This window comes from Ascidiella aspersa, chromosome 8, assembly GCF_963924565.1.
Source record: "Ascidiella aspersa chromosome 8, kaAscAspe10.2, whole genome shotgun sequence".
In the NCBI taxonomy this organism is placed as follows: domain Eukaryota; kingdom Metazoa; phylum Chordata; class Ascidiacea; order Phlebobranchia; family Ascidiidae; genus Ascidiella; species Ascidiella aspersa.
Window position 1 is genome coordinate 3,121,472 of NC_139454.1, and position 72,089 is coordinate 3,193,560.

General features: G+C 37.4%; 4 protein-coding genes across 7 annotated transcripts in view; 3 read left to right on the top strand and 1 right to left on the bottom strand.

The window, feature by feature from the left end:
• Window positions 1-15,454: 15,454 nt before the first annotated feature.
• Window positions 15,455-38,515, top strand: LOC146135172 (putative RNA-binding protein 46). The gene is made up of 5 exons (XM_083394954.1): window positions 15,455-15,730; window positions 30,058-31,132; window positions 33,838-34,503; window positions 34,974-35,120; window positions 37,273-38,515. Exons 1-5 carry the CDS (start codon window positions 15,558-15,560, stop codon window positions 37,426-37,428), a joined length of 2,217 nt encoding a protein of 738 aa, XP_083251080.1. The 5' UTR covers window positions 15,455-15,557; the 3' UTR covers window positions 37,429-38,515.
• Window positions 38,516-41,561: 3,046 nt separating this feature from the next.
• Window positions 41,562-43,586, top strand: LOC146135173 (LIM domain-binding protein 2-like). The gene has a single exon (XM_083395219.1). It carries the CDS (start codon window positions 41,680-41,682, stop codon window positions 42,817-42,819), a length of 1,140 nt encoding a protein of 379 aa, XP_083251345.1. The 5' UTR covers window positions 41,562-41,679; the 3' UTR covers window positions 42,820-43,586.
• Window positions 43,587-46,108: 2,522 nt separating this feature from the next.
• LOC146135174 (uncharacterized) lies at window positions 46,109-56,517 on the top strand. Its single transcript, XM_083395726.1, has 9 exons — window positions 46,109-46,547; window positions 47,513-47,820; window positions 49,405-49,630; window positions 49,980-50,093; window positions 50,448-50,609; window positions 53,001-53,098; window positions 53,660-53,782; window positions 54,618-54,747; window positions 55,619-56,517. The coding sequence occupies exons 3-9, from the start codon at window positions 49,508-49,510 to the stop codon at window positions 55,976-55,978; spliced, it is 1,110 nt and encodes a 369-aa protein (XP_083251852.1). The 5' UTR covers window positions 46,109-46,547; window positions 47,513-47,820; window positions 49,405-49,507; the 3' UTR covers window positions 55,979-56,517.
• Window positions 56,518-57,661: 1,144 nt separating this feature from the next.
• LOC146135175 (uncharacterized) overlaps window positions 57,662-72,089 on the bottom strand; it is a 14,556-nt gene continuing 128 nt past the window's right edge. Inside the window, exons 1-3 of one of the 4 annotated variants that reach the window (XM_083395588.1) lie at window positions 65,592-66,441; window positions 61,310-62,442; window positions 57,662-60,217 (exon numbers count right to left, since the gene is read on the bottom strand). In XM_083395588.1, the coding sequence (XP_083251714.1) occupies window positions 59,540-60,217; window positions 61,310-62,416 (1,785 nt within the window). In that variant the 5' untranslated portion in view covers window positions 62,417-62,442; window positions 65,592-66,441 and the 3' untranslated portion in view covers window positions 57,662-59,539. Of the gene's footprint in view, window positions 60,218-61,309; window positions 66,442-72,089 lie in introns of those variants that run through there. The other 3 variants (XM_083395589.1, XM_083395587.1, XM_083395586.1) reach the window with 3 other exon arrangements.

The following is a 72,089-nucleotide window of genomic DNA, read 5'->3' on the forward strand; positions in this document are numbered from 1 at the left end:
GCACACAAAACAGCTGCAAACTGTGCAGGAAGTTCGGCGATCATTTTTGTAAAATGCAGCAATTTTAGCTTTGTTTTTAATTTTCATTTTGCTTTTTCGATAAAATAAAATTAGATTAACCGAATATAAAACTAAACTATTTATAGACAAAAATAGCGATTCCCAAAATGGCTTTTTACGTGAGAAAAAAAGACCGTTTACCACTTAAAAAAAACTAGTTCTCGTAAACCCAAGAGGTCTATGGACCCCAGTTTAAGAACCCCTGGCCTAAGTGCTAAAAGCTTGGTGCCAGCGAACGTTGAACAATTTAGATCACTTCCTGCCCCTTAAAACGCGTGCTCTGCACATATTTGACCTCTTAAGTCAATACCATTGTGACGGTGAGGCACGTCACAACAACAAGCATTGTTGTGTCACAACTGAAAGATCAAACGCTGCGGGTATTTGTTTGTAACCCCCCAACTTTGTGATCTGTTAAAATGAAAGGCGTACAACTCTAATACAGGAAACGACTTAATTAGCCCCGAAGTTGTGGTATAAACCCATAAAACGGCATTTAATTCTGCTGTTGTGAGCAGATAAAAGTGTGTTCTCACTCGTAAACAACGATTAGATCTACTTGTAATTTAACGCTCGGGCGAAGGGGATATTTCTATTGGTTTATTTAAAATGGTGCATGATATTCCTCCAACTGTCATAACAGGGTTGCTATTTATGGCAACCCTGTACCGCCACACTTTTCAATTTCGATTGTCGTGGTTATATTTACAACCACCCTGTTAAAAACAGAATTGCCACTTTTCGACCTTCCTTTGTTATCTGGAGTTATTTCGTAAAGCAGCAAATATCAACAACACGCGATGTTTCATTTGGTCGCAATTTATGGCCCATGAAAACAGTCACTCCTACTTTTCATCCTTTTTCGGCCATTTTTAGGGGAAAAAAGATCTTCTTGAGGAAAAAGGGTTGAAAAGTTAGGGCGATTGCTTATAAAAGTGGCAATTTAAACAAAATGAAAAGGTTTTGAAGAAAGGGGTTATATTATGTGTTTACTAAATCTGTTTTTAGGGTTTTGTATACAGGTTGCGTAGCCGTACAGCAAAATAAATTTTCTATTACAAACAAACATGTAAATAAAGATTTTCGAAATTCACAAACTGTGCATGTCAATAAAACATTTCCAAGAGCGTCGCAAAAAAAATAAAAACCACTTTATAACACAGTTGTCCGTTTAAAATCTTCTAAACTGCTAACCTTTGGGGGCTGTAGAATCAAAAGCCATACAGTAATAATTTGTGAGCGGCTCGAGTGATTCTTTATTAATTTTTAACATGTAGTATTTCTGTTTGGGCTTTGAAATTCCTACAACGTTTAACTATAACCTCCACTCTTTATGCTCCAAAGGTACTATATAGGCGGTCTTTTTAAAAAGGACCCTTGTAAACAATATTTGGTTTGTTTTCGCGTCAAAGTTCGGTTCAAAAATAGGTGACACATTTTAAACAATTATAGTATTTTTTTATTTATTCCAAACATGTACTATACTTCTGGATCATAATGGTTGGAGGTTGTAGTAAGAATATCAAACCCATACAGAAGTAGGTATCATTTTGAACGTTTTGAACAACTCTTTAACTCTTTATTCATTTTCAACATAGTGAGACGCACTGATTCAAAATTATTGCAATTGCTGTTGCGTATTACTACAACCTCCGCCTATAATTCAAAGATACTATAGGCGGTCTTTTTAAAAGGTTCCCCGTAAGCACGATTTAGTTTGTTTTCGCGTAAAAGGGCGAGGTGTTAGTCGGGTCGGCGCCGGAACCTGATGCGCAGTAAAACGGTTGTCATGGCGATCTAATTGCCCCAAAGTGGGTGGCCACAAATTAAGGGAGGCCATTGAAGCAAACTCGGAAAACTAGATAATTGCACTTAAGAATCAGAGTAAAATGGGACTTATTCTGCTTGTGTGCTCTAATTCTACAGTTCTGTTCCAATTCTGATTTTACGACTTTGTGCAACGCATTTTTAGTCCTCAGTCAGAACAAGAAATTTGAATTAATACTCTCTAGTCGGAACGACTTGTGTGATGACTATAAAGATTTGCGATCGCCGGCCGGTTATAAAATTTTGTGTCGTAGTTCATAACTTGATTATTATCTTTAAACGAAGAAAATATAAATGAACATGAAACAAAACTGTAGCGGGCCTGAATAAAATGCCGCTCAATTTAAAATTTTACGAGAATTTAGATTGGAACTGTATCCGACAACATTTTAACTTATAGAGTTTACCTTTATTAAGGAAAGAAGTCTCGGTTCAGTAGAGATAACAATGCGGCCTAGATTTGGCCCGTGGTTTGTGGACCCCTTGTTTAGAGTCACACTATGGACGGTGGCGTAACTTTTACAATATTGCGACTTCTGCTTTTTACTGTGGTTTTTAAACGTTTTAGCAAATATTGTTGATGTGGCTTGATAATAAATTGCAAAGCCAAAAAGCTCGAGTAATTCGACAGCATCTTGATTAAGACGTTTCGATACGAGCTTGTATCATCTTCAGTTAAAGTGATTTACCCGACCTTTTTGGCTCTGCAATTTATTATCAAAAATTGTTGATGTTGAAATCTACAAATCATTGCAGCTGTGTATACAGTTGACTTTCGCTTTTGGTAAACGATAAGCCCCAGAAAATCAAGTGGTCGCATAAACTGGTCGAAGTAAAATGAAAGTAAGTTCATTTAAATGATAGGAAGTACATTTGTAATGGGATAATTCGTATTACCCTAAAAACGAAAGTAATTGACTTATTTTGGGACACTCATGTTGTCACTGGGAACATATACGTACGTAGGAAAACAAATAAAAGAGTAAATCTAGATGTTGGTTTTAGTTTTGATGTTTAGAAAACGTCTCTAAACAAGCACCATTATTCTACAGTTTCTTTGTATGTTTCATCACAAGTTGTTGAATTTATTTTGTAGCAACACCGAAGGCGGAATAAAGCTAAAACCTAGCCAAGTGCAAAACAGGTTTTGTTTCTGCTTGTTTTGGTTTCGTGTTGTTTGTGTGCTTTATAACAACGTACATTCTCGTGTTATTTGTTCCTAACCAACTGTTGAAGTTAATAATTCACCATTGACAAAAAAGTGTTATTTTGCTAGCAACCAACTAGACTTATTACAGCACAAATGACGACCGTTATTTCAACCTAAAGGCCCTGGTTATCATTGGATAAGAAGGCCGATAAATCCAGTTATTAGTGTGATTTTAGGGGAATCATTAACTTGTGTGAATTATTGTTTCTTTGTGCACCTAAAATCCACCAAAACGGGAGCGATGTAAAAACAGAAGAGTGTGCGAACCATATTTCTAGTAAGGCGTAAGGAAAAAACAGTAAGGAAAAAGCGGAAACAACTTGAAAAACAAGCACAACCCAAGGCTGTTGGTCTGTCGTAAATTCAAACTAAATATAATAGGAATATCAAGCCCATACACATTATGCTCCAAAACTAAACGTAACTTAAAACTAAATGGAAAATAAAATACATAAAATTTAAATCTAAACATAGTTTTCATATTAAAAAAACGCCCTAATGTACCGTTTTCCCGAATTTTTCCACTTCCTCAAGACATGTAATTTTTTTGGCCATAAAAGTAGCCACAAAAAACGGGAAAACGTTTAAAAGCAGAGGATTCAACTTCTAGTGACGCGCAAACAGTCAGGGGCAAGGTAAAACAACTTAAACAAGCAAGTCAACAAGGGGACGAACTAGTCGTGGGCATTTAAAGCGCCCTGAAGAGCGGGTACAATGCGGTGCCAAGCGACGATTACTACGACGGGGGGGAGGGAAGAATGTGGGCTTCTCACTGCAAATACGGGCCGATATAATCGCTGCAAAGGCCACCTCAAAAAGAGCCAGGCCCACTTTTTCAAACATGCATGTGCGCAAATTCCCTGCTTTGAAATATAGTTTTTCGTTTTATTTTTGTAATATTGTTTCAAATCCTTTGCAACGTAAACTTAAATCAGAGTTCAATATGTATGAGCGGTGTTTGTTTTCAAGTGATTTTTTGTTTAATAATATTGTGCAGAATAATTTCAGTCGTAAATATTGCATAATCTGGAACGTTTATTTAGAAAATCTTGCATTTTTGCCTAAGTTCGTTTTGTACGCTAATTTTGTACCGCAAAGACCTGTAATCAAGGTGTTAAAAAAGAAAACAAGGAGTAGGGCTTTTTAACAACACACATGTGCGAATTTAGTCAACTTACGCCTATATTTTAGCCATAAAATCAGTTTGCCGTCCAAATTTTCGCGGAGAAAAGGTTAATATAAGTGAGAATCAAATTCATAAAAGCACGATCATGGGGTTTAAAAATAAGGTTTAAAAAACTTTATCAGAACGATAAGTGTTCCGTCCTTTTTTTGCTCAGAAGGTTAAATTGTCGTAAGAACTGATTTGATTATAACACAAAAAACTAGAAGGACATGGGATTAGTTTTCTCTTATAGTCATGCCTGTACAACTGTACATTTTCACCTCAAGCTTGTATTTTTGCTTTAAAATAAAGTTTTCCACGTTATTCTTTAACCGCAACGTTAACAACAGTTTTGAATCGCAAAATCGAGGCTTTACAACATATGGAGCCGGCCTTTAAACGAAAACGGCCCAGCAGAAGTGAGCGGCGGGTTTCGCCGGTCGGTAAACACGGCGCGAAAAAGAGTAAATGCCCGCAGTTGCTGCAAAAAAACTCGCCGCCGGCTCGACTTGCCTGACACAAGCGTGAAACCTTGAGCGGAACCGGTCAAACTGACACAGCCAAGTTACATTTTCTGCCGAATTTTCACCAAAGTCCGAGGTCGAGTTTTAAGAGTTTTGAGGAGGCATTCTTCTTTCCTGACTCCATCGCGCCTTCCCATTATTCTTCGCACCTCTGGCGTGACGTTGAGGGCATTGTGACATCACACTACAAGCGCTACTGCTGCTGATAGTTCAACCGACCGAGGAAGTCAAAGTCGCATTAAGGTAAGAATTTTGGTCAAATATAGAAGTTTTACTCAGGCCTGATTTCGCAAAATTTTTGAGAGTTTTTTTTGGAGGATTATAGTTTCTGTGGAAAGTGCTGGTTGCGCACTTGTCCTTCTGCGCAGCGCTAATTTGCACGACGCAAGTTTTTTCGGATTTTCGGCGAAATTTAAGTTGAATATTGTCGGAGTAACAGCTAAGTAAGACGAAACCAAGTTTTAGCTCAGATTCAGTTTGAATATCACTCTGCGTATATCTGCATTAGATGAAAGCCTGTGACTCAAAAAAAGTTAAAAACTCAAAAATAGCCGTTCCGCACTGTACACGACTTTCCCTATTGCTCATAGTTTTCGTACGCCCACGTTAAGCCTATGTAAGTATAGACAGGGGGCGGGGAAAGTATAATCGGCTGCATCTGAGCCTTTTATCGTGTAATTCAAGCCTACGCTCTCGCATCACTAGCGGATCTCGCATTTTCAAGCGCACTCGAGCGGAACGGACGGACGCGTCACGCCCCGGTCACCCGAGCGTGACGTGACGTCATACGCAAGATGCTCGATTCGTCCCAGGCCAAGTCCTTATGAAAATGTAGCGGGTTGTAGCGGGGCAAGTGTGTTTGTGTTCCGGCGGTGATTTTGGAATTACCGGGGTTCAGAGACTGGAGTCGATATTAAAAGGTTTGAAACAGATAGATCTGTTGTGCAAACGCAAGGTTTCAGCAGCTTTTGCAGTGACCTCACTCTAAAGTGACTTTTCGTCATATTGCAATAACAGCGACTTCGATGGAAAAAGTAATAGCTGAAATACATTTTCACGCCAACAGCCTTAGGTATATTAGCAGTTTTTGCTGTAAATCTTATTTTACCAAGTCGTTTAAAGCAAAGATATCACTCTATTTATGTGGGGCGGAAATTTATTTTTGAGACAGTCGTTGTTTTTGAAAGACAGGTTCTGTTGTTAAAACATTTTTTTGGTTAGATTCTTGTACAATGTGCCTTTATTTTCTTTGATGTTGATGCGTTACTTGAAAAGCAAAACTCTAACTGCGTTTTTGTTATTTTTGAAGCGTTGGTTGTTGAAATAATACCATGAAAGCTAAGATTCAGCTCTGTGACTAGAAGTTTTGAAATAAGATTTATCTGCATTTGTTTGCTGCTATTATTTGTTCAGTATTAAGGCCTTATTTTCCTAATTTATGTGTGTATTACCGAATTAGTAAAGACTGCTATTTCCGCTGTTATAGACATCCAACTGTGAGATATGCAAATACTTGGCTTTTCGTTAAATCTAACAGACGCTGTTTGTGTCAAATGTTTAACGAAACAAACGTGAGCGCGTTATAATCATTAGCGTTTTACATACAAACTACTATCTATGAAATACATATAAGGGCTTTTTGAAAAAGCTATGATAACAATAAATGGCCTAGGTTTCATGACAATTGCTGTGATTAAGCCCTTCTTGGTAATTCTGTGCATCTTGCAAATTACAACATAAAAACCACACAAAGTAAAACGTAGCTCTGTTAGACGTAAAATAACCAGTGGCTGATTTAGTATTTTGTGGGGGGCATACCAAGTTTCAGCCATGACGTCACAAATTTTCGCCATACCCTTAGGAGTCAGGAAATTATACGCTGTGCTTTGTTTGTGGGGTCAACGCAATAGCAGTCAGTTGGCTTAAGTCATAGGGTTGACATTTCCGATAAATAAAATGGGTGGAAATAAATTAGGACATGGGGTCGGCTTTTCCAAAAAAAAACGGGGTGAAAAGATATGGGGTGGGGCTGGTTAGGGAGAAAGCTGGCACAATATTTGCAGAGGCCGTGAGCTCTTTCGCTTTGGCGCTTTAACGCTCAACTGTTTCGTTTCGCGACCTGGACATAATAAGGCTTGTAGACGTACGTTGGCGAGAAGGGATAATAGAAGTATACACACAAGCCTTAATAGAAGTATACACACAAGCCTTAGGGGGGCGGGGGCGACAAAGTACGCCGCGCTAAAGCCTCTCTCTTGTCTGCGCCGCCGACACAATGGGCTGCTGCTGTGGGGCGTCGTTATTATCGACCGTGATTTCTCCTTTTTTGCCGCGATTCAAAAACGGATTTTCGGCTGCTAGGGCAAATAAGGCGGGCGGGTGTTGAGGTCGTTGGCTTGAAGTCGTGGTTCTAAACCTGCAGTACACGTGCAACTAGTGGTAGGGGGATGATTTCGATTGGTAGCTTTTAGGTCTAATGCTGAGTTTGGGGAAATTAACGCAATATGTGTGTTATGTCTTTATATCATATTCCCTCTTTTGCTCACTAAACCGAGATACTAATCTAAAGTTTGCCACTAGCGCTGAAAACAAGTAGTGTTTTTTAAGTCAATTTTAGGTTAATAGACTTACGTAAATTGAAGCAAAGTTTTTTTTTAAACCAGGTGGTACACAGCTCAGTAAAATACACTAGGATACTATAGGCGATTGTATACAGTTGAACCACTGGTTTAAGCGATTACAGAGAGAGTATGACACACGAATTTTAGGTCATTTTGATTAATTTTCTCAATAAAAATCCTAGCCTTAAACTGTCGGAACGTCAATATAGTTAAAAGCCACTACTAGGTAATACGTGGCCGGAAAATGTCGAAGTTGCATACAGCAGAACAAACTTTGTAAACATTTAAACGAATTAGGGGCCACGAATTTTAAGTCACGTTTTGTTTCAATAAATGCATACAAAATATTGAGCGAAAACTTGTCCAAACGTAGCTATAGTAAAAACTCAATAGGTAATACGTATAAAAATTTAGAGGTGAAACAAAAAGATGTCGAGGTTAAACAAAAGTTAAAGAAACTTGAAAAAACAAATCTGAGCATTTAAACAGAAAAGCTGAACGTTAAACTGTCGGAACGTAGCTGTAGTAAAAATCCACTAGGTGGTTCTCGACCACAAAAAAATTGAGAATCACAGTCGTAAACAGGGAAAAAGATAGAAGGCCTATTCGCCAAGCGAGGGCTTAGAGTAGGCGCCTGTGCATTGGGCCGCTTTGTTGCAGCAATTTTCTTCCGTTTGACGCAATCTTTCTCTCTCTAGCGCGACAGGAGACCTTCTGCTATTGCTGTCCGAGCTATGACGCCGCTTTATGCGATATGTCGTACCTGAAAGGCGATACGACGATGTTTTAGGGGCAGAGAGAGTTTTCGCTGACATTCGACAGAGCCTTTCATCGGCTCATCTCGCCTTTCAGGGGCAGATAAGCGTATTGGATATTAGGGCGAAGTTGGCTGCGATCGCCTTGCTGGCTTTTTCTGTGTGCTGGTGAGGCTAAGTTAAAGTTGAAAGCGATATTTTGGCTTGTTTAAATGGTATAGGTACTTTTTGTCAATGGCGAGATTTTACTTCTGCATGGCGTTAAGGATGGAATTTAGATTTGTGAGTTTTTACAGTGTGAAATGTTGCATTTTACAAAGTGCTTACGGTAATAATTTGACCTTAACGAGGCTTTTAAGATGAAATTATGGTTTTGCCAAGCTTTCTGGCCTGAAATGTTGGCCAGGTTTTACGCTGGAGTTATTCTGTTGTACGATTTTATAGCCAATGCTGATTATATATGTTTCAACGCTTATATTATGTCCTTACGAGCTTTTAAAGCTTGCAATTTTGTTTTTTGCGATCTTTTTAGGCGATATTCATTGCTTTTATGAGGTTTCAGACTAGAAGCGTGGCACATGGGCGCCACATTAAACAAGTTCCCGATTTGCTTTCCCATTGCGTTTATAACACTAAATCCGCACAGTTCAACCAAACCGGATTTAAATCGCTATAGAGTTTTGCGTTCAGTGGGATTTCAAGCGATTGAATGTTTCATTTAGACAAAAGAGAAAGCTGTCCGTATTCGCTGGGTGTGGATTTGTGCTATCGGTGTACGCCAGTGTTGTAAAGAAGCCGTTTTGAAATGACTTCGTCAAGTCATTTGAAAGAAAAACTCAAGTTAAAGTCAAGTCATTTTGAATATATAACAAGTTAAGTTTAAGTGAAGTCATATTAAGAGCAAGTCAATTTTAAGTCAAGTCCTTATTGATAAGCCAGTCCGAATATAAGCAGTAACTTAAATAAAAAATGACCAAAACGCAACATATAGCAAACAAATTGCTTTGTATGTACAATACTAAGCAAAATACTCCAATTTAAAAAAAACAACACTGTATTTCAACCCAAATCATTTGACCAAAAGACTCAAGTCAAGTCAAGTCATTTTAAAACAGTTAATTCATTGCAACACTGTTTACGCATCTCGAGCTTAGCTTGCGCATAGTTAGATGTCCCGTGCCCAGCTTTTGCCTGTAACACAGCCCCAGTGCGATTGGGAGGACATTAAAAGCCGAGATATGTCATTTTGCCGTCTGTATGCGCTGCAAACCGGCTATTTCGAGGACCATTACACTTCATTATGGCCATGGGGGTAACCATTTCAAATGTATATATTGAATTAGGCAACTTTACAGAGCTGCATTCACATATCCAACTTAATGGCAGCGTGCACAAACGGTATAGAAAAGATACTTTTGCGGCCCCTTAGTATTAGTTGATTAGCAGGTCACAAAAAATTGTTTTAAGCGAGTAACTTCAGCCTTTCAAGTAGTTTATGGGGTATCGATTGAGAACCACCGCCTTAACTAATTACAACCAATGGCGGTCTTTGATGTCGTAGAAAAATCGTAATATCTAATAAACAGATACCATATTATATATAAAAATTTCACGAATATTTGGCTGCTTTAGTGGTGTGCAACAATTGATCACGCGAAAAAATTTGAAAAAAAAACTGTTTTTTCAAAAAATTCAAAAGTAGAAGTTAGGGTTAGTTGCTCTTTCCCCCATTTTAAATATAGTTTTATAAATACGCCTTTCCTTAGTATCTGCTGGGATACACATAATTATCTAAAAATCTATGGTAGTCCACTGAAGAAAACAAGTTTAGAAGCTGGTCTAGGGTTTAAAATCCAGGCACAAAAATAGGAGCCTACTGCTTTTCAAAGTGGCCGTGTGAACTGGCCCCTAAGCCGTTGATTGTTGCGTAGACGGCGACGCATTGTTTTACTTCCGCGTTCCCACGAACGAACGTGGCCCTTTATATTCGCGGAAAAATTACGCGTCGAATTTGCTTCACAGCGCTTTGCAACCACGCTTCTATCGTCAGCCGGCGTTTCGGTGCTTTTTTGCTGCGTTTATTTTGAGGTCCAACCGCAGGCCAGACTTATCAGAGCGTGGCCTGAGCTGAATACGCAAAGCAGGTTTAATAACACGGAAGTAGCTGGCTCAGGTCTTCAGCTTCAGCTGCTGATGCTGATGGTAGCTAAATGCAAAGTTATTTTGCACAAAAAGGAGCAGGTAAATTTACTTTTAGTACGATGTTGGCAAATTTGTAACCGTGATTAATAATGAGGTGTAGCAGGTATGAACAAAGAGCTATGACAAACCTATCGGAGGTATGGTACTTCAATGCAAAGTTAGTTTGTGCAAAAACGCAATTAAATACAACGCGTCCAATTCTCTAGCACTATGTTTTTGGGTGAATTTGTAACCATGATAAAAAGAAAAGACATATAGGAGGCGCGATATCTCATATGTACACAAGAGATATGAAAACCGCTTTAGAGATATAATTCCCCAATTGAAATAAACTTAATACAAAAACGGCGCAAGTAAATACCACTTTTATTCGTTTATAGTACTATATAGGCCATTCACAAAAAATGTGGCAAAATAAAGAAATCTGCAATAGATATAGGGGATGATAGCTTAACTCAAAGTGAATTTACACAATTTGAATTGTAATGAATGTCATACAAATGATTTAATTACCGCAAGTGAATAGTATTGAAGATATATGATAACTCATAAGTGGTTTTGTACCTCAATGTGAAGCAACAACGAGTTATATTACATCAGTGATTTCGCATAGAAGAATATAAAAATAGATAAGGAAAGGCATACGGCAATACGACCCACCCTTGGAGGTATAATATGCAAAGTGACCCTTTACAAAAATATGTAAGAGATATAAGTGAGGAACAGTTGTTTAAATCATAGTATATTGTATATGTGATTTACCGACCGTAGTTAAATAAAGTGACAGTTTACCTTTTTGTGGGAGAAAGTGAATTAAACGACTTAATGGGCTGCCAGGTATACATCAGCAAAACAAGCAATGATGGTAAAATAACAGAAAAAGGGTTTCGAGGAGAGTAACTGAAAGTGATGCAATGCCAGCTGTTAAAATAATCATATTATTCGTTTTGTTGCTTTAGGATGTGTCAAATTGAATGGTTCAACGCCTACACCAAACAAGTACCAAAACCGTTTTACAAAATTTGGCAAAGATTATCTAAAAGCCAGGCTAGAAAACACGCCAAACATAAGTGTAAGGAAAAATTACTGATCAGTTTTCACAAAGTGTTCCAAAAAGTTTATTTATGAAAGTTCTTTTAGGTTCAGAGTCCGAAACACGCCGAATATTAGTGATGAACAATGAGGCAAGAGTTACCAGTCGAAATTATTTTCAGCAAAGCAGCCACTGGCCTGAAAAGCGTGGGAGGACCACAGACTGCGTTAAGTCACGTTTCTTTATTCAACCAACTATAAAAATAAGCCGGCAGCTAACCATAGATTATATAGAGTCTAGAGACCACACACGTTTTATTTTGACCCGCTTTTAAAATATCTAGTGTTTTTCCTTTTTAAATTCAGTGGTGAAATAATGGAGTGTGTAACTGTAACGCATGGGGAAATGGGAAGCAGTCTTTTTGGAGAATTGTAAATCAGTATTTAGCTGTTAAAAGGAAAAAAACTTGTGCAAAACAGGCAGGGCGTTTTATAACAGGCTACACCAACCAAAATGCTGGAACTGTAATTTACCGAATATATAAAAAGCCCATTTGGGAAAAAAATTACGGCCTTAGTTTCTGAGGAAAATCATTTTAAATACATGGCCAGAACAGGCTTTAAAAATTGACCAGCAAAAACAGCCTAAAACGTCTTAAGTAATTTAGGGTCCTAAAATAACAGATCCGCCTTTTAAACCATTTCCACAGTCACTTTACATGGCTGTTACAATTGCGCTTAAATCGGCTCCAAAACGTAGTAATTACCATTAACTTAGAGGTACGAAAGTTTGCGCGTAGATTTGTTGACGAGTCAACAAAGTTCCGGAGGTTTTTGGCGAAAATCGAACAAAAGTAAACACTCCGTGCTGTTTGGAACGAAAGGGGATGGTCTTGTGTATTCGTGCACATCGATGTTTAACTCGGCGATAATGTCGTGGATCTGTCCGGGCATTTTAAGCCATTTAGAGAGCGTTTAAGATACCATGAGGTCACTTTTACCGCATTCAGATAGTATGCGTTATGATATTGAGTTGAAGCATACTGGCTGGAGGTTGTAGTAAGACGTAATAAGAATATCAAAGCCCATACAGAAGTAGGTATCATTTTGAACGGTTCGAATAACTCGACTTATTACATATTGAGTTGAGATAGGGTTTTTGGTAGCCTATGCACATTTTTGTTGCGTCAAATATAAGGTATAACTTGTTCAAACAAACCAGCTCATTTATTTTATGTAGTTTTATTAGAATCATATCTTCGCCAATTCTTGCATACCAGAAGCATTGTTAGTGTTAGTGGTGTAATGCAGGTTTCGCATAAGGAGTAAAATTGTATTTATTTAAACAAAAATAGCGTTAGCTGTGAAACGAAATCCTGCAACTAATGTTACAAGTCTCCGCTGGCGCAAAATAATGGCATTATTACCTACGTTTTAAGGTAAATGTACCTGCCAGCCAGCTTTATTAGGGCTATTGAATGTTGTTCCACTTTTAGCACAATTACCTTAATGAATCTGGGCTGTGTTGTATAGGCCTCAAAACACCGGGTATACACTATTTGCACTAGTAAAGTTTTGTTTTGTTGGTATTACGCCTCTTGGCGATTCGCGTGCTATTTAAAAGCTCCCGACATTACATATTGTTAATTTTTTTAAATTCTTTGATATATATGTAGGTTTTTAACAGGACATGGAGAAAATCATGTTTAATTTACATGGTCCTCATACCTAACCGACTATAGAGGATACCACCAATGTTGTTTTATAGAAAACATTATTTGAGACCACAAGAATGGCGAAAGAACTAACAAAAATGTTTGTTGTTAAAATATTTTTTTTCTAGCTACTTTCGCTACATAATAAACAATGTAGATGTTATTCTTGTCCATGAATGGTTTTATGTAGGGTAACTAAATAAAAGTGGAAAGCTAACTATTACATCCATCTTGTGATGTTTTTTTACCCCATGGCCAATTAGAAAAACCACAGGGAAAGCAACTAGTTCCATTTTCCACCCTGTTTGAACAGAACGGGAAAATAATAGAGTCGTACGCTTCTAGTGCGGCCGCATACACTTTTTTTGAAAAGGCGCGGAGCCGAGAATCAATAGCCAGAGTAAATACACATTAGTCTGTAATGATTGAAGGCAAAGCTACGGTAGAATTCAAATTCAAACAAAGAGTTTTGCTGACAAGAGAAAGTTAATGATCCCTTCGCAGCTCAGAGAGCCTCATACTGACAACCATGACGATTTTTGACATTAGTGGACAAATTTAAAAGGAAACTTAACGTATCGTATAATTCTACAGTTTAAAAAGCATTTTGAGTTTTGAGATTTCTGCGATGACTTAAAGGTATTTTGTGTCTTGAGATTTCTACAATAATCAAAGGAGATTTATAGGTTTACATTATAAGTTTTTTATCAGTTATAGTCAGAAGAATAATAACAAAATTTTGTTGTAATATAAACCATCTGGAATCTATGTGGAAGAATATTTTCGCAGCGTTAGATTTGTATTAGTTATTACTACTTGTAGTTTAATACGTCTACAAACGCCATGTTGAAACTTGACAAAGATCTTAACACCAAATATTCGTTAGCTAATGCTCAATTAATTTTCAAGCAAATAGAAAACCGTACTACAAGTAAATTATGAAACAAAACGTCTAACTACTTTTAAAAACAACTATATTTACTTGATCCGATCAGCAAAAGTACGTATACGCCGCGAATTTGCATAACTGGAAAGCAAGAGAGGGTCTTGAGGCGCGAATAGAGTTATCAGAGTTTATATAAGCTCGGGCCAATAGTGTGCTACAGGAAGCCACGTATGACACGGCACATTATCCCTGCTCCGTGCATAGAGTCACAACCTCCCATATGCGACACAGCGCCGCTGCAGCTCTGCACAGTGCCGTGTTCTGACGATAGATGTTGCCTGTGATTCTTATGTAGTCTCTGCTCAATGTGTATCCACAGGCATTGTTGTGTGTTGCACAGATGCCATTGTTTTTAAGTCTGAGTCACACCGTATTCTGCTATAGGGGCTTCAGTTAGCGGTGTGACAGCAGCTTTGGAAGGGTATAGCAACTGTAAAGTCATGTGTTAGGACGTTAGGAACGTTCTTTTGTACGTAGACAGCCATGTTTATGCTCGGCTATAGCAACAGATCACTGTCCCGAAGCCTTTATTTTCGTAAGGCAAGTCAGTCGCTTTCCCCGTCAATTGTTTGCTGCCAAAGGTTTTCGAAACGGGAAAGTCGCGGCCAATTGTTCGAGGCACGAGATTGAAGCAACTTTGACGCCTTATAAATGGCAGGAAGTGACGAGCGCAGTGCTTAGACCGCAGAACAGTTGTGGTTGTGTTCACAGGGTCGTGTCTTAATGAGGCTTTAATCTACCGTACAAACGGATAGTAGGAAATTACTGTTACAAAGTTTTTTGCGGTTGTGGCGAATCCCAATTGATTTTGAGTTTTTTGTTTTGGCCGGATTTGTAAAATTGTCTGCGTATAGAAATAAAAAAATTATCACTGAGTGTTCAAAATGAACGGCTTATGTTGATTACAAGGTCTTTTAATAACATGTTAGCTGTTTCGCTAAACAACACTGTGTTTTTCTTTTGATTTTTCAATCTCCTTGCGATTTTTGGAAGCGCAAAATAGGCAAAAAATGCGGAGGATATTTGGTAAAACGGAGCAAAATGCGTTGAACACACACAAAATATATGTATATATATATATATATATATATATAAATATCGTAAGTTCGAACTTAATCGCAGGCTAGACGAAGGCATCCATTATTCAACCACAAATGGAACACAACTAAAATTCCTAACACTATGTTTATGGTAGCTCCTTTGCTAAACAACAAAACTCCCTGCCTTTCTTAAAACGTAAAGTATAGTCATTTTTAAATGCGGTGCGAAAATTTGGAAAAGGGAGTCAATAAATATGTGTATAAAAGATTTTGAGAAGATATTTTCCATTGTGCAATCACAAGCCAAACAGCAATAAACAAAAAGTTTAACACAGCATGTATTCGGTGCAGAAACCTTATAGGGAAGCGCTTAGCCGGGCACACATATAGCGCAAACATTACAAAACAGTAGAAAAATTAAGAAAAAAATCTGCTTGTGGAAATCACTCGGAAATGCCATATGGAAGTCCTGACTTCAAGCTGTACGTCCCAAAAGCGTAAACTGGACTGGCGGCAGGAACCCGGAGCCAATGGAACCTTCCAGGCCATTCAGGGCGCCGAAACGCCCGGCCAGCACCCGGAAAGACCACCTGCTCAAAAGGTGCCTTGTCTGCGCGATGCAGATAAGATAGGGTAAGTCGTCTGACACGTGTTGTTCTTTCTCGTAGCTCGTATGTGGAGCTTTGAACGGCGCGGAGAAGCCGTAATTGCGAAGTGGCTTCTTTTAACGACCGGGCGCTTGGCTAATGACGGAAAAACGAGGTTTTGACGTTCTTTTCATTCCCACAATTGCTCCCCGTCGGGCCCTAGGACCACTTGAAACGTAAATTACCTGGGTTCTTTGCGCGTCGCAATTTGACAGATACAGCCGCACATAAATCGGACAACACGCTTTTAAGACAATTCTCGGTTGTTTCTTGTGCTGAATCATGTATTAATAGCGATCTACCTTTTAAACGCTACACATCACCATTTAGCACTGTGTTTTTTTACGGATTTTTAAGAGTTGTGGATTTTTAAAGTGTTATGTAAGACGATTGACAACGCTCAACTCCCTCTCAAAGTTATATGTGTTTGTTTGGTTCTATGGCCCCTTACAAATACCTTCAACACTATAACCGCATACTCAACAAAAAACTCTGATTAGTTTATTAATTTTTGTACGACTTGCAAGTTTTAAGGCTATATTTGAAGGCGAGCAAACACTTAAAAGAAAAACCTAAATATCATTACATTAAAAATTGATAAATAAAAATATTGTTAACTAGGAATTTGGTGCGAAGCTTACTGTTACACTCTTTGACGAATAGCTAATAATGAGGCCTTTTGCCCCCCCTTCCCTTAGAAGACCCCTTTGGGGGCATTTTCTGGTTCTAGAAAAACACAAAAAACGCATAAAAATTGTTTACTTGAGCAACTGTACATGCATTGCACCCGAAGATTTTGCGAGTCAATCGTAGCTCATAATTACTTTATATGGTTTGTGGCCATTGCTTCAGGTATCAAATAACCCGTCTAGAAAGTCCTAAAAATGTCACTATGGTTTGAGAAAACCGATCTTCGCGTGGTAATTGTTTACTTCGTAGCAATTGTAAATGCATTATACCTGAGCGTACAGCTTTAATGCGCAGCCTAACGTTTGTGTACCATTTCGTTGTCTTATCTGCGACCACTGAAACGATGCAACATCATGGAAGCCCTAATAGAGAGCTTTTCTCCGACATAAGCATTAAGTTGTGTAAACCTTACAAGCTTCGAAAAGCTAAAGTTAATACGGGACAATTTAATAGTTGTACAATCATTTTGCATGTTTTATAACTGTAGGTAGTTGTGTATTACGTTATGCACATATGTATAGGGTTTGGCGATTTGAAACGGTTTCTTGGCCATTGGTATTTCAGAAGAAACAAGGCTGTAATTATTTTTTTTTTTGAGTTCTGCACCATTAATGACGATAATTAAAAGTAAACTGTTGCTCCAGCCATAGTAATATAGACAAGAAAAAAAAGCTCCCCTGGTAATAATACCATACCAGAGGAGCTGTTTTTTTTATTTATATTAATAGTTGCACATTTACTCTACATGCTTAATAACCGTAAGCAGGTGTGTAATACGAGTAGTTTGCTTTAGAAGCCGTTGAATACTCGGAACACTTTTCCATAATGTGTTCATATCTGTTTCGCTTTATAAAGGCATTAGTAAGAGGAATGCTGCTCAGGTTACAAATGTATTGGGCAACGCTAAAGCAGTGGGGTGATTTTTATAAAAATACCCCACCCCTCAAGATATACCTCAGAAAGGTTGCCAAATCTTTTGTGACGTTACATGACGCAAGAAGGATGCTTTGACGTAACACTAACAGTAAGCAATTCCACAGTCGATTTCCGAATTGGACTTACAAGGTTTCTATGGCATAACTTTGAAAAGGAAAATTAGTTTATAGAACAGCACAGCGGGCCTGTTTCAATGATCTGTACACATCTGTCCAGCAAGGAGTTTCCAAAGCTTTGCAAAGGCGTACAGATTCGAGATAGTTTCCGGGTATGGGCGAATAAGGCTATATACTGGCAGCGCGATGCCTTTATAGCTTCGGCCTATATCCTATAGTATCTATACATCGCTTCTCTTTTGAAACTTAAGACGCGTCGCACATGTTATAGAACAGGAAGCGGGTTATCCCTGCTGGTTACAGGCTTAAGTTAGATTTATAAGCACGCCAGCTTTACTAGATGTACCCATGGTAGGCTTTTATCATTTGGGACTTTGTAAACGTTTTTTGTTTTTTATTTGACTTACTAGTTTTCTTTAACTAACAACGCAAATTGATATACACCGGGTTGGGTTTTGTAGCATATTGGTTATGGGCTGTAGACGTAGATCAAACAACAAAGTCCATACACAAGTCAAGTAGGTTGCATTTTGCGAACGCTTCGAACAAAACATTATTCATTTTCAACAAATATTATTATTTATTCGAAACGTTCACAAAATGCCACTTACTTCTGCAATGGATATAGTTGCGCAAATATGACGTAAATGTATTGCGTGTTGATTTAGTCATCGCTGGACACCGTATGAACAATATCCACTTGTTGCATTTCACACATAGGATATCTGTTGCTTTCTCCTTAGTTGCTACAATAAACCTTATGCTGGAGGGTAATGGCTGGAGGTTTTAGTTAGACATTCCCGGTAAAATTGCTTGTTTATTCTTTAAAAATCGAAACACTTAATAGTCCAGAATATAGCACACGCGTTTTACAAGCGTCCCGATGTACACGTTTTGTGAGTCTTGTGACATCTTAAACTGATTGCAAAGCACATCGATGCTTTTTTGTTCTCAAAACCGTGAACAATTTTACGCGATTTGGGGGTGGTTAGCCTATTTAAAGTAAGAGAATCAAGATAAATGTAAATTTCCAAGCCAAGCCTGTCACACTAAATGGTTGAACAACAGGAATGGCGGTAAAAGTCTTAGGAAGCAATAAACGACAAGACATCCACTCACAAAATCCTTCCTTTTAGAGTATAACGATTTCCGTATCCGAACTGTAATCTCACGACATGGCTTGTAGGTTTAACTCAGCACATCTAGGTCAAAATCTGCCCAAGCAAGCCTGGGAACGGCAATAACTTGTAATTTTGGCCGCTACAAATTGCCTTGCCACCATTAGGTCAGTTAATATCGCCAATTTGAAAGGTCAGGGCACTTTTTCAAACAGCTCTCGCGTTTTTTATGATTCCGCTACCGTTAACATGGCCTTCTAAAGCAGAGGTTCCCATTTTTACCCGTTTTTCGTAAGTTTGATGCTACAATTTGCTATTGTTGAGAAATAGACGAATGTTAGGTGGGAAAATCATCTTGTTATGCAAGAGTTTGTCTTTACAATCCAAAAATTTAAACATTGCATTTACCAATCTATGTTTTCACTGCGAATATTCAGTTAAGGCAAAAGTTAAAAAGCAAAAATACAAATATTACGTTTAAAAACAAATATTACGTAAACAGTATTCGTGATACCGAACTTCGAACACTAATTTCAAAAAATTTTAATTATCATACCAAAGCAAAATTCGTCGTTGTGATACAAATGTTTCAAATATTCAACTTTGTGATAGAAAAATTGATTGTTTTGCTATTGAAAAAAATCGAATATTAGCTGCGAAAGTTTGTAATGTAATGCAAAAAGAGGTAAAAGGCTGCCTGACTGCTTTTTAAACGGGCCATTTGCAGCCGGTTGGTGTCGTATTCACAGCAACTGACCCGAATCGACAGCAATTTGCCATTTTCAGTGACGCGCGTGTCATCGGAAATTCGACGAAAAGGCGGCGCGTGTTTACAGTTTGATTCGCCGATATCAGATTTCACGTTTCAAGGGCCCAAGTCTCGCTCGTGCGCTTCTAGGTTGAGGTGAACTTTCCCTGTGGGAGAGAGTGGAACACAAAGTGCCCTGGCGTGTAGTAGAAACATCCGCCTCCTGCGAGATTCGAATGCGTTTTATTGTGGTACCAAGCAAATGCTTTCAACTGTTAACGCTGGAATTCCGACTACCTCGCTTTGCTGTGACGCTATTTTGGGGATGTTATAAGGCAGTATACTTACTTCAAAACCAGTATACTTAGAATCAGTGCATTTAAAATGAATAAACAGATACTCAAAACGTTTAAAATGCTACCTACTTCTGTATGGGTTGTGATATTCTTACTACGTCTGAAAAAAGTTAGTTTCACAACGCGGCGATCGGCATTTCGTTCTCAATATATTTAAAATGAATAAACAGATACTCAAAATGTTTAAAATGCTACCTACTTCTGTATTGGCTTTATTCTTACTACGTTCTAAGGCAGTGTTTCAAAACACGCGACCCCAAAAACTAAAGCATATACGTATAACAGCGAATCTTTGGCGATCGAAATTTCGTCACCCAACTTTTTGTAAGCCAACAAAACATTAGATATTGACATAGGCCTAAATAAGTTTGTTTTATTAGAGGAGAAGTGTCTTTGTATTGAATATTGCTTCCGAAATATTCTTAAATTTGGAGAAAATCTTTCTCAAAACCAATCTCAATAAATCTAACCATATGAACTACTGCAGTCGTTTTAATCCAGGTCAAACGGCCACCCAATTTTTTTGTCGAGACCCATGGGTTAAGGAACACTGTTTCAAGCCTCATATACGGTTCCTGAACAGATTCCTTTAAATTTCAGAACCCAACAGATTTCTGAGAGATGTGAAAATCGATTTCTTTAGACGCGTTTCTATTATGACACCGTAAACCTTTGGGAATATAACCTACGTGCAAAAGCTACAAATCCATACCTCCGTGTCTCAATGTAGTTTTGCTTTTAACAGGACCTTTGAAAAGTCAATGGTACATTAAACGTTACAATAATAACAGTAATAAAAACAGCTCCTCTGGTAAATAAAAATTATATATAATTACCGTTTATTGATTAATATTTTTCCTTCTAACAACAGTTTATATAAATATTAAAATACTTTATTCTCAATGTCTTGTTAAATAAATCTTTCCATGTAACATTACTTGCTAATTTTTTTAATGTTTTTACCCTTTATTGGTTTAAATATAATGTACATTATTTTACATGGCATGACACATATGAACATACTAAATTTCACCTCAAAAATAACGAATTTAGCGTCAAGAAATTAAAATGCCAGAAAAAAGTGATTCAAACTGACCCTCATATATAACACTGTTCCACTAACAGCGCCAAAAATAGAATAAAAAAAATCAACTTTAAAGTTGCCCAAAAACAGCCAAGTGATTTCATTCAGTCGAAGCAAGGGCGCTGACAGGTCTACAAACAATAAACTGTAGCCATTCCGCCACACACAGCAAGCTTCATCAGGCCTAGCATTTACAACAGGGGAGGGAGGGGAGAAGTGTTGACAGGTTGTGCACATCGCAGTTCAAAAACACGTTACGACTCGCTTGTTTTTGCATTCGCTGTTCACACACGTCGTTTTAGGGAAAGCGTTAACAGATTCGGATTAAAACTGCGTTAAAACATGCTTTTTTTAACGAAAAGTTTTGAAATGTCGTTGATTCCTCGTTTAAGCGTTGAAGTCAACCTTGCCTGGCGCTAAACCACAACATAACATTCTGTAAAAGCTTCGCCCTAAAAGGCCTACAGCAGATAAAAGACGTAATTTTACGTCGGTCGGTAGGTGATTGAAAGCTCTGTCAAGGGTAAAATTATAAAAGAATCGACACCGCGGTCCGCTGGGAAAAATTTTATGACTACACTATCTTAAAGTCCATGTTTGAAAGCCTTTTTTATATCCCAAAATTTCTTCATGTTAAATTAGGACTGATATTCAACACAATGTAGTTGTATAGGTTCTCGTCCGATACTAGGGTAGAATTGCTCCTGGACCAGTATATAACGTAATGTCGGAATTTCAACAATCCAAGTTTAACCCGGCAATTTATATTTTAAGAAATATTTTTGTAATGGTAGATGAATCATGACTCAATAAATTGAACGGGACTCTTTTTATTTTGTCTTTACTCAGAAATCAGGAATAAAGGGAATAATATCGTTTTGTGCATTTATTTAATTAAACAAAATATGGTCATCGGGACAAAATACAAGGATCGGACATTTAGATTGCACCTCAATGGACCATATTATCTTTAAACAACTGAACTTAAAATGTGTCTCGCGAGCTGAAATGTTTACCCATTCCTCTAAAAGCCCCCGTAGAAATGTGATACCCCTATTGCATGGTGGTCGATGGGCGGACTACCCCCAAATCGCCCCAAATCCTGACAAATAACTCGCTGTCATTTCGTCTTCGCTTTATGTACAAGAGCATTAAACCGACTACAAATAGGCTCTGTTCTGTTTGATTTGGCTTACGACAAACGACTGAGAAATATTTGAGTTGAAATTGATGGGCTGAGGTTTAACCCGAATTATTATAGGGTCACGTTTGTTCTTTTTTTGCTTGGATATCGAATTTTACCAAGGCGGCATAAAATACAAGGTTGCCACACAATTATAAGAAAAAAATTAAAAAACATAGGGTTTTTCATGGACTTTTTAATGCGCTAATCATTTCAAAGACATTTAAAGATTTAAAGACTTTGTGGCTTCAAATCTGTAAAATTTTAACTAGGATAATATAATTGGACATTGCTGTATTTGTCTAATTAAATAACTATTTTGTTGGTCATGTAATTTTATTACGACGACAAAGAGCCTCACTACGCCACAAAAAAGATTTAAGTTCACGTAAAGCGCAATTTGTACAACTTGAAAAACTGTAAAAAACTATGGGCATTGTAACTTAGTGATACCAAGGCGGCCAAATTGATTTTTTAACTGCTGTCAAACATTATTAATATTGAGTCACAAGTGTTGTTTGTCTAACTCAAAAGCAAGGCGATCTTTCAACATTATTTTTAATTCAAAATGGGTGACTTTTAAAAAAGTTATATTGTTTTAGACTGACTAGCTGTTATTCACAGTTCTTACTTTGCCAAAAGAAAACAAAGTTTTGTAATATTGTTAATTTTGATACCACCGCAACCATGTTTCTAGCATACAATTTTTCAACTTTTTCTGTTATACGGTTTACCAAGTTCAATCTCTATACATTGCCACATACTCGTGTCCAAAGTTGTAAAATTCTTGCGTATTGAAGTAGCGTAACGAATTCAACCAGAGTGTATTCGCGCCCTTTAACCCGAAAGCGTAATTTCGAAAACAGTCAACATCAGTCTGTGTTCGGGCGCAAAGATGTTGCGTTACGCAAGTTAAAAACAAAAAGAAGATCGCGTGAATTCAAGGCAACGAAGCATATGTTCGACGTACAACTCCCAAAACAACCTTGTATAGTCGAATGTTTGGACACCGCATATATATACTTGTATGTTTGTGTACTGCTGGATACCGTTAATAGTGCCAGTAGACCAATGCAGCTAGATTTTAACACACTAGTTATTATATTTAAAACACACTAGTTATTATACCGTAAAAGCAAGACTGTTTAAGGGTATAGTGTTTAAGGTTGTTTATATGGTTAGGTTCCTAAACATTTTGGACTTTGAGAGATGGTTTGTCATCATTAGATAATTCTATTTTTTGACCGTTTGAAAATGTATATTTCTAGGTTTTCGCGCTATTTAGGACTTTTTGGCAACAAAATTAGTATAATGAAGCGGATATGTAAACTATAACCAACAGGGGAAGATGCTTAAATTCATTGTTTTACATTAAGTTAAATGGTATTATAACCGCTGGATTAAACAAATACCGGTTTGTAACGCTTATAAGTCCTGTTTAACAAAGAAAAACTGGTTATTGTGCCATGTAGGCCATGTAGGCCATGTAAAACGTCCCAATAAGCCCTTTAGCCTAAAAACTACTGAAACGGTCGCAAGGGTGTTTTTTCACTTTGCCGAACTTCGAGAAACTGTGCCTTGACGCAAGGCGGGGGTATATTCGAATCTTACCCGTCCTTCGCCCCTTACGCTTCTGTTTGTTTCTTAGCTTGGCCGCTGAAAGAGTTCCGCTGGGGCCATTGTTACGACACAAAGGTCTCACGCGGCGCCGGCGAAATGTTCAATGCGCGCGCGTGTTTGAATATGTTTTGACAGAAAGGCGAAATCGCATAGGCGAAGCTTAAACTGCAAACACGCCCAATAATAGGCTTCCCAGCACCCTACCTTAATCCCATTGGGCACAGCCCTAGAGATTGAGCCTACTAGGTGTTGTACAACAACGAACTAAAACAGCAAGGCTTGTATTGAGAATTGCCCGGTGTGTTATGGGTGTGTTTTTGTTGTGATGTGATGTAATTACCAGAAAGCAATAACCTGTCGCATGGGTTAGGGCAGAATATAGAGAATTCGCCTTTAGAGGTAAAAATAATAAAAGGAAAATGAAATTTTGAGCAAGCAAAATATAATCGGCGAAATAACTTTGTTTAATTTTTTGATCGCTTAAATGTCTTTTTTTTTGAGATTTTCATTAAGCTTTAAATGTTTTCCACTAACATCTGAGTTTAGAATCAAGAATTGGCTTTTTTTTTAAAAGTAGGAAATGTGAAACTTAAATTAAACAATAGAAAAATCAAAGTTAACATAAACTTTTTTTTTTGTAAAACAAACCCACCTAAGGTTTTAGAAAGCAGAATTGTTTTTTTCGTAAATAAAGAGTTGAATCGAAAGACGAAGGCGCCAAAAAGTAGATATTAGACAGAATTATTTTATTGAACTAACGATTCTAGTTAATAATAATTAATTTGCCTATTTCAAGTAAATAATGTGAAAGTAAATTTTTGTAAGTAAAATGTACAAGTACAAATGAATGTCACAGCAAAGAAAGGATTTCGCCTAGATTTGTTTATTTGAATTTGTTTTTAGTTCAGCTAGGAGGGATTTGGCAATTGGCGGTCCGTGCAAAGATAATAGCAAGGCAAAAGCTCGGTCTATAGAGTTCAAGACAAACGTTGAATGACAAAAAGTTTGCGGCCGTATAACACAATACACAACGGTTCAAGCGCTGTCTGGTCAAAAGAAAAAACGACAAAGGGGCAATGTTTTGATGCGCCAGAAATATCGTAGGGCTTTTCTCTTTCAGTTGTTTTTTTTCTCTTTCAATCGTTTATTATTCGAAGATCTTCGGCCTTATTTTATTACACCCTAGATTTGGAGACTCTAGTAATTTTTAAATATTTAGTAATCAGCGCCATCCTGTTTTTTTGCGATCTCTATTTAAGCTAAAGTTTATTTGTTTTGTTTAACAGAATTTTACGCAAACTGCAGCAAAGCTTATTAGAAATATATTTGAAGGATAGGAAATGTATTTTTAACCAGGCAATTTAATTAAAAATGGTTTGTAACATCAGGATAAAAATCGATTTTTTTTGTTAAAATATTAAGTAGAAAACAACGATTAGTAAGAATTGCGTTCCACCTTTGGTAAGAAAGGTTTGAATTGATTTCACACACATTAACTGATGATACAAAATAAGTTCGTTACGCACTTGTATCATCATCAGTTAATGCGACCGAAATACATTCAAACCTCACTAAAAAGGTTGAATGCAATTGTGTGTTATTATGTGAGGCGTGAATAGCTTCCTGTCACATTAACTGAAGATAAATACAATTTCGTATCAAAACGTCTTTATCAAAAAGCTGTAGATCTATTTTTCTCTGACATTCACTTTTAAGCTACATTACAGACCTGTGCATAATGTACCTAAATAATGCCTAGTTTTGACAAATGCAAATACGCGAGACGTGCTTTGTAGGTAATTACCCTGAACGGGGTAATTTTGCGTGATTAAAGGGTGATTTAGACATTTTTTTTTCTGTTTGGTTTTCTGTAACATTAGCCAACCTATTTTCATGGTGGGGATATTTAAATTTAGTTTGTTTTTTTTTTTAAAAAAAGGGGTAATAAAACTAAGTTTTTTTAGGAAGGAAAATATTAAGCAGTTTGAGAAATACGATTGGTGTGAGAACAAAAAAACTTAAAAAATGAAATATTTTTACAATAGTTTTTGGGAGGTTAGCTAAAAAGATAAAAAAGGTTAACTGAAAAGTCAAAAAGGTGATGTTGGTTAAATTTTTAAAAAGAAGTTTACTAAAACGTCAAAAAGACTTTTTTTTTCTGTAAAAAAATAAATTAAATCGAAAACATTTCGCGAGCATGCTTATCAATTAAACTTATCAAACGCTAGTGAGTCGACAGCAATAAAGAAGGGCTAAATACAACGATCAATGCACTATTCTAACCCAGGAAAGTTACAGAGCAGAGCAAGCCACAGAACACCGGAGAATCGTCACGTCGCTAAAAGTGCACTGACTCAGGTGCCCGGTTCCGCTGCGCGTGTGTGCCTCAGCTTATGCGCGCGTGTTCTCGTGCGTGCGTGTGCGTGTGCAGGTCATTTCCTCCTGTTGCAAAAGTGCCTTGGAAGAGGTGCGAAGTTGTGCAGATAGCTGTGGGAGGTTCTGGGTTATGTGAGAACGTTTTCAAAAGCTTAGATCAGTGTTTCTCAGCCATTCGATTCGACCCAAAAATAAGATCGTCGTTTGATTTGGTTGGGTCGCCTTCTGCTGTAGTTTTATATGGTTAGATTTATGGAAGTGGCTTTTTAACCGGATCGGTCTTTTACGCTTGCACCCATTCGTGATTATGCAATGGTTAAGCTTCGCATTTGGGTGGTGGTAGTATACAGTGTTTTTTTAAGTTGATTCGGGGGACTGTTTTTGGGGGACCGAAAATGTCTCCAGCGGTTTCCCAAATTTTGGACTTGCAACTTTTTGGTCTTTAAATGAAACACTTGCGGTCTCTTAAAACTACTTAGTGGTCAAAACTGGTATACAATACCACGATTCTTGCATAATTTTAATGTTTTATCCCGAAATGGAACAAAATTACTTTGTTAGCCGGTTAAATAGCCTCAGGAAGTGACTATTGGCTATTTGCCCGGATCGCTCTTTTACGCTTGCACCTGTTAGTGGTTATATAGCGATTTCAACTACTTTGCTGTCTGGGTGAATAGCCTTTTTCTAAATTTAATGGATTGGTACTTAAAGGTAAAAAGTCAGAAATGGTTAAAAAGAGTCTTTGACAAGTAAAGCTATTCGGCCATGTATGTTATACTAAGGATAAAAAACGACATTTAAAACAATATCAAAGCCTTGAATATTTAAAGCGGTTTTGTAATTTCTACTTCAAAATGCATCGTTAAAACACAGCATCTGGCCTCTTTCGAAGTGGCCATGTCAAAAAGCCTATATACTCCCGTCTGGGATTTTCCACCAAGCAAAATGCTGTAGCTGTATGAAAGCTGTAAGTCTATCTCAACACACAAGAAAAGGGGCATTTTAGATTGAGATTTGACCAATGTTGAGATACGAAGCAATATTTCCTTCAAAGCCTGTATTTTTTTACGGCGTGAATGAGGAAACTGCGACAGATTTGTGGGTGGGAGTGTGGCTTCAATATGAGCGCCTGAACCCCGGTGGCTCAGGTTGAATAAACCCGAATACAGCATCTTACGATAATAATACATTGGCACAAGGTTGTATTAAGATAACGGTCGTTGAGTGCCAATAAAATACCCGGTTTATTTTTCATATAGCAGCCAAGCTTTCTTTTGCATTTTGATGATCGGTTATTTGGTTTAAATAGGCTTTCTATTTAACTGTGGTCAACAACAATAGCTTGACTTTTAACAAGTTCAAATATTACAAAAAATATAGCAGGGAAAATGGATGAACTCAGCATTAATTAAAGTAATTCGTCCTGCGGATTTTATTCGAATGTGATAAAATTGCGACATACGAACTGGTTGTTTTTCGCACGAATACTTATTGTAAAGTCTTAAATAGAAGCTTGTTGAAACTGGAATTATATTGCGACGCAAAAAAGGCAAATACAGGATCGAAACATAACGCTTTGTAGTTTTCGAGCTTAATAATTGAATAACCCCCTAAAATGCCATGTGCCAAATTCTGTTCCAATAAAAACAAAATCATTTGTACACGCACACAACCCGAAAGCATCATCTTAACATCTTGACGACTCTTGTTTGTGTTTTAGTCCCATTAAGATGCCAAATCTCTATAGAGTGTTCGCTTCCTTTAGCAGACTGAAAAGAGAGGAAACGGCTCATTGCTGGTTTGCTCTAAAGTGAATAACAGCAGGTTGGCGCCCGTTTATCGATGTATTGCTTCCCCCACACGCGCTTCTTAACTATACAGCGAATAAACAAGCCTGTTTATATCACTTTCGTGATGTGACTTGTGACTAGGGATGTCCCATATTATCTAATCGGAGTCGATACCCGATGCCAAGTTGTAGTATCGCTACTAGTCCGATACTAGGGTGATATCAGTGTCGATTCGATAGCAAAATTATTTTATGCCATTTCGAGTCATATTTTGCGGACCAATATAGAGTTTTTTTTTGTTTTTTTTGCAGTTGTAGTTTTGCGTTTTTTGGACAGTTTTGCGTTTTCTTTGGATGTTTTTGCGCATGTTAAAGTGTTTTCGCGTTTGTTCGGATGTTGGCGCACAGGTTCGGATATTTTCGCGGATGTTCGGCTGTTTTCGCACACGTTCGGATGTTTTCGCGTTTACTCCTGCGATGTGATGAAAAGCGAAACGACGCACGAATTCCACAAAACTCCCAGCGTTTGAAGGTTTCTTGTCTCACTGACACATGGCATCAACGCACTTGCAATAACGAACCTGACTTAACAGCGTGTCTTATAAAAATATCTAATAAAAAATCCTTTTTAATAAAAAAAAAAAGAAAATGTATGAACAACAATTTTGTGCACGTTTTACAAAATAAATACAACAGTTGCTTTACACTAATTTTACAAGAGTTTTTTTTCAATATTGAGTAGTTTATTATGAGTTTCCCATTCGTATTTAGCTACAGTTGATAACTAAAAACCTGGAATTCGTCCTCGGGTTCTTTAATTGGGGTCCGTTGACCCCTTGGGTACAGGAGCTAGTTTTAGGAGGTCCATGAAAGCCTTTTTGAAGTGTTAGTGTGTAAGCCTAATTGAAATCTTGGAGAAAATTGTAATGAATTTAGAACTAACTTCAGTTTCACATTTGTTGGACCGAAAGCAGCAGGTTTCTTAAGTCTGCCTGTTGACGACAATTTATGACGTCATCACACAAATGTCCATTGCGACTTTGGTCCACGCTTACAAAACAATTGTCCGCCTTATAAAAAATTTAAGAAACACTGAAGTAGACAAAGCCTCGTTTACTTTAAGTTCAGTGGCAAAACGCTCGCCTAATTGCGCGTTATAAGGGTTCAACCTTCAGACAGACAAGGCGTCTATCTTTCCTTGTAGAAGGCGAACTCTCGCTGCGAAAATATTTCAAGTCTAATCCCTGCGAGCAATTTGGGCGAACCGCAGCTTAAGTGAAGTGAGCCTCTGCACAGAAAACAACCCCCAACAGTCGTTGGCCCACGCAACGAGAAAACAGCCAGCGCCTGTAGTGAGATTAATACAAGGAAGTAGATGCAGCAATACAGACGAGGAAAATCTCTCTCCGGTAGGGAGATTTTTTAGCTAAGGAAAGGAGTTAACTGGTAGAAAGGGTATTTTGTAGCCCGGGAGCAATTGGATTTTTCTATGTAAATTCTGACATTTTTTACATAAATGTTTATGTTTTGATGTAAATACATTTATGTTAAAGGTTTTCATGCAATGTTCTTTGGGTAATATTGGTCATCGCTGTAATAGGCAGCCTGTAGATAAAATGTCAACCTTAAACATTTGCTCAGAGCTGAGGGTGAAGTATGCTCACTTTAATTTATTTCACTTGATTTGTTAGGTGTTGTTCTTTAACGACATTTGCCTTTTTTCGCAGCGTGTACAATCTATAAAATATGTATTTTAAAAATGTGATCGCGCTTCTTAAACCGGCTTAGTTGTGAAGTTTACACTCATCAGGTATATATTAAAAAGCATTGGATCACAGATTTCCGTGTTGCGTTAATGAAAACAACAGAGATACACTTGTTTAGTTCATAAGTGCGCAACTTTTTTATTGTGATGTTTTATTGTTTTCGCAGCTTGAAGATTCAATAAAGAATGCGTGAAAACTGAAAATCGTTTTCAAAATACTTAAGTGTGATTTACACATTGAGTATATACACGACATATTACAAGATAACCGATTGTCTTGATTTTACAAAATCATTGTGTGCAAAAAAAGAGATAAGAAACGTTCAAAATGCTACCAGTATGGGTTTTAATATTCTTACTACATCTTACCACAACCTCCGACCGTTTTGCTTAAAAGTTTTTTGTCAGCCACTATGGAGAAAAGAGATGTTGAAAATGAATAAAGAGTATTTCAAAACGTTCAAAATGCTACCTATACTTCAGTATGGCCTTTGATATTCTTCATAAGTCTAAATTAATTTTCTCTTTGCAGAATGACAGCCGACGAAGTAGCATCAGAAGTGGGCGTCCCCGTCGAGGGAGCGGAACCGCAGGCCAACCAGGGACAGCAGGCCGAGACCCCCCTGGTCACCACCCCGGCCCTCCTAGCCCTGATGAACCGCACCGGGTACGCGATCACCCAGGAAAACGGACAGCGCAAATACGGGGGTCCCCCTCCTGGCTGGGACAATAAGCCGGCGCCGAGGGGCACCGAGATCTTCGTGGGGAAAATCCCCAGGGACGTTTTCGAGGACGAGTTGGTTCCGGTATTCGAGACGGCCGGACGAATCTACGAACTGAGACTCATGATGGACTTTGATGGTAAAAACCGCGGCTATGCGTTTGTAATGTTCACGACCAAAGCTGAAGCGAAGGGAGCCGTTAAGAAGCTGAACAACTATGAGATTCGCAAGGGAAGGCTGCTAGGAGTTTGCTACAGCGTCGACAACTGCCGCCTTTTCGTCGGTGGCATCCCAAAGTCAAAGAAGAAGGAGGACATTTTCGCCGAGATGACGAAAGTCACAGAGGGGGTGGTCGACGTCATCGTGTACCCTAGCGCTTCGGATAAATCAAAGAACAGGGGGTTCGCGTTCGTGGAGTACGACAGCCATCGAGCCGCTGCCATGGCAAGGAGGAAGCTCATCCCTGGTAGAATCCAGCTCTGGGGTCATCCCATCGCCGTGGACTGGGCGGAGCCGGAGCAGGAGGTGGATCAGGACATCATGGACCAGGTCAAGGTGCTCTACGTGCGCAACTTGATGCTGGACACGACGGAAGATCGCCTTCAGGAGGTCTTCAGTCAGTTTGCTCCGGGATGCGTTGAAAGAGTTAAGAAGATAAGAGACTACGCCTTTGTGCATTTCTCCTCGCGTGAAAAATGCATCGAGGCCATGAGCAAGATAAACGGAACCAGGATTGATGACGCAGAGGTCGAAGTGACCCTGGCTAAGCCGGTCGACAAGACCGACTGGAACCGGATGGCCAAGGTCGGAGCCAAGGTGCTTTCCCAGACCGGAGCCGAGGCACAAAGCCCAACGGCCGTTGCCGCTGCCGCTGCTGCTGCTGCGGTAAGTTTGTCGGAGGTTGGAATGTTTTAATTATAAAAGTTTTAAGGCAGCGTTTCTTATTCTGTGTGCCACGGGCAAACGCAAAACATATTCCAAAAAAATGGACATATATATTTTGAGCATTTTTTTTTATTATTTTATTTCGGCTTAGCAGTGTTTTTTTATTTCGGCTTAGCAGTGGTGACTTTATTGAAAGTTTTTAACCTAACCACGATTCAAGGTGTTGATGCTTGATTTAAATTAATTTAACTTTGTTTCTCTGTACGGTTAGTTGGGGGACTACTATAACATAAAAGTACTAAATCATTAAGTGAACTATATATAATACCCAGTTTTTCTTTAGTCTTGGTATATTCATCAAAGTATTTTATCAAAATCTCCTAAATAAGGTTTGAATCTGACAGAGGTGAGAGACAAACACGAAATGTAAACACATTGTTTCGCTCTAGTATTAATAAAGCTTTGTGTTTGCCAAGCGAAATTATACGCTGCCAAAAGTTGCCAGTTAAGACGTATTTCGACGATGCTAACACGTTTACGTTCGAGCAAACAAAGGGCAATTTTCAGTTGCCTTGGAAAGTAAAGTTTGCTGCGCGTCTTAACTTACTTCAAGACAGATTAACTTGACATGTAAATGGCTCCCTGTGGATATATCTTATCGAGTTTAAATAAGATCCCACTTTTTTCTTAGGGTAACCTGCTTTTTTTTATGGGAGGGCGGTATACAATGAAAGACAAATACAATTAATATCTAACAAACCTGGGCCCATATATTAAACTTACCCATAACCAACATAACAAACAGAAAGTAAAAAGATGAACACTGAACGCGTTAACTGTTAACCAGAGCATTTTCATTTTGCTGTTATTAGCTCACGTGTCACATGGCATAGAAACTAGATGGTGAAGATTACATTTCGTCGAACCGGCCATCGCGAATGTCTATATCAATCGAGTTTCGATCGATTTCATTTCGACAATACAATATGCCGTTTCATTGCGCACAATGGCCTACACACACTATTAAAATGAAAACCTACAACGTTTTTGTATGGTGTCTATTGAAGCTAAACGTTTTGCAAAAAAAAATCGAAATCGAGTCTTTCCTTTACTAAATTGTAAAATGGAGAAATAAATATATTTAGTCATCATCATAAAAAACGACCAAAGGTATAAAACACAATCGTCCAATATAAAACGTTTAATTTTTGCTGCTTTTTATTAAGGAATTAGAGATAATGTAAATTTAACATTGTCGGGTATTTTATTATACGTATTAAGAATATCAAAGTAGGTAGCATTTTAAACGTTCGTAATATATGTTTATTAACGTACCGGTACACGAACTACGTCTACTAAAACCTCCAACCATTATGTTCCAAAGTCTATTTATTGAGTATGATAAAATAACATGATTTATAGCAGCCCACTGGTATACTAGACATTGTAAATATACCTTCTAACAAACCACCAATGAAAAAACTAAATCACTGACAAAATATACAGTAACCGCAACCCCGTCAAGATTGATTTTGTTTTTCTACCCAATAAAGCTAAAATGAACAACTAAAATAACAAAAAAAAAAACAGTTAACCTCCTTATGGTCAATTATCATTGTCCGATAATATATCCCAAACATGGTAAACACTTTACAGGGCTGATTTATGAATCGATATAACTATTATTAACTGCTTCTTAGTCTTGTCTACACTGCTTGAAAAATCAATCCACTTCGAGGCAATTCAAAATCGATACATCACGTGCGCCACGAAATGCGGCTTCCTTTATGAATAATTATACAAATATTCAGCAAGCAACAGTACAAAGAGACGAAAACGAGGCCAATTTATGTGGAAAATTTCACCATGAATATTTGACGTTCCCTCTATTTTTTTTCAAATAAAAAACATTAATAAGGAAAAAGATTTGAACTTATTTTGTGGCCTAAAATTAACTTGACTTTTAAATAGAGGAATCAAGTGGCACTATATAAAGACAAATTGTATTGAGTTATCGGCAAGCTTTCGCACAACCGTGCTTCATCAGGACAAAGTATCTGATTCCTCTATTTAGAATTAGACTAACACGGCCATATACAAAGATTGACTTAACTAAAGTCTTATGACGGGTTTCGTTAAAATATAATTCGGTTAAAAAGATAAGCCAGAAAACGCAAAATGCAGAAAGAAGGAGATCTGGGTATTTTTCAGTGTCCTCGACTTTTACTTCGCAAAATACAAATCCTCTTCAGTAGAAAAAGAGTGGCCGAAACAAATGATAAAATATTCATTCTTTTATTTGCATACGTTTCGGCGAGTGCCTTGTCATATTCAGTGCGGTAAAATGAGGTTGAGATAAACGCGAATCATTATATAGACGCTCGCACTTGCCGAAATGCAAATAAAAGAATGAATCTTTTATCATTTATTTGGGCCACACTTTTCTACTGAAGATTATGAACAAATCCGTGTTTAGTGTTCCTTCACAAATCCTCTTAAAATAGTACTTTGCGTTTCTTAAAGAGTCTCTGTCAGGGGGTCACTCCCTATAAAGGATTAAGAACCACTGTCTTTCTTATAAAAGTACTTCATAAACAAAAATAGCTGAACGGCTAATTTAATATGCAAGAGCTGGTCAATGGCTAAAACTCTGCTTCTGCACACCCAACAAAATACAACCTTAACCTTTAAACTGCTATTTTCAGGTTCAAACTCCAGCCGTGGTTCACCAGAACGGTATGATCGTTTACCCAGCTGGGGTGTACGGCGGCGAGATGGGTTACCAGCAGCTGGGGCAGTACAGCCTCGCCTCAGGGTCCCGCCCCATCCGCGGGGGCTCGATTCGTACGGATCGCGGAGGCCGGGGCGCCAGCGGGGTCCGAACCAACAACCCTAGGAACAGCTACTTGGGCTACAGCGCGGGCAAGGCGACGTATGGACGCTACTACTCCAAAAACAACCTGGACCGCGTTGGCTTGGTGGACATGAACGGAATGGAGATTATACCGCCGCCTGGTTTACTTAACGGACAGGCCGCTATGCCCACTATTAACGACGGTTTGGCGGCTATTTATAAGGGTGCAGCCGGTATACCGACCCTAGCCCAAGCGGGACAGCCCCTAAACCCCTACGCGCCGGCCCAAGTGACCCCTAGCGGGGTGCCCAACCTCCCAGGGGCCCAGGTTCTGCAGACGGTGCTTCCCCAGGCCCTTCCCGAGGCCGTGCTGGAAGAGATATGCCAGCGACAGATGTGGGGAAGTCCCACTTACCAGCTACTGGCCACCGCCACCCCTGACAGTCGCCAGCTTTATCTCTACAAGGTCTCGATACCGGCCATTGCGAACCTCTTTCCGCAGCAGCCCTTCTTTCAAGTAAGTTTTTGTGTTTTTTGTTTTGCTACAGTTGGACTAACCCTGAAGAATCCTATATATAGACTGAAGAGACTATAGGATTAAAGGTACAATCAAACCTAGGGGCCACTCTAAAATAGCATTTGGTCCAGCTCCAGAGCCACAAAATACTCATTTAATGTAGTAGGAATTTATCAAAGCCTATATAGAAGCAGATAACATTTTGGACGTTTCGAATAACTTTTGTTGTATTCACTTTTTAACACCAATGTTAAAAATTAATGAGCTGTTCGAAAACGTTCAAAATACAAACTACTTCTATACGAACGTTGCTATTCCCACTACGTCTAACTGAAACCGCAGGCGCCAACCATTATGTTCCAAAAAACTATTAAATGGCTTTCTCCTAAGAGTATTTGGATCCCCTATTAATACTGCGCTCCTGGTCAGTTTTTGTACGTAAAAATAACGCACCTCTTATTTGCTTGCAGCCCAACAAATTATGTGTAACTGTGGAAGAAGCAAAGTCCTACGCAGCCGAATATGTCTTATCTCAACTGGCCCTACAAGCCGATGGGTCCCCGGCCGTTGTTCCCATGCCAACTACAGTCCTGGCGCCTCCTGCCCAAGCATATCAGGTACAGATCTTTTGGGTTAAACCATAATGCTAAATTCAGGCTGAAAATCTCAAACAAATAATGGCAAAACTGTCCATTTGGCGGCGTGTTTTGCGGTGCGGTACAACTGCACCAAATTCGGGATTCAGTTGTAGGGATCTTGGCTGCCTAATATCCTTCAATATATATTGTCTGAATGTTTTGAGTTGTAATTATAACCCTAAATTCAGGCTAAAATCGCAAAACACGGTCCCGGTCAAGTCTATCAGGTACGTTGGGCGATATTATAAAGTAGCGAATAATTTAAACGCTCGAATTACGCATATACACTTATTAGTGATTACACATTGAGTTTGGATTTTTATCCAAGCATGTCAGGTAAAGTTGGCGTTGTTAATAGGGAAGTCCGATAGTATCGGTTCGGAGCCGATACTTGATTCCAAGTCTTGGTATCGGTGCTCGTCCGATACAAGATTAGTATCGCTGTCGGTCCAATACCAAATTAATTTTTTTATTTTCCCATGTTTTGCAACAAAGTGCAACGATTTCTACCTTACAAGGTAAATCGCCTTTGCTAAAAAAAAATGTGTGCAAACACAAAAACGTTGTTTTTAATGGTAGTTCAGATATAACAGCATTTTGCCGGTTTGGGGAAATATGTCAATTTTAAGTGGGTTGCAGGTTTACTAATATATGTGTGTACTGTCGCTATGTGCAACTATTAATATATCAAAACTTTATCTAGTGAAATATAGAAGGAAACTTGTTTATCATGAAGACTTGTCAACTGAACACAACATAATACATTGATATAAAAAATATAATCACCACTGTCTATAAATTGTTTAGGAAATTGCTTTTAGCATTACGTCAACTTTAACCTTGTGCTAGTTTCCGGGTTCGTTCAACGCTGAAAGCCTTGTTAAAAGGAAAACGGCGTTTGCAAGCAGCGCGTAAAAAATGCGTGGTAGCCGTAAAATTGGTTTAATGGGAAGGGTAGCGCGCCTGCTGGTACAGGAATGCAGCGCACAGATCACAGCAGCAAAAAAACATGTTGTTTAGCTCGAACGACCTTGCCTAAAGAACTGCTGCCTTGTTTGCTTGCTGCAGAACAACCACTTATAAAGGCCGGTCGAACACGTCAAAGAAATTAAAAAAACGAACGTCACAAGATAATAATCGCCCTTTGCACCCCTTTGTACCGGGAATGCGCAAACTGCCTTTATCTGTAACTTTATTTGAGCTGTTTTTTAGTGTCAGGTGTTCTGACATCACATGCAACGGGCGATTCGCAAATAATTAACCTGCAATTGTGCGCGCACAGTACAGGACTATGCCGAAATCCTGCCAAATATGGCCTTGCATATGCTGGGGGCGTAATGTGTGTGCTGCAGGATTAGCCAGGTTGACTTAGCGATGCCTAATGGTCCACGCCGCCTGTCAAGGGGCAAACAAATTGCAATTCTATGAGCGCGATAGCGTTGTTTTGCAGCGCAAACAACCTGCCTGCACATAATGAAAAAACTCTGTTGAATCGTGATTTTTGCAGTGTGGTACAATTGCAGCAAAGTTCGGTTTTAATTTTAGGGATCTTGGCTGCCAAATATCCTTTCAATCAATATTTTTTCCAAATCACGCAGTTCATCTTTGGGGGCGAAACCTTAATGCTAAATTCGGGCTGAAAATCTCAAGCACATAATGGCAACTGCCTATTTGATGGCGCGTTTTGTGGTATGGTACAACTGCAGCTAATTAGGGACTCAGATTTAGGGATTTTGGCTGCCTAATATTCTTCAATATATATAGCCGGAATCACCCTGGTGATCTTTTGAGTTGTAATTATAACCCTAAAATCAGGCTAAAAATCACAAAACACGTCAATTTGTGCATAATGGCAAAACTGGTTGGTTATAGCATTTGTGGCGAGTGTGTGACAATTCATATTAGGTATTCAGTTTGAAACGTTTCTTTTAAAAAACATTTTTGGCTAAAATTCCATAAAATAGTATTTGGCAAAATCATGTTAAATTAAGGATAAATTTACCGCAGTTGCCTTTCCAGCTTTGGAAATCAAACTCTAGTCTTTGTATAACACCGGTTGCAGTTGTGTAGTAAAAACAAAGCAAAATATTAGAGTATAAGCAAACTAATTACCTTGTTTTGTTGTTTTTAGTTCGCACAGCCAGCTCCTATACAGCTCCGTTCAAGTCCAACTTCGGTTGCTACGCCACAGCATACAGCTTACGTGCCAGTCACTACTCCTTCTCCAACTATTCCCATGTCCTTCGTCGATTCCATGGGCCAGCCCATTGCAGTAATGTACCAGTGAGAATGCCACTGCTGAAAACAACACTCCTTTGCACCAAGCTAGGACCTCTTAGTTGGCATTATTCAACTTACAATTCTAATTGTGACGTCACAAGTGCGCTGAGTGTCAGGCTACAGGCAGCAGTCGTTTTCAGGTCTTGGTAATAAATGGCCGCGAACTCCGCTGAAAAATTGTGTCGAGTGTTTTTGCGTTTTAGAAGCTGTGCGTTTTTGTTTTTTGTCAAGGTGTGATATAGCTTTTACGTGTTCGATTCTGACAGAGCATTATAAAGTGAAGACGCTGTTTTTTGGTCTCTTGACGTTGTACTTGTTTTTGTCGTGCCTGCTTTTGGCATTAAGAGGCCTGCATGTAAACCAACTCTCACCTTGGTATGAATGTTATGCTGTTTTGTATCACTTTTTTGCGTTTTTCGGGGGGAAAGTATGCTCGTTTGACGCACTTTTTTGAAAAAAAAAATTTTTTTTTCCTTATTTCTTTTAATTTTGCCACGCGATAATTTTTTACTCACAGTATGAATCGGTTTTCTGTAGTAGAAATATCTCCGAAAGATAATTGTCGCGTTTTTTGTGCCTTTCATTTTATTGCTTTTATTCCGTATGCTTTCTTTGTACTGTCTCTGTGCTAAAATGTGCAGTTTGCTGTTTTTAAGTGCCTAAAAATCGTTTAAACGCTGTCAAAAAACTGTTCGCGGGTCGAATTTGGCAAAAGCTATTTGTTGTTACTGTATTTCCCCTCACATTTAAGTAATACCACGCAAAGAAGCGTGTCAACTTTAAAGTGGTATTTTGTTGCATTATCATATGACTCTACTAAGGTAAATTTCACAATTTAATCAACAAATGTGGGTACATTTTACAGACTGCCCAGAACTTAAGTTTGGCCAAAAATGAACTAAAAATTGTGCTTCTAAAAAACGCATATTTTTGAATATATACCATTCGCGAAGCACGTTTTTTTATCAGGACATCGCAGTATCTCATCCACATATTCACACAGCCATCATCCACACTCGCACGCTTCTTATCAATTTATCCTTCTGTCGTTTATAGCCCCATATGTTGGCGTTATAGACCTGAGTTCAATACATGTAGTGCAATGCGTGACATAATTGTGCTTTGTCATATGTTTATTGGAGTGCAAAGTATTGCAGAATCAGTATTTAAGTCATTAAACGATACGTTAGCGACATCTAGCGACTAGAAAAAGGCTTAACATCCTAATTTTTTCAACAGTCTATAATATTTAAGGTCAGTATCCATAACTTCTGATATAAGTCGATTAGGACTACGTGAAGACTTTTCATGCCTTATGTGGAGTTGAAAACAATAATAGGCTACTTACCGGACCGGTGGCTTGCCGGGAAAAAAACGGTTTTAGGGATAGTAAATACAAAACTTAAATTGACATTTATACTGACACTTTACTTGCTCCATTAACATAAAGGTAAAAATGTTGACCTACCTCCAAGTGGCGGCACCAACTCCTTAATGGAAACTGGTTGTCTGAGGACTGGGTCTGAACAATTACTAGAACATATACTGGTAAAAATACAGGCACTACACATTTACTCCTTACTTAAATTTTCCCTTCTTGAAGTAAGTAAAAAAATATCGCAAGTGTAGTCCTATTGCGCCTTCTAAAATGTCGTGTGCCGCATTTCGCATATCACGCAGCCATTTATTTTAAAATTAAAGGACATGCATAGCTATGATGTAGTTTTAGCAAACCTATCGAATAGGGGCTGTGTTAAACCTTGATAATATTTTTGAACGGGGGACTGTGATCCAGTTGTAAAAGCAGGCCGGAACGGCGGCCAGGTAAAATAATTGTTATCGTGACGCCATGGGTAAAGAGGCCAGCGTCCGAAAACTATACTTGCCTTTTCTTAATAACATTATTTGTGCGCGACATCGAACAACCAAGGTTTTTTAAGGTTGTTTGTTTCTTAACTAACTTTGTGACGTTATCTCTAATATATTCATACGATTTAATATAAAAAATATTTTGCTTTTTTTCATAAGTGATTAAACAAAGGTTGGGGACCACTTAAACGAATATTTAAACGTTGGCGAATTTATAATAGGGTTAAAATGTATTGCAACAGCGACAAGAAAAATTTGGTGAAGCATTTGAAATATAAAAGAAGTTATTTTCTTTCTCAGCCCGTAAGTATGTTTGCTTGGTCTGGAGCCAGTAAGCAGTCATGCACTAGTCAATTAGAGCAAAGAGTAAGATTTTATGCGAAAAATTCTATTTATATAATTATTCCTAGCAACCTTTTGCTTGTACACACCAAATATACACTTTTTTTTACATAATCTGCGATATTGGGAGAGGGATTGAAAAGTTAAAAACAAGATCCCCATAGAAACAATATTCGTGCTTGAAACGTTGTGATTTTCTTGTTTATCGTAGAATTGGAAAATGAACAAGACAGAAATGTTGGAAAAATTAAGTGTATTGGCCTTCCTTTCGCGTTTGTAAGTTGTGTTTATTAAAGTATTTACTGTTTATCTATTCACCTACAACTGTACAATGTTTTTGTTGTGATATTTCTGCTGTAAATTAACCTTTGACTGTCATTTGTAATATAATGACAACATGGATTTATTTGGCGCTCGTCTAGAATCCTACCACAACGAACATTATTTTGGTTAGGGTGCCGGTTAGCGTTTGGGTTTGGGTGAGTCCAGTAATAGTGTTAAACAATATTACTTGACCTACCCACACCCAAACACTAACCGACACCCTAACCCACATATTATGCATTGCTTAATAATCATTTCAACGTTGTGGTAGGATTCTAGACCAGCGCCATTTATTTTAATTGAAACCGGTTTTGTGATTATTAAAAGCTAGAATGGTCAATGTATTTGCAACATTTGTTTAGTTAGCAATAATTAGTTTATTTGCCGAAATAGCAATTTGATTTAAATCTGTTTGCAAGAATGGATAGTACATCCTTTTTCTTACAATCTAAAGATTGTCATTTTTTACGGGTAACACTAATTTACGGAATGATGAATGGTCGGAACGCTCACAGTATTATTATTAAATATAATAACACTTGACCCACCTTCACCCAAACGCTAACCATCACCCTAACCCAAATATTGTGTGTTGGTTTAATAATTGTTTTAACGGGGTAACACTTAAATTAGTGAGCGTTCCGACCATTCATAATTCTGTAAATTAGTGTTACCCTTTTTCACTGGAAATGAATTTTATAATGTTACTTCTAGCGATTCGTGTTTAATTTAGACAGTTTATTTATTTCAAGTCTTAGGTGCTGGTCTTGAATCTTACCATAACGTTGAAACCAATATTAAAGGAACGCACAATATTTGGTTTAGGATGTCGGTTTGTGTTTTACTGTTTGGGTAAGGGTGGGTCAAGTACTATTAATAATATTGCTAAAAATCGCCAAACCGCACCCTAACTCAAATAATGTTCGTTGTGGTAGGATTCTAGACTTGACCCACCCGTACTAATTTGTGTCCTGACCCAAACTATGATAGCAATGTAAATTCCCAGACAAAAATGTTAAAGGTTTCTAGACCAGCGCCGAAAAAAAATGAGGATTGTTTCATTTCAATAAATTGTAGCTCGTTGAATGCCTTTAATTGCAAAAAGTTAAGCCACACATGCGCTTACATTTTTGGTATATTACTTCATACATCAACACATTTATAAATATTAGAAATAATTTTATTGTGGCTGCGGAAAAATTTTAGCATGAACTTATAACCTATAACAGGCCACAATTTCTGCATATACATCTCCCCATGCAATACCAAAAGTTCCCGCTATAGAATTGTTAAGCTTGGAAATGAGAAGATTACGGGCAGACCTTATAGAAGTTTGGAAAATTATGCATGGAAAGTTAAATAAAGAAGATTTTTTTATTCTTAGAAGCAACAAAACACAAGGTCATTCTTTTAAATGCAATATCTAAGTTCCCAATATAGAATTGCCATATGTACTCTCATGTATTTTATTCTATATATATTTGTTTTGCTGTAAACCATTTTTTTAAAGAATAGAAACATTCATTATCAATTTTAGGTTAGGTGTGCAATGATGTTTGTTGATCCTGTGGATATTATTATTTTAAGAAACTCACAACCCGATTAGCTGTTTACAATAATAGAAACACATTTATTGTTAAATTCAATACATAAATCTTATTATATACAGTTTTTAATTATTATTCTTTCAGGTCCAGGTTGAATTTGTTTTTTATGAACTGAGATGCCTATTCGGCCCAACATAAACCCAAACATGGATTTACCGCCTCGGCCGATGCCATTCATGGTGCCGCCGGACTATAGAATTCACCAAATGAACCGAAGACTACAGGAAAGGGTGGAAGAGTGCGACAACCAATGGTGGAACAGCTTTGCCAACGAGTTCTTCGACGACAAAGCCACTTTCACCTTGTCGTTTTTGCTCGAAGATGGTTTTAAACGCTATACAATCGGACGCACACTGATTCCAAGATTCTTCCGAACAATGTTCGACAGCGGCGTCGTTGACATGCATCTGGAGCTGCGTCTCTCGAAGGAGTTTCAAAGTGCTGTTGGGGTTACGCTAGACTGCGAGCACACCACCATGGTAATGCACCATGCCAAGCCCGTGCCCACTAAGGTGTGCTCCGAAGGTCATTTGTGCGTTGACTTTATCGCCGACGAAATGATGCGAATACGATCGTGGCATTTTTCCATCCGCAACCACCTTGAATATATTCCTAAGCAGGCTCCGATGCAAAACCCTGGAATGCTCGAAGACCTGTGTAAGAACACCACAAGACAGGGACTAACCTCACCCATGCTAAACTACCTAAAAATGTGCGTTATTATCGAACCAATGAAAGAACTAATGTCTCGGCAGAAAGCCTGCAACATGGACCCGAGAGACTGCCTAAAAAACTGCCTATTTCAGAAATGGCAACGTATGCTAAATCCACCAGAAACAACCCGACCACCAAAGCGTCCGTCAAGAAAGCGCAAAAATTCGAGCAACACAAACCAGGTAAACTCGGTTCAAGTGCCGAAGAAGAAAGGCTTCGCAACCTCCGATGTAATGATGGTCGGCGAACCAACGTTAATGGGAAGTGAGTTTGGAGAAGACGACGAAAGAATGATAACCAGACTTGAAAACCAATTTGACAACCCCCCTGTAAAGTCAGAAGACCTCGATACTTCAGCAGCGAGTTTTCCGAGCACTTCTTCTCCGCAGCACTCATCCGCACAACAGTGGCAACAACCCACGACCACTGTACCAAGCTCCGTCCAACAGCAGATACAAAATATCAAAAGCGAACCGGCCGAAGGAACAACAAACTCGACCCCACCCCTGTACACAACCCCGCCCCTATCGACCAGTACCTAAAAACTTTTGCATATTTCTACTTTTTGTATCGCAATGGCTCCACAACCATGACTTTGTTGTAAATTAGTGTAAAATGTTGTCTGAGCGGCCTTTTTCGCATGTGGAAATCAATTAAAAATTTGGTTGTTTGATTCTGTTTTTCACAATTCGAAAATTGATTCATATTCATTTCTCTTGCATAAAAATCATGTTTACTACTACTAATCTGGTAAATTAAAGTATTTTATTACATAAATGAATTAGGTATTGCTTCATATATTTTTATTTGTAAATAGTGACATATTCCCCTTAAAAAGCTTACTTTTCCTTTTGCCTGAATCCTTGAGGTAAAAAATGCCAGCAAGCTTTTTGTTTCAATAAATGCATTCTATCTATCTTAGAGAGATATTGGATAATAACCTGTTATTAATTCTTGCAACTACTAATCAAAATTTGTCCCTATTTACAAGAGCTAACTTACTAATTATGTAAGTTTGCATGTACGTTAACAAACTGGTCCGTGATCAACTATTTCTTTCATGCATTTCTATACACAACTAACCAATGTTTATGTATAAATTAATATATAAAGGTTTGCTGTCTTCTCCCGGTAAGCATATCCTTGTGTTTTGTGGAAAAGTGATTTGGCGAATAGTTAACATTAAACAACAACGCAAAAGTACTTGTTTGCGGATTTGTTACCAAATCTTGTTCACAAAATATTGGTGCTTTTCATTTTCTTTTGCCAGTTCTTTCTTGGTGCTTTCGTCCCAAATAAATTGCATAAAATGCAACTGTTTGAGTGGCGGTGTTAATACTGTAAAGTCATTTTGCAGGCCAATTAGAAGTTTTGCATTGAAGATTTCATCTTGAGGATATAAATTAACCTTTCTAAGAGTATTTTGGGATTGGATTTTTTAATTTGCGCTGTATATATTGCATTTCTGTTCGTAGGTTTGTTGTGCAAACCCGATTAAGCACTCATGTAGATTAGGATTATCTCAAAGCGCCCCGAGGCAAAATTTTCCGTCCTTTCAGGCAAATAGTTCTGCTTTTAGTAGATATTAGCTAACTGCATAACAGCAATCATTTGCTTCAGTGTTGAATCTGGCAAATTGAAGGCGTGCTATAAAAATACATTTTAAAGCTTTAAGTCCAATATATTTCGTTGTACACCATTGTTTCTGAGCCTTTTGTAGAGGCGACACAAATACCTGAAGTTTGAGTATAACAGCTAAGCTTTGGCGACCTAATTATTTTCACTGAACTTTTTGTAAGCTTAAAAGTGAACAAAAAACAAACGAGACAATAACTAAAATTCGTTCAAATTAAATTATTTAGCCATGCCTTCGCAATTTTGCTAAAGTTTGGAGAATTTATAACCACTCTTATTAAACCTAGCCATGTGAACAACTGCAGTCGGTAACCCGACATCATACAACGACCCAATTTTGGTTCGTGACCCATAGGTTGAGAAACACTTCTGACACAAAACATGTAAAGTTCGACAATACTGTTATAAAAAAGTTTTCCTACCGGTACTGCAAACGCCTTAAAGTTTTGTAACGCTTGTGCTAAGGAGGGCAACAGGGCATTTTTTCTGTTCCAAACACATTACGTTTGTAGAGTGCATGAATTTACCGACTAAGAGCTATTGTGTTTACAGTAACTTTTATGATGTATTTGCTTATGTCAGAGAATTATTGTCTATGCGAAGCAACGCTACTCGCACCAAAGTGTTAAATGCTAAATGACCTGTTCTGCGATTACCTCTGCAGTCAGCAGTTGGGTTGTCTGTAGCTATTTAAGACCGCTTTCCGCTTGTAAACCAACTTCTTCTTTGTTTAACGTCTTGTGCTGTTCGCAACTTTGACATTTGCAAGTAGCATCTCCTATATGCTAACTTGTCCGCCTTCTATAGTTTCAACAGGTTGTTCGCTTATCAGATAGTACAATCATTAATCACTAGAAGCATTGTGGTTAGCTAACGAGTTATACGCACGCGATCTTCAAGTCAACTTAAAACTATAGAGTCAGGAGTTCAACAACTGAACTCGTGCCCCACACGTCCCCCTTTGAATTAAAACTATGTGCAATGTAAACAAATTAAACTCAATATTTTCCACGCATTCTGCTATTTGCCTCGGTTTTACTTGCCTACTTACGTATGAGTTCGCTCAAGAGCAACAGGTGATTTTACGATTAGTTTTTTCATAACGGCACGTTATAAGGTAACTTTATGCCTTATAACTGAAAATTTTCATAGCCTTTTTAACACAATTTGGATCGTTAGAAATATTTTAAGCCCAAAGGAGCGTTTCGCGTTTTATAGCATGTTGTGCCAGGTCAATACATACAGTAAATAGGCTCTATGAATTTTTGCCAATTTATTTATAAATGCAATGAACTCCTAAGAAATATGCGTTCTTTTTAAAGTGCCTGATCCGCCAAGTCTCCACTTCGCGCCTTTAGCTTTATATTCGCTTGCATCTTGACGCACGAGAGTTCTCTCTTAAATAATGGGTGTTTTATTAGTTGTTTAATGGCGTAAAGTTTTAACAAAATGTTATAACGTCATTTCTGTAAAAAAATGATGCCCCCTTTCCCCAAACTAAAACCCTTAATCGTCTCCTGGCATAAGTGTCTTCAAAACATGTAGATTTGTGGTTAGGGTAAAATGGGTTCCAATGGTTCGGATTCCTGTGTATGTTACTTTATTTGCAGTGTTCGTGTAAAACAAAACGTAAGACTAAGCCGAAACGATGCCAAACCATGTTCCATAAAAAATGTATTTTTTTGCAAATTTAACCTTTCGAAATTTTTTTTTTTAATTTGACCGGTTGGTTTCGTTATGGTTGACTTCATTTCACCTTTCAACTTTTGAATTTTTTATTTACATCGGTAGGTATTGTTCATAGTTGCCATTCTAGATTATTTTAATCTAGATTTAGATGTTTTGATTTGATTCTAGATGTAGGATTATACAATCTAGATGTTAGATGTTTTTTTAGATTATTGTAAAAAAATATTATATAATCTAATTTAGTGACAGATTCGCTATCCAGGTTAAATATTTCAGTAATTTAAAAAGTTTAAAATTTTTGCGAATTGAAAAATAAATAATGAGGTATGAAACCAAAATTTCAGTAACTGGTCATGTTTAGTAAATTTTTTTTTAAAACAGAAAATCTTAGATCTAAAGCTTCTATAGCAAGACTCATTATGCAATTTTATACAGCATTAAGCTTTAAATGTTGATTTTTTTGTCAAAATGTATTGAATATTTTCAAAAATGCGTTTTAGATTTCTCTATAAAAAATCTAGATGTTTCTAGATTAAATTTGTTGTAATTCTAGATGTTTATCGTAAGCAAAAAATGGCAACTATGGTATTGTTGGCATTTTAATTGTTCATATAAAAAACAACTGACGATAATGAATTTAAGCAAATAATAATAATACCTTAAAATCACGGCTTGAGGTGTTTTTTACAATAGCTCGGTATTCGACTATAAGTTGAAATTGTGCCTTCTACTTGTAAATATGCCACTCTCCGGTGCTTTGCCGCTTTATATCCTAACTCCTGTTACTGTTAGCAATTAGTATATATATATTTTTTAAAACATTTTAGCTTTATATCATACAAAATAAAATGGACGAAAAATCTCTTGAAGCCCAAGCAATCCAAGAATTACTGAATGAAGAAAAACGTGGCAAAGAGAGATCAGAAACAATGGGGCCTTCTGGATGGTAAGACTATTTTATTTATTTAATTTACATGTCAGCATATTTTAGGCAGTGCTGTAAACAAGTCATTTTTAAATGACTTGAGTCCCAGTCAAGTCATTTGAAAAATAACTTAAAACCAAGTCAATTTCAAGTAATGTAATTGACATAAAAGTGTAACTATTAAACTATTAAAATTGGTAACATCGTTCGAATGTGAGCAACATAAGTTAACACTTTTTTCCCATCTAAGTTACGTTATCTCAACCTTTTTTTAAATGTAAGTGCGCAATTTATACTAGTTTAGCGGTGCACACAAATTTATTTGAAAAAATATCGACAGTTTACCTGTCATAGAGCTTGTCAAGTAATTCGCAAAAACACCTTAATCCAAGTCCAGCCTTTGTTAAAAATAGCAAGCCCCAGTTCGAACTCTAGATAAGGTTATCTTTATGAGTTGATAAATTACTCGTTCCTGATAGTAAAATTTTGTGTCTATTTACAGTTAGAAAACTCTATAGTTTCTATGTTTTAAAAAAAATCATAAATGTAAACTGTTGTATTTTAGTTACATTATTTCATGCTTTCCTAGTTTGTTTTGTTTTTGTCACTACTTGACTCGATAGCCATTTAAGCCGAATGTTTGTTTTGTAGTGGCTATACCCTTTGAGACACATAACAGGCTTTTCGTAGCAATTAAATAATCTAATTTTTTTAGTGTATAAATATTTAAATTAAAAAATGTTAAATATATTAAAACATTATGGTTGGAGGCTTTAGTTAGATTTAATTAGAATATCAATCCCCATATAGAAGTATAACATTTTTAATGATTTGAATTATTCTTAATTTCATTTTCAACGTTATTTTCAATCGTTTTAATGAGCTTTGGTATTCCTACCATATATTAATGCTTATTTTTGCATATCAAAGTTTGTTCTGTCGTGCATATAACAAAGAGATCTAAAACAAACCATTTTTTGTCATAGGCAGAAAAACCTTGTGCCTGCGACGAACAAAAGATTTCTCCAACGAACAGTTGCCAGTGTCCTTCTTTCACAAAAACGAAAAGAAGCAAACTCTGTTAACCGCAAAAGGCCAGCATCTCCACAAGCATCAAGATCAGATGATAAACAAAGCAATTTCAAGCACAAAATTCAGCCAAAAAAATCACGCTCTGAACAGATGGATTCTGGTCATAGAACATTTTCGAATAAGGAGCACTCTAGCAATTCTAAGGCTACCTTAAGTCCACAACGCACAAGTCGACATCACAGACATCATAAAAAATAACAAGGTGGGAAAATGTGTGTGAAAACTTGTAAGATTCTTTGAGCTAACAACAACAATAAGGCATCAAAAAAAGTTATGCAGACCACATGACAAATTTTCAAAGCAAAAATTTTCAAAGCAAAATTTTCAAATTTTGATGTTACTTTAGGAGTTGAGTATTAAAAGTGCCAAATTTATTGCAATTTAGGTACAACCATTTGAGTGAAAAACTGAAACAGAGGGGGAATATGACTGACAAAAGGGGTACTTCAGCTTCAGTTATCACTTTACTGCTTTCCCTTTAAAAATATTTTTACAGAAGATAATAGCTAGTGCTATATATATTCTTTGAAAGTAGTTTATATATGTATATAAAAGTGTGGAATAGAACTTTAGACACAGTGTTAATCATGTCAAAATTAAGATTTAGAAACAATGTATACAGCCTAATTACAACTATAAAGTTTTTTTTGTTTTGTTTTTAATATTCTGAACCCTTGAACGGTTAAGAATATTTTTGCATTGCTGTTAATTTTGACATTACAAAGACACAGATCACTAAAAAAAGATTGAATCTGTTCAATTTCCCCCGATCTCGCTGGAAGTTGGCCGGCGCTTCGCAAATTGATAGATTGTGTTGGCAGGATGTGAAGTTGGCAGGAAATTGTTAGCGCGCGCATTGTTATCTTTCGCCAGACGGCAGCTAAACTTTGGGCTCTCTAAGCGAGTGTTGGGGTTAATTGCTGGCATTTTGTCTGCACAGATCTATCCAGCTTTAAACACACAGGGTTTAGCTATTTGTATGTAATAATGCCTTAGTTATTTTAGCGGGCAGTTTGCTTGTTTTTCAAAGATGGGTCTGATTTATATAATAGGATACTGAAGATCTTGTGACGTGGTTGAATATCCGTTATTTTGATGTTTCAAGTTTCAACAAAGTACCTTTAGAAGAAAAGTGCAACATTTTTTAAACTTTTTTCATAAATCTCAATTAAATGTTAAAGCCTATCCATCATTCTTTTCTATTTAAGAGAGATTCAAGTTTACTTGAGGAAGATACAGAAAGAAAATATTTTTTGCAATGCCAGTGGAGAATAGGTGACCTTGAGTATTTGCCAATTGTATTATGTACATGCTTCTACAACCCTATAGCATTACAGTAATTGTACAAGGTCTATCATCAATTTCACATGTAGTAAACACAAGTTATTTACATTTAAAAGTGTTTTTAAAAGCCAATTAAACCTCTAGGCACTCTTCTGCCCAGCAATCTATTTATAAACTTCTTTCAGCACGAATTTCATGCAAGTGGGCAACTCAATTTAGTTGGCATATCAGGCCACTTTAAATGTTTAGTCCTGGTATGCGTTAGTATACATCTTTTTTGTCAGAAGTGATTTGTTTGTTTTTGACTAGTGAAAGTATTTTGTTAGGTTGGTCAAGGAATTAGGAATAAGCTAATAAAAAAATAAAGACTCAAGTGCAGATTAGATGTTTTTGGAGTTAAATAACATTAACATTACTTACGTTCAAACATTTTTGAAATTTATAAGGAAAACATTTTGTAAAACTTTAAAAATTGCTTATTCTCACCAATTTTTCTTTCCAGATTGAGTCAAACGTCAACATTTCCCAATTCTTCAAAACTGGATTAATTAAACAAAATGGATTAACTGGATTATCAGAAAAAGTTTTTCTGTGAATGAGGGGCCATGATTCGTGATCGCATGCCCGACCTTATGAGGTTATCACGACGCAACCCCATGAAATATCATGAACCAGAAGTTCACGAAGATGTACCCATGGAACCAGAAATGAAAGTGATTTTACAGAGGGTGCGTTTTATAAAATATTATTTGACCCTCTCCCAATTTAAAAACTAAATTAAAAACTAATAACCATAGATTGCAGATATGGGTCCAATGCTAATCTAAGGCGAAGAATTGCATAAAAATTGCATGGGGATTGGTACCAACATTGAGTTGGACAAAAATCAAAATTAAACTAAAATTATTGCTTTTAAGTTCTAGTGTACATTTAGAATGCCGTACATTGCACTTTCTATATCATAAAAAATAAAAATTCCATTTAGAATTTTTTTTATTGAAGTTATAAAATATTTGGAATGATAACAGAATGCAGGTTGATCAATACCAATATGAAATTGTTTGTCTTAATTTTTAGGCAGAAAAAGCCCAAAAATTTCTGCTTGAGTTGGAGAGAATGCTCAAAGAATTATCTCTCCAACATGAAGAAATAAGGGCAACTGCTATTGTGAATGAGGAACAAAGAAAACAGGTTTGCCAAACTTATAAACGTAAACTGTCGCAATATGAACAACCTAGCTAGGATTGTATGAATCCTCAAGTTATTAAAACAAAATTTACTGTGCAATGTAGTGCAGAATTTTTCATCAAATTTCGCTTTTTTTATTTTTTAAACAATATTTTTAAATAAAAATAATTTTAAGTAATAATGGCAGCCTTTTGGGGGAAAAATGTAACCCAACCACTTAATTTTCCTTTTAGTTGGTTTGGCATCCTAAATTTCCATGGTTCAACTTTTACTTTTATCCCATAAAGCTTAAAAACTTGAAAATTTCTGCTTCTTGAGCCCATTTATTATCGTAAATAAATCCAACTGTGTTGTCAGGTTTCTGCCACAATGAACCGCTTCAGCGCACTAGCGAGAAAAACCAAAACCGTCCTGCAACGAATGGACTTGATGGAACACGAAAAACTGAAATACTACCACATGTTTCAGTCCGAGGATACCGCTACGGTTCGCTGGAGCCAAAGGGATTCGAATGTTGAGGTAAGAAGATCTTTAAATTAAACTACCATATTTTTTACTTTAGTGTTCTCTTTAGTGCTACAAATTTAATTCAATTCACAAAAATGTCACCTTTTTTCATTGTTTGGTCATTTCTACAAAAATATGGGGAAATCCATAAAACAAAAACTAGAAGTGTTTTTATGTACCTTTTTTATGGATTTATGGATTACAATGATATGTTTTTTTTATAACACTTAACTAGGCTTTGGATTTAAATCATAACTTTATATGGTGTTGCGGAAGAAACAGCACATCCAACAGTGCAGTCCCACCTTAAAAATATGTGAAACACTTCCTAGCTCAGGCAAAAAAATATACTGTTTTGCTTTAAGGGATTCAAGTGTATATGTGTTTAGGTTTTTAAATATGATCTTCATATTAATTTGCTAAGTTTTTCTTTTAACTCAAGTGAGAGGTGACAGAAATGCACCAAATACAAAGTACCGTTTGTTTTTGTTAGTAACTCTTCAAACCGGTCTTTACAATGAATTACCAAAGTTTTGATTTGAACCAAAGTACTGCTAATTAGTGAATCAAAAAATACAAAACACAGTCCCACGGTTTAAAAGTTGTGTAGCTGTTTTAAAACTAGCCTCCTATAGAAATTGTTTTTGCCTGTTTTTTAAACCCGCCCCAACAGTACAATTCCACCATTTGCAATATGTACGGACATTTTAAAAACGAACCTCAAGTAGTTATTATTTTTTTCCAAATTTCTAACTCGTAATATTTCAAGGCAAAGGGAAAGTCGGGCAGACGAGTTTTGGGCCAGAGGCAGGTGAAATTGAATTTTGTGCTTGCCGTGAAACTTGTGTGTGTTTGATTTCTGTGAATGTGCTCATTTTTGTGCATGTGGTGATTTTTTGACGGAAAAAATGTGTGAGACATCACATGATTTTTAAGGGAATCATGCTCTAGACCAGGGGTGGGCAACCTTTTTAACACAAGGGCCAGTTTGGAACTGTAATGCTTACAGGAGGGCCGCACATCAAATAAACACTAATTCATATTTTCAGCTTTTACTAGAAAAACTAATGAGCTACTAGGCTGCAACTACGGCAGTTTTGCCAGTGCTGGTGGATTCAAAAATATTTTCCTACAATTCCAATGGCTTTTCTCGTACGGATCGGCTCAGTACAATTTAATTAATACCCTTAATTCAAAACCAGCTGTTAAACATAATATCTCATTCAATATGACAAAAGTCTATTACACCTTGAACGTACCAGACAAGTGTAATTGTTGCAAAAAAATTCAAGGTGAAGGGCCGCACAAAAAATGGAAAAGAGCGGCATGCGGCCTGCGGGCCGCACATTGCCCACCCCTGCTCTAGACCATTTTTGCATGTTGGTAAAATAAAACATAAATTTTTTTTTTCTCTTATTTTAAATAAATAATCACAGTTTATACTTTATTAGCCAATTTTCCAATTTTTATATTTTAATGAGAAACAAAAGTACAATTTTTCTTTACAATGATTGATGTATGGTGTCTGTGTGTAAAATTAACATGACACTGTTGGCTAATGCATGTGTGTGCCATAACCCTACACAAACATAAGAAATATGATTGTAACCCTATATGTATCTTTTTAAAATCGTACTAGTCATCAATGATACAAACAAATAGTACACTAAAAAAGTTACAGAAATCAGTGGGATTTGTACACAATAAGTTAAATAAATAGATCTTATAGTTAAAAAAATAACACTAACATAAACAAAAACTAGCTGTGGTGAGACTCAAACCCACAGCCTCTGCTAAACTTGGACTACCGTTCTAGCAATTGAGCTACACAAGCCTGAAATGAAGCAAGCATAAATTAATCAAAACCATTTCCTCTATAAGGCAGCCCTGCCTTAATTGTACAGCAAACCCTATTATATGCTAATTGGTTTTAGTAAATACTTATTTAAATTACCCCTATCAGTGGAGTTTACTAACAACTGATTCAAAATTCATTAACAAAAAAATAAACTGTTAAACATCAGCAACACAATATTCACTAAAATGATTTATACCAAAATTGTGACTTAATCTTTCTTTTTAAATTTTTTTTAAATTTGTTATACCAAGATTTTCAAATCGGGCCCTTGAAGCAGTCTTCATGGGCCCAATAATATTTTAATTATTTGTCAACTAAACCAAATTTAATGTTTTTTAATATTATTTCCAAAACCTTTGTGACATTCTGTGACTTAATTTTCTGAAACGCGATTAGGGGCGGTCAATTTTTTTTATATATTGATTTAACGACGATCAAAAATGGCTGTGAACCCATGAAATGAGGCCACCATTCATGAAAGTTGGGGACCACTGCTTTAGAGTGATAAAGACCGCTTCTTTTAATTTATTTGTGTTTCTTTGCAGTTGTCTTGGAGACGACCTTCACTGACCTCCCTTCTATCAGTTTCCTTACCGGCACAAATCCGCATCAAGCTCACTTTGCACGGAGTCCTATCATACAGGTCTGTACTAATTTACTTTTTTCAAGTTCTACCAGTTTATGGAGAGCATAGCCTAGTCCCCGTCCCTGATGAGTAATGTGCGATTCGTTTAGGAAACAATGTACTACTTTCCACTAACTGATTTTCACATTTTTACCACAAAAGCCATTAATGAATACAATAGTAAAGCAACTCGAAAAGTTTACTGTTTTAATATTTCCGGACATAGACATGTCCAATAATATGGAATCGTGGCCCACACCCAATGCCAAGTGTTAGTACTGTTACGTAGCTACGTTCCCTCGTGCTAAAGCAAATTTTAGCCCAACAAATAAGACAAGATTACGTTTGTAGGTTTTAATTTCACCGATTTTGTGTATTTCAATAATTTGACTAGCGCAGTCTCAAACTTTGTTTTTGCGACAAATTAGCAAAAGTTTGTGGAACGCACTAAGTGATAGGAATTTATCTAATTTTTAGATTTTTTTTTTAATTTTTTTTGATTTTTTTGAAAGATAATCCAATTTTTCCGGTGTTTTAGCAGGCCTTCTTAATTGACACGTTTCTCCGTTCGTTTCCCAGGTTAACCGAGTTGGTGAAGGACTACTACAGCGTCCAGAAACGCCACAATGAGATCACGCGACTCAACATCGAGCGACAGATGTCAATCATCGGGAGGAACGTTAACAGACAGGAGCTGGACAGGTGATTCCCCGGTAGTGAGAACAAGAAATATATCGATTCATTTTTTTGGTTTCAGTTCATTAAAATGACAAAAACGCCATTTAATTTGAGGACATTTTTTTTCTCGCTAAATTCACAAAATACGTGAAAGTTTGGTCGTTCGCAAAAGACGTGAAAGTACTGTGGTTTTATTTTAAACAATATATTTATTTATTTATTTACCTTAAGGTTAAACTATTCCAATTTTATGTGCCGTTGGAAACCGAACTAATAAAGAAAATTTTTACTGATATGCTTAATGTCGATACTACAGTCTTTATTCGTGTGCAGGAATTTATTAACACCAAAAAAGTGGATTTATATCTTAATTCGAATGAATGTAAATATGTTATAATAACAGAAACAGCATCAGTGTAAGTCTCCATTGACAAGTAGCTAACTAACCATTTGACAAAGTAACTAACTAACTCCATTTGACAAAGTAACTAACTAACTCCATTGACAAGTAACTAACTTGTCGAGCTTCTACTGCAACAAGGTAATAACACCAACGACAACTAGATACTATGTGCTCAGTGAGCTTTGCCGCAAGTAATAGAATGCTTCGTTATAGTTACTCATATAATACCAAGAGGATGCAACTGCTATGTCAAGGCACTATGTCGCAAGTGATAGAATGCCCACATAATTATATTAAACATGTGTAACTTAACGACTGAAATGTGCAGACTTAACACAGTAAATTCGAATTTTAGATTCTAAACCCAGCTCAAATTTCAACTCTAAATTCCTACAAACCCTCACTGTAACCGACCCTTTACCCAAAATATCCCCTAACCCCCTAATGTTACTCCAGGGCCGTGGATGAGGGTGAGAGCGTGCCACTTCTTCACGGGAACATCGTGGACGACACACAAATAAGCAAGGAAATGCGAGCAAAGCTTAAAGAGGTCGCCTTCTTCGAGAGCGAAATACTCGCCATGGAGGTAACGTTAGAAAACTTATTATTTTTACCCAAAATTGTTTCGCCAAACGTTTTGTAATAACCTCCTATGCTCCCAACAAAACAAAATCACACTACAAAAATTATTCTAATGTTCCTTTAACAAAAACTTTTGTTATTTGTCAACAGAAAAGCATCTCCCAACTGTACGATTTTTGACCAACCTTTCAAACCACAAAATTATTTCGTTAAACGATTTTAAAAACACCTCGCATGCTTCCGACAAAACAATTTCGCGCCCAGTGCAGCTGTAGTGTAAGCGGGCATTAACGGTAAACAAATCTTACAAAATTGTTTCGTTAAACTGTTTTAAACACCTCCTATGCTTCCGAAAAAAACAGTATCACGCTACAAAAAACTCTTTCGATGTCCCTTTAACAAATTCTCTTTATATTCTTTAAAAGAAAAGCATCTCGCAACTGTACGATTTTTGACCAAGTTTTAAACCTCAAACTGTAAACGGTATTGAAAGCATCTCGTATGTCCCCGACAAAACCAATATCACGCTACAGAAAATATTCCTTTTAAGGCCCGTTTACACTACAGCTGCACTGAGCTGAGCAAAGCGTAATTTGCATTTAAATTCTATTGTGGCGAGAGTTTCACGCATTGCTAAACTCAAGCCACGTGCAGCTGAAAAAATATGCTTTGGGGCGATTTGGACGCCCAGCTCGGCTCAGCGCAGCTGTAGTGCAATTTCACGCCCAGCGCAGCTCAGTGCAGCTGTAGTGTAAACGGGCCTGAACGGTAAACAAATCTCCCAAAATTGTTTCGTTAAACTGTTTTAAACACCTCCTATGCTTAAATAGAAAAAAACAGCATCACTCTACAGAAAACTCTTTTTTTCTCTACAGAAAAGCATCTCGCAGCTGCACGACGCCTTCATCACAATGTCGACCTTAGTCCACGAGCAAGGCGCTCTAGTAGACCGCATAGCTCACCACATAACGCTGTCGTCAGACTACGTAGAACAAAGCAACCAACAGCTAAAAAAAGCCACCAAAATCCAGCACAAATACCGTAAGAAGAAATGCTGCATTGCCATCCTAATCGTTGCCGCGCTAATAGCCATCGCAGTCATTGTCGTGCTCGCCATCAAGCGGAAGCACGCGCACAAGGCAGTCCACCACCCGAGGTCGCCGCCGGCACACCCGAGGCTGAGACGATCTGATGACGAAGCTTGGTGGTTGTTTGTCGACGTTTTGGAGATATGAGTTTGTTCGCTTACGTTCTACCTAAGTGCCTTTCATGCGGTTTTTTATTTGACGTCAAAAAGACCCGTTTAAACTTATGGGCACAATTTAAGGGCGTATCTTTATGAAACCTAAAACCATTGGCAGCAGGTTACTGCTTGTCGAATCTTTTGTTTCATTAGTACTTAAACTTTGCGTTTTTTGTTTACGGGCACAAACCAGAACGTATTTTTTTAGCAAAAGTGCCATGCCGAAAGCAAAATTGCCTCTTTTTTAATAGGCCTTCTATATATGTTTTTAAAATTTTTGTTTTTTATGTTTTTAGTGCTATTTTATTGCCCTGAGGAAAACGTTTTTAGCGCGTATTTTGTCCTAACTTGGCTAATTTACTTAATCTGGCAACCTTTTGTAAAATCTAGTGTCCACTTTTTATTTGCTGGATCAGTTTGAGCAACCTACTATTATGCTTAAGACGTTTTTTTATCCTGATTCTCCTTATGAACTAGCCCTTTAATTCAATATCATTGCCTAATTTTTATTAGAGGGGTTTTGTTGCAAATTCTTGAACCGAACTATGTTTTTTGTTTTGTTTTATTTGTTGATTGGCAATTGTGACGTGAAAAGACAAAAAAGTGCAATTTCCGAAATAAAATTCGATGTCTACGAACTTCAGTTCTGTGTAACTTTGAACCAACAAACAGCGTTAAAAGTTTTGAGTATTTAATGTGGAATAAAAACAGTCTGATATAAAGCTTTGCTTAAAGTAAACCAGGACTGGACAGTATACAGGAAAAACGTATGTCTTGAAAAACGAAACGCAGTTATAAGTTATATACGCGTAGTTATGAAGATTAGCAACATAAGCATTAAACTGGCTTAAAAAAAATTGTATCCGCTACCCTTCCAAAATAAAATTTATTGAGGTTTGTTTGGAATCCTACAGACTTCCCAAATACCTTTCTAACCGTGTTGCGTTGTTCTTCCGGTTGGTTTTGGCAAAAATTAATATTTTCACGCGCCAAATTTCGCCGCAGCTATCACAACTAAAGCTTTTAACGTAGGCAAAGGGAATAAAGTCCAAATTTGTAATGTATAAGTTACGCTCTTCTGAATATCAGAATTTAACACTAAACGCATTGATCTCTTTTCTCTTAACTTCTTTTGCCTTTCAAATATACACTATGGTAGTAAAATCTACAAATCTGAAATCGCCAAGCAAACTTAAATGTGTAGCAATACACAAGAAGATTTACTAATCAAACAAATTTAGGCATAGCTCATTATTTCATATTAACAGGATAACGAAACTTAAAAATTGAAACTCACTGATGCCATTTCTTTTCCAGATTCCATTTTCATTGGAAATAATTTTAGTTTATTTCCAGCGTTGCAATAACTGGACTCAAGAAATTTCCATACGACTTTGACAGTTGTTTAACAACCTTACTGGACACTGTTTTGTCTTCAACTGATCGCAAACTACTCAATTATTTTTTGTTCGCCGCGCTTTAAATTAACGCTGGTATCCCACCTTTTATTTTATTTTTTAAGGCATGCTTGAAAAAATGAAATAGGGCCAATATCGTTTATTGAAAACCTGAAACTTTCAGGTCATTAGCACTTTACAAAACTAAATTACATTTAAACATACCCTTGGCTCCCGGAAGAGCTATAAACGAAAATTATTTGATTTATAAAAGAACTGTAATTGCAAGCAAGGCTAGGTTAGAACTGTCTAACTTTAAATAAACATTTTGTTTCTCTTATTAAACAGTTAATAACCACGAGCTTTGTTGAAACTGTAGCCTTACATTTGGCGCTGCTTAGAAAATAGCACAATAAATGTAGAAAAACGTTCGGCAAGTTTAAAGTACGAATGAAAGGTTAGTGCAAGAAAGGTATGGCGTAAAAAGCGTAAAAGGGCAGTAATGTTTCAGTTAAAAAGCAAGAAAAAAATCATAAAAGACAGAAGGAAACACGCTGAACATAAAAGTATTTAGCACCAAACTAAAATTTATTTTTCAAGTTATGTGGCAATCAGGAATGTCCGATAATATCGGATCGAGCCGATACCTGATGCCAATTGGTTATATCGGTATTGTCCGATACCAACTTACAGTCTTGTAATGACTTAAGTCATTGACTTGACTTAAGTGCACTTTAAGTCACTGTTTTCAAATGACTTGATTTGACTTAAGTCTTTTGACCAAAATGACTTGACTTGACATTATGTCAAATAACTTGAGATTAAATTAAGTGTTTTTCATTAAAATTTATTTTAAGTTTTGCACATTAAACACTTTAAGTGCTGTATATTGCGTTTGTGTTAGTTTTTAGTTAAATTCTTGCTTATGATCGGACAAATTTAACAATTTCAATAGTTTAACAATTTACTTTTATGTCAATCACATGACTTGAAATTGACTTGCTCTCATAATGACATGACTGGGACTTGACTTGGGCAACCGATGACTTGGACTGGGACTTGACTTGTTATTTTCGCAAAAGACTTGACTTGGACTTAAGTTATTTTTCAAATGACTTGACTGGGACTTAAGTTATTTCAAAATGACTTGTTTACAACACTGCCAACTTGATTTGTGCATTACTACCATGATTTCTAATCTAACGCAGCTGTATTACCTTGAAAGTCGAATTTATCAAAATAGTGACTGGTAACTTGAATTCTTAATCCTAAAACACATTTTGGCCTAATAACTTTAAATTTCTTCTAGTTAGGTTGTTTGAGCGTAGTTTTGACATAATTTGGTGTCGGAATAAAATGTCAAGTATTGTACAAAGCTCGTGGCAATGTGAAGTCAAAAGCGCAAAAACTAAAAGTATTTACACAACGTATAGTATTTGGTGTGGCGAACATTACCGATTTTCCCTGCTTCAGATATTTACTAATATTAAACCACTATCAAAAAAACATAAAATGGAGAAAGAACAAAAGTGATTTATACAAACCGATTTTCTGTTCCCCGGATTTCTAGAAGAAAAGAATTACAAAACGTCTGTCGTAAGAGATTTTGAAAGCAACATGTAAACGATGTAGGGGTGGAAATAGGTAAAACTATCCCCACAACTATAGAATAGATCCTACAAAATGAATTCCTTACATTTTCCGGTTTTATAGCCCTAAAAAACATTTGGACTATTTTTGGCACCACTGGTCAGATTGAGTTTTACGTTGTGCGAGCATTTTTCAAGGTTTTGAATTGCCAGGCTGTTAAGATATAAAATACAAATTAAATTGTGAATAGCAAATGTTTTCTAATAAAAAATATGTTTTTTAACGAGGTAAAGTGATTTGCAAAAGTTGTGTTTAAGAAACTTTCGAAATTAAAAAAACATTTTTATTTCAAATCAAATTCTTAGAACGTTTTAAATTGCCCGGACAGTTTAGTTATGAAATACAAGTTTGAATTGTGAATAGCAAATGTTTTCTAATAAAAAATATGTTTTTTAACGAGGTAAAGTGATATGCCGAAATTTTAAGTTTTCATTTCGAAAAAAGTTCTTAGAACGCGCGCCAAAAAATACAAACCACTTATGTAATCAAAAAAACACCACCGCGACCTACAGCCACAAACCCATGACCGCCTTTTGACCTTTGAACCTTGGCAGTGACCCGGTGGCCAGGGCCGGCTTACGCGTCACTCTGACGTCATCGTCTACGTCAGAGTTGAGGCTGTTGGCGCGAGCTCGAGCCTCGGAGGAGCGTTTTGGGAGCGATTTTCGCGGAGTCGGAACCGGAGCGCCGGGAGAAGACGGCCCCTGGTGGTGAGAGCCGGATCCGGAAGAGGACATCCGATCCTGGCGGGATCGAGGAGACTTTTCTATCTCAATGGGAGCAGAGCGGAAGTCAGGAACGTGGTTGCTATGAGCGGGAGCGCTTTTGTTATTGGAGGAATGATGAGAGTTGATACCTGCATCTACGTGGCTTGAGTTCTTTGAGTTTCGGATGTTGTTAGAAGAAGAAGTGATACCTGCATCCACATGGCCAGAGCTTTTCGAGTTTCGGAAGTTGGAAGAAGCAGGATTGATAGTTACGTCCACATGGTTCGAGTGTTTTGCGGATCGCAGAATCTTCTTGCCCAAACTCCCGACCACGCGTCCCACCTTGCTCCTTTCCTCCGTCTTCCGTTGTTGAATGTCCTCCCGTTTCGTCATGATGTCCTCCATCGCATCCAGCATCTGCTCCTTCTCTTCCACCAACTTGCGTCGGCTCTCGATGTCCTGGATGCTCTCGGTAACCTGAAAACACGGAAAAGTTGGTTTGATGTTTAACTTACACTGACGCTGTTTCTGTTTTATTAACATTGTTTTATTATTCATTTGAATTAACATATGAATCCACTTGTGTAAGTGTGTTTTGATAAATTCCTGTACACTGCTTAAGACTTTGTAAATAATACATAAAATCTCCGTCTCTTTGGACACTTTAAAATTAATAAAAAAGCTTGTGTTTTAACTATTTTAGATTTTTTGTTTTGGCTTATAATCTCAATTATACTAAATAGTCGTGTTTGTCTAATTCTGAAAGGGTAATCAGGTGGCACTATATAACGACAAATTGTTTTGAATTTTCGACAAACTTTTGCACAACCGTGCTTCATCAGGTCAAAGTAAACTCAACAATTTGTCTTAAAAAGTACCCCTTGATAGATACCTAGTATCAGTAACTAAAGTGTCGAGATTAATGTCAGTGGCTAGCCACATGTACGCAACAATTTCCAAATTATTTTGGATTTAAATATCTGCCTTATTGGTTCTTAATACAATTTTTGTATACCATTGAAAATGCAATAAATCAAGAAAGTTATCCTACATTGCACAGTAGATGTGTGCTGTTTCAACTTGGTTCATTTGTGCACAAAGGAATTCGCGATAATTTTCAATTTCGTTAGGATTCAAACTTTTTGCCTTATTGGTGAACTTTTTTGTATAATTTTTCGTTAACTATTGCAATAAAATCAAGAAAGTTATCCCACATTGTACACAGCTGACGTGTGCTGTTTTAATTTTGTTTATTTGTGAAATTATAGTTATCAAACATGCAGGTGAGGGTGACCAAAAAGGTTAGCAATCACTGGTAAGTTGAAACATAAATGTAAAGGAGAAAGGTGTTTAAGGAGGTACCGAGTTGGTTTCTTTCGCTTGAGTTGGATTTGGGACTCGGAAATCGAGTCCACGCGAGTCCCAAGTCCATCGTAACTATAAGGCCGCTCACTATAAATCGTAAAGTAAAGGTATTTGAAAGCAATTTGGCTTTCAACGAACGACCTAACATCACTTAGTCAAGAGTCATCTGCAAACAAAAGAAAGACTCTCCAAACATCCACAAACCTGCTCTTCTCTCTTCTTCAACGACGCCTCCTTGATCTGGATTCCAGCTTCTTCCTGCCTTACTCTCCTCTCTCTGTTCCGGATTCTTCGCTCCCGCTCTCTATGGTCCTCTTCCTCTTCATCCAACCTCGCCTCCAGGATCTGAAGCCTTTCCTCTGCTCTCTTGAGGACTGCTCTCCTCCTGCACATCTTGGCATGGGAGGAGTCAACCCTCGCCTGCCTCGCGTTGAGTTTTGCAGAGAACTCGCTGAGTTTTGCCTCCGCAACCGCCATCTTTGCTTCAGCGATCGTCTTCTTCTTACTCTTCGTCTTCTGTTTTGCTTCCTTCTCCTGACGCCTCGCGTCCCTCACAGAAGCAACATCCACGTTCCCTCCTCCAGCTGCGGACTCCATCGGGAAGTTGATCTCATCCGAGGAGGAATATTCCTCTTGCTCCCTGCGTCTCAGTTCCTCCCTCGGGACTTTAGCAAACGCCGAGTTTGTTCCGAACGAAGTCCCAGCCACCTGCTCCCCGTTGTGGAGGACAAATTTGCTGTATCCCTCTCTCAGCTGCTGCCTCTCCCTTTCCGTTAGGAGAAGTTCCTCCGCTCTTCTTCTCATCCTCCCAGAAGCTCCCTCATCGCTCCTCCGAGTCCTCATCTGATGATGCTGATCGTGGCTTTTCACTTCCCGCATCTTTCCATGCAGCCGCTTCAGCTCGGCGGTTTTCGCCTCGTTCCCACGCGGCCGGTTGGCCCACAGCGCCCTCTGGTGCTGATTCGCATGTCTGACGTCATCATCTGATGACGTACGATCGTCGCGCTGACTCTCGCCGTCGCTGTCTTCAGTATCCGTACAAGTGCTGCTGTCGCTCTGAGTCGCTTCCAGCGCGCCGTGCGTCATGGCTTTGGATGACGTAACCAATTTCGAAGACGTCACCACCGCGTCTTTCGTGACGTCAGTCTCTTTGTCCACGTCACTGCTGCTGCTGCTGTGCACGCCCGAGTCGGGGTAGGGCGTGAGTGTTTGTTCCTTGATGAGCTTCTTCTCTTTCATCTCGGTGTGCAGAGCCCTCAGTAGGCGTCTGCTTCCACCGGGACCGGGGATGATCGGGGTTCGGGTCGGCATTCCGCGGCAATTGGACGAGCGGTTTCCTGCAGAAAAAAAATCGTTAAAAATGTGCGTCAGAGAACTGCTGGTGTGGTGAACACACAGAATGAAACGTTAAAAGGTGCGTGCGGTGAGGGGATATTGACGCCAGTTGTTGTTAAGTTTTATTTCGAAGTCTGTGAAGAACTTTAGAAAACGCCACACGTTCAGTGACTTATCTCAAATTGCCAACATTAAGTCGATGTCGTCAATTTGAATTATAGCATAAAATATTAAATTGTATAGTGCCTGACAGTTTTCTTGCTACTAATGCGCTGTCCGGTAATTGCCGATAGCAAGCAAAGTTAGCTAAATTCGCCAGAACAACAAGCGAAAAGGACCTCAGGTAAAAACTACAACTTTGCGATATAACTAAGAAAACTAAAAAAATATAATATTACTGTAGCCCAATTTTTGCAAGCGAAAAAAACAGCAGAGAGACTTAGAACTTTAAAATAATACTGAAAATAACAATATTCCACTTGAACACCTCAATTATTATTTTATATTAATAAAGTTTTTCGCTGTTCTGTACCATATTATGGTTTTGCGTTTGAAACAAAATAGGTTTTCCCAATAAAATTCTGTCATGTTATCGATCTAATATATCTTCTAAAAATCCCGTTTACATAATATGGGTTTGTATACAGTAACAAACGCGAAATTCAAGAAATAAACGTTAGCATACTGCCTCAAACTAGCTACTAAAATCATCGAAGCTTCAAAAGTCATCAACGTACAATCAAAAGATAACAACTGACAATTCAGTACAACTTAAACATAACTTACGCAAATTCCTACCAGCTTACAAAGCCACAAGACTGCCAACAGTTTGGCGCAAACTCAGTTGACGCGTTAACTCGCGATCGTAATTGTTAGTTGTACAGTGGAGCTCAGCTATATGCTCTAAAAGCCGGTCAGATTAGACGATTACTGCTTAATTGCATGGCGCTAGCTACCGTCAAGTTAAGGCCTCTAATCTCACAAAAAAACACCGAAAAGAACTGTTTGATTTCAGCTTTAATAACTGCAATTTGGCTAGCTCGTATTTCGCTGTTGTGGTGTGAAAATATTTGACTTAACATTCCGATAAATATAGGCGTACTTTTTAAAATTTGCTGTGCTGATATATATCTATTGTTCTAAGACTTGTTAGCAGTGCACGAAATTTTCCTCACAGTTGAACGGCACTATTAAAGTCGCGGAGCATTGAGAAAATTATTTTTGTTGGTGTTTTTCAAAATAATCTGTTTTTTTTACATGCTTGTTTTTGTTGGGCTATCTCAAGGTTCTCAAACCATGCGTCGTTTTAGTTTTCACGACACGATTCCTAAATAAATAAATACATTAAAAATATTTGTTTTTACGAAGAAACCACTGCGTTCAGTTTTCCGATACTACAAATAAATAAAAGTTAGTGAAATTCTTATAGTTGGGTTCGTCGAAAGTCCACCAAACTTTTTCCAAAAACGTCGCAAGATAAAAACGTTTGATAACCACTATAGGCTAATACCTAATAATATTCGTCCAAGTTTATAAAAATAAAATGAAGAGCAAAAAAACACAAGTTTTAAAGCGCGAACAACCTATAGTTGATACATTGAGACACACTCCAAAAAAGTGTTTGGCTTCGAAATTTATTATCAAGCTATACATTATCTAAGACACAGTTTTTCGCTGAAACTCCTCAAACAAAACAAATATTTTCAACGAACAAAAACAACGACAAGACTCAACTAAAGTTAACGACCCAAACCCAACGTGCAGAGCTAAACCTCTTTCACATTAGGATATCCCTCTTCTGAAATGAAACGCAACATTATTATTCCACCAATCGCCCTCAAAAAAAGTGCAAAAAATAGGCGCGTCAAAATTAGCTCGTTTGTCAAAGAACAAAGATTACTAAAATAAAATTAGGAGCAAAACAAAGATTTTAACGCCCGCGAAAATATCACATACGATACACTATTTTATCGCGAAACACTTTAAAACGACAAAAAAACAATTTCAACCGCAAAAAAACAATGGCGAGACTCGACTAAAAAAGCTAACGACTCCAGTCAAACGCACAGCAGCGAGATATCCCTCTCCTGAACTAAAACGCACCGTTCTCATTTCACCAATCTCCTTCGAAAAACAAAAACAGCAAAAAAATGGGCGCGTCAAAAATAGCTCGTTGGTCACCGAAATTCAGCACCCCGCAACAGCGGTGCCGTAATTTAACAGGCGGTAAAAGAGAGACCGGTCATTTGCAGTTGTCCGGCAGTCCGGTCGTTTTGTCGCTTTTACTTTCTTCGGAGCAAGGCGCGAAATGCCTGGGGCCATTGCAGCAATTGCAAAGTAAGGGCACTTTATAATGGCGCTGGCCTTTACGCCTGTGAATAACAAGCCGCTGCACAAAAGGCGACCTGAAAACGACGGAAGGCTCCTTGTTAACGCGGTTTCTCTTGTGTGACCGCGATTTGTAAAAGTGACGCTCCTGTACTGCAATTTAGTTTCTCACTAGGACGAATATTTTTTGTCCTAGCAATTAACCAATTTTGGCCTTCTGGGAATATATCGACTCAAACAACACATTTTTGTTCGAAGTAATCAACTAGTGTCGTTTCTCGCGGTCAGTTTTTGATGTTTTACTGACGACCACGAATTAGTTATGTTCGAGCTGGATTTATTGCGATAAACCAGGCTTGTGTGGGTAACTCTGCCGATATTCCGCATATTACCACAATGAAGATATATTAGAGTTACAACGTTGTTGGATGTTATACAAAACTAAATTTGGTAAAATATTAAACTAAACGCCAATTTTAAAATGCTCACTATACCGTTTTTGGTAATTTAGTAAACGATTTTTTTGCATTTTGCAAACGATCTTGACTCTTGTGTGACCGCGATTTGTAAAATTTACGCTCCTGTGCTGCCGTTAATTTTATCACTAGGGCGAAAAAAGTGTACTACCTCACTACTATAGCTTACTACTTCGTTTTTTGTTAACTTTGCAAACGATTTGACATATTTGATTTTAAAACAAATTTTTACCGAACGTGTGAAAACACTGTTTTAACTGTAGGTAGCATTTCCGTCGCTGAAAAGAACATTGTACAAAATCAGACTCGGTTTGGTTCCTCAGTTATATACAAACACCTAACTTTACCTTTGTTTATAAATAGATGTGGGGCATTGCGGGAAAACAGCTGGAACTTTTTGTCCCGTATGTCGATGTGGTCCGTCAGTGCGATTTTTTACAGTAAAAGGCTACAAAGACACAAGTTTTTCTCAACAATTTTGATACAAGCACGGCTCGATATTCTGTGAACTATCCCCTCGATAAGATTAACTAGGTTAGTTTACCTCGAAACAAAAAAGTATACACTTTTAATAAGGCCTTTATCTACCTTTAAGTTCTACCACACCCACAACTGCTCATCCTTAATGAAAACATTAAAACTTAAGCCGAAATAAAAAGGGCGTGAGACTTAATTTTTGGAAGAAAGCTGTATAATATTTAATACCGCTTTGCACGCGATAAATTAGCATCACATCTCTTTTTTTTCATCTAAAATACCAAAAATCGAACTAAATCGTTTCTAATAAAAAAGAAAACTAATACCCTTTCTTGAATAAAAGACTAAATAATATCCTTTTTAAACCGAAGCCAAAATTAAACCCATTCTAGCAAAAAATACAGAATATCACTCTTTCTTGCAATAAAGTAAGAAGCTGACCCTTTGATTAACCAATAAATATTAACCTTTTAAGCAAAAAAGAAATTAATAATACCCTTTTTGGCACAAAAATTAAAAATAGAACCCTCCTCGCATAACATCAGAACCTTTCTACAATAAAAAAATAAATAATATCCTTTTTCACATCAAAGACAAATGCAAACTCTTTCTATTCTAAAATAACAACCTTTGAAGCATAAAAGTCGAAATACTATTTTTACTAGCAAGTCAATACAAAACCATTCATCTGATAAAAGCCAAATATCTGCTTTTCATATAGATTAAATTTTAGAAAGTCAAGCGCGTACCGACGTTTTCCTGAAAATCAAACCATCCCGGATTTTCGCGTTCGAAGCGTGTCAGTTACGCCCGTAAACAAGCCAAAACCTCGCTACATCACAATGAGCGGTCACGCGAAGCCGATTGTGACGTCAGTAATGGAATCGCGTGACGACATAATGGCTCCAGTGAAGCGATTTGCGGCCAATTGGTGGAACTCGGTTCGGTTGAATTTCTACATGGCGAGGTTAAGTTGCTTTGTAGATTCGACTTGTTTTCACCTTTGAAATCGCGTTTAAGTCTTAGTTCTTGGAAAAAGTGGTATTTGTTTCGACGTGTGAGTCCGAAAACATCGAATTTATGAGCTTTTTTCTGAAATTTATACATTTTAGCTTTGTGAACCTTATGGTGGGTTAATTTATACAGACCAGGCTGCATTTTGGGTCTTTAGCTATTTTGATGTTTGACTTAAAACTGAAGTAGATTTGAACCTTATTTAAAATTTTATAGATTAAATTATATTATAAACAGCCGAGTTGCAAACACGATAAAGTTCCTTTCTTATCCTGTAACTTTCGTGCAAAAAGTATCGGCTATATGTCATTTAGAGAAAAGTAATAATACCCTACTGAACAGCATAAAAATTGCACGGTTCATGAACTTTATATTTTCGTTATTAACGGTTCTACAAAAACAAATCAGAACCACTTCCTGAACATTCGCCACTCGCTATTTGTAGTTTTACAAACTGAGTTGTAGTTTGATGCGTTTCAAGTCGAACTGAAACCTTTTTTGAAGGTTCAAACCGACCATTAAAATTCTCTGTCAAATCATTTGGCCTTAAATTGCCAGCCTTGTCCTAAACAGGTGTGCCGTCCTTGGACGCGTCAAGCCAAGAGATTTACAGCCGCACAACGACAGGTTCAATTGACCGCCGCAAATAGTCGGTGGTAAAACTGTGGCGCAAAACTTTTGACGGTTTTGCTCGCGAGTTTTGTCCGACTGGATTTTTAACTGACGGCAAACGACCTTGTGTGGTGAGTACGGTGGTACTCGGTGAGTAGAAATTATTACTCGAAGAACACAACGTTGGTATTAGCTGAGTACAAGGCCGTCGCCTAACGAGTAAAATCATAAATTTATTTAGTAGAAAGTTACAACTCGCAAAATACGACGCTATTACTCGGTGAGTAAACACAAAACTACTACGCCGAGTAGAAAAAATGACTTGAAGAACACAACGTTGTTATTTGCTGAGTACAAGGCCGTCGCTTAACGAGTAAAATCATTTTATTTAGTTCAAATTAAAACTCCCAAAATATGACGCTATTACTCGGCGGGTAGAAAGTATATAATTCCGAATAGAAACTTTTACCCGAATTTAGAACGTAACGTTTTTTTACCGGAGTACAAAGTTGACGCTTATCGAGTAAAAACATAGTTTATCTTCGGCTAGAAAGTTACAACTCGCAAAACACGACGCTATTACTCGTTGAGTAAATGGTTTAACTCGCCGAGTAAGCAACAACTATAGTCGCCGAATAGAAATTATTACTCGAAGAACATAACGTTTTTATGAGCTAAAAGTATTAGGCTAAAAACCGAGTATAAACGTAATTTCTCTTCGACTACAAATTTGAAACTTGCAAATTATGACGCTGTTACTCACCGAGTAAGCTTGAAGAAGCGATAGAAATATACGACTTATTTAACTCGACCAGATGGGAGTTTATTACTTTTTCAGGATTTAACAAAATTGGAATAACGGGATCAGGAATCGGGTTACTTATGTTGACCATGGCTCTAGCGCAGTGGTAAGAACCACTTAACCTTTGGTAACCTGTCGAACCCCAAATTTTCGCTTTGTATTTGTTTCTTTCCCCTCGCAGCTGAAACTGGGCATTTTCAAATTACAAACTTGCATTTATATAGGTTAAATTGGCAGAACTTTTAATTTATAACGTTTCATGACACCTTGGCACATAAAAGAGATTCGAATTTAGCTTGAAATAACAGCATTTATGTTTCAGAGGAAGTTCTTGCCGAACCCCTGAAACAGCTGTGTTCGATCGAACCCTGGTTAAAAACCACTGCTCTAGCGTATGGTGGCTACGTTAAATCTATTGCAAATGTTTTTCGGATGATCTCAAGTCGTTTCTGATTAAATAGGCTTTGCTGGATAAAATAGGATTTAAAAGACGTCAACGATTTAAGCAGTGGTCTGATAAGCCAAACCACGCGACCGACTTGCACTGCTTAGCGTTCAAAACGTCGCTGAAGTACTTTGTTTCAACAACAGTGTTGGCATTGGGATTAAAAAACAAATCCATATACTCGACTCGATCTGAAGTATTAGATAAAATGCAATGACGTCATATTAACACCCTTTTTATAATGTTTCACTTTGTTTTGTTAGGTAATATAAGTACGCTGTTAATATTTTTTATTGCTCCAGCCATTTTTGTGTTTGCATTAGATTAGTGTTTATCGCTGGTCGAAGCTTAAACAAACTGCTCTGTCGTTTGATTTGATTGAGTCGCCGTCTGAAGTAGTTGAATGAAATTAGTCGTGACCACGATTTCTCTAAAATTTGAGAAAATTGCGGGGGCAAAACGAAGAAAAGGCTCATTTTATTAAATTTGAATTTACAATGCTATTACGCTTTAGGTTTTCTCCATCTCAAGCTCGCAAAAAGCTAAGATTAAATAATTGTTTTGCCAAAGCTTTGCTATCATACTTACGTTTTAATATTAAGGTCGCCACAAAAAAAGGTTGAGACACTCTGGCCTAACAGGATACGGTAATACCACTGTACTCTTTGTATGACGAAAAACATGCGAGATTGGAAGACATTTTAGGCGATTGTATCATGTTTCGTACAATGGAGCTATTCATAGCAGCGTGGGAAGTTGTATTAAGATCTTTCGATTAAAACCGACGCCAAACAGTTTCGTATATTGAGCATTATACGCAGCCCTGATGTAGAGTAAGCGTGTGATACAGCCGAGAAGATGTTGTATTAAAATCTTGGGGTAGGTATAGAGTAAGCGTGTGATCCGTGAGATTAAAATCTTCACAAACGTCGGCACTATTGTGCTTCGAATGGTCAAAGTGAGTGACATGAAGCACGGTTATACGAAGCTTGTCAACATCGTATACAATTTGCCGTTTAACCTGATTTCGAGATTTCGAATGAAACAATCATGGCTACCAACGTGTGATAAAGAGAAGACATTCAAAGCTAAGGTCAAAAAATTAAAATTAAAACGACTTGTTAAATCCCTTATTGTGACATATATGTAGGCCTACATAGTTAACCTATATTCGTATATATTTTACGGATTAAAAGAGGCAGTATAGGCGTGTATGCTTTCGAATACAACAAACGTAAAACATGACCTTTTATGGCAAACTTATATTGCTGTCATAATAGAAAACAGGGCTACGGTATTAAAACAACTTTAGGAAATAAAGGCCGGAGTCCTTCTGCGGCCAAGAAAATCGAGTCCTAAATCCGGTTTCGATTCTACCGGTCTATTGGCAACAAATAATAAAAAAAACGTATTAGAAAAACGAACGAGCATCTCAGATGTTTTTTAACCCACACCATATTTCTCAGTCAACAGTTAGAAAAAACTTTTCCGCACACAAGGTAGACCATACAATTTATAGCATAAGTGCCCTGTAAGTGGACGGTAAAGCATTCCATTACCCACACAGAATTTCTCCACAACTGAAAATAGCACTTTTGACCAAAACACTCGACAACTTTAAGCGCTTGACAACTTTGAGAAGCCAAACACGCTCACGAGACTCACAAAAACGCCAGCGCGATGTCTTGGCGCTGTAATGCACGTGTTGAAACAACACGCCAATTAGCCAATCACAGGAGTGCTTAATTAATGCGTTCCGGATAGCGTATTACTTGGACGGTAGGTCAGTTATATGACCACTTTATGCACCATTCTGTTTTTTAGCAATTTTGTCTTAGATTTTAACATGCTTTTTATGCAATAATTCAGGGCTTCCCAAACTGTTTATTCTGCGGCCGCGTTGATTTATTAAAACGTTCGGTGACCCTTTTTTAAAACGTTCGGTTACCCTTCAAGTTTACCATTATTCACAGACATTTCTCATTTATCTGGGAACGCACTTGTTGAAGTATTATTGGTATTTTAAGGATCTCATTGTGTTTCGTACAAACATAGCACTAAAAGTTGGCCGCAAACTCAATAAGGTCTAAGTTTGCGGCCAAATTTAAAAATCACCGCTTCAAAACAAACACATTTTGGTAAATGTACTTGGCCACTCAAGCATGGCATTTATAAACATATAAAGAGTCATCGGCTGAACAAACACTAAAGAGAGCGCATTTAATCGCCAAGGCCGTGCCATTCTTTATCGATTTGCCGGACGAGTCTACAAAATATGATTAAAACGACTCGGAACCGATCAGCGTTGATGTTCGGAAATCAATGGCGAATCCCGGAACACAGTCGGAGACAAGGAACGACCGAAATCAAATTACAAGCCATTTGAGTTGCCTCAAAACGAAATTCGATTTGCTAAGTAACGACGCTAGAATCACACGTTAAAAGCCTGGTTTGGTTTGTTATTTAGGACATTTGCTGAAGACCTTCTACGATCGCAACCGCACAACGGAAAATTGACACAAGGCCATTTTTTTTTATTAATTTTGTTCCAAAATAATGCGCCCAGATACTTTTGAACTTTATTGAATTCACAAAAGCCGCCTTATCAGATATATTTCAATCGTACCAAGTATAGTTTTAACCAGTATTGCAGTGTATTTAAACCTTGCTGAAGACCTTTTCCGACCGCAACCACATAACGGAAAATTAACAAGGCCGTGGCTTCTTGTGTTTTATTAAATTTCAAAATGATGCGTACACATATATAGTGTTGAACTTCATTGAATTCACAAAAATCGCCTTAGCAGATATAATTCATTTGTATTAAGTAGTTTAAACCAGTGTTGCAGTGTATTTTTTCAGAGTTTTAGTAATAAAATTATTCCCTTTTCACTCGTGGCTTTATCTGCAATAAACTAATGTAAATATAGAAAACTTTCTCCTTTTCTAAATATTGATAAGAAATCGTGGTACTCTTTAACAAGATAATCATATATAAAGCGTTAATACTTCCGATATTTTCTGCAACTATGACATCTTATAATTATGCATTCTTCAATATCTAGGAAATTTTTGGTGATTCTAACTTTTTTGCGATAAAAATTGTCACATCCTCTAAGTCTAAATGTTTCATCTCAATACAAAAACTATACAAATACGCACTCCATAAAGCAACTAAATTCTAAAGGCGATAAACACAAGGTTCAAAATGTTATAGAATTTCTGCACACGCTGGCTTACAGCTATTAAAAGCAACTTAACATGGGCCTTTGGCCAATACTTTCAAACATCTACTAGGATAACAATAAATAAAATGTTTGGTAGCTCTAACTTTCTTGGTGAAGATAATGGCCGCACTCTCGAAATTGTTTCATCTCAATACAAAAACTATACAAAAACGCACTCCATAAAGCAACTAAATTATAAAGGCGACAAACACCAAGTTCAAAATGTTATAGAATTTCCGCACGCGCATGCTGGCTTAGAACTGGTGAA

Excerpts from the sequence above, each read along its gene's own strand:
- LOC146135173 (XM_083395219.1), top strand. The coding sequence starts at position 41,680 with ATGCCTATTCGGCCCAACATAAACCCAAACATGGATTTACCGCCTCGG.
- LOC146135174 (XM_083395726.1), top strand. The coding sequence starts at position 49,508 with ATGATTCGTGATCGCATGCCCGACCTTATGAGGTTATCACGACGCAAC. Across the intron at positions 53,099-53,659 it reads CACGGAGTCCTATCATACAG|GTTAACCGAGTTGGTGAAGG; the intron begins GTCTGTACTAAT and ends TTCGTTTCCCAG. Across the intron at positions 53,783-54,617 it reads AACAGACAGGAGCTGGACAG|GGCCGTGGATGAGGGTGAGA; the intron begins GTGATTCCCCGG and ends ATGTTACTCCAG.
- LOC146135172 (XM_083394954.1), top strand. The coding sequence starts at position 15,558 with ATGGAAGTCCTGACTTCAAGCTGTACGTCCCAAAAGCGTAAACTGGAC. Across the intron at positions 15,731-30,057 it reads CGCGATGCAGATAAGATAGG|AATGACAGCCGACGAAGTAG; the intron begins GTAAGTCGTCTG and ends TTCTCTTTGCAG. Across the intron at positions 34,504-34,973 it reads CGCAGCAGCCCTTCTTTCAA|CCCAACAAATTATGTGTAAC; the intron begins GTAAGTTTTTGT and ends ATTTGCTTGCAG.